The sequence below is a fragment of the Panicum virgatum genome, chromosome 6K, assembly GCF_016808335.1.
Source record: "Panicum virgatum strain AP13 chromosome 6K, P.virgatum_v5, whole genome shotgun sequence".
In the NCBI taxonomy this organism is placed as follows: Eukaryota; Viridiplantae; Streptophyta; class Magnoliopsida; order Poales; family Poaceae; genus Panicum; species Panicum virgatum.
In genome coordinates, this window is record NC_053141.1 from 6,869,128 (window position 1) to 6,939,966 (window position 70,839).

The window sequence follows — 70,839 nt, forward strand, 5'->3', positions numbered from 1 at the left end:
GGCGTCCGCCCTGGCGCCTGCGGCCGCGCCCTGGGCGGCGGCCAGCACGACGGCGGCGTAGGGCGGCCTAGCTGCGCCGCTGTAGGGTCGAGATGGCGGACTAGAGGGGGGGTGAATAGTCCTTTCTAAAACTAATTGCGCCGGCTAACCGAAACTTATGCGGAATTGAAACTATTCGCTTAGCCAAGACTACACCCCTCTAACTATAACTCTAAGGCACCTCCAAAAAGATCCTACACAAAGCAAATGGAGTGCCAAGCTAGTAAGAGCTCTCTTAATAATTCTAATGCCAAGTCACATAAGCCTAAGCACTAGTACTTCACAAACCGGGGGAGCTCCTACACAATTCTAATGAGCAAAAGCACAAAGCCAACCTAAGCTCACTAGATGCTCAAGGACAAGGATACACAATCCAAATGCAAGAGCTCAACTTGCTTAGTTACACAATCTAAGTAAGAGCAACTAATTAAGTTACACAAGCTAACTAGATACACTAGGATCTCTACTTCTAGCTACACAAGCAAGAAGATGATTAGCAAGCTACACAAGCTAACTAATCACTAGAGAGCAACTACACAAGCACAAGATATAGAAGAATGTAAATACAATGCTTGTGATTTGGAGAATGCAAACCACCGAGAAGAGTAGACAAAGTTGACACGGTGATTTTTATCCCGAGGTTCACTTGGTTGCCACCAAGCTAATCCCCGTTGAGACAAGCTCCAAGGTTGCCGCCGATCCTCTTGCTAGTGGTGACTCTCAAGTCACACTCTCCCACGTGGAGTGCTCACACCGAGCTCTAGCACATGATCCGGCCGGACCACTTGTTGCTCTTCACGTCTCGCTCAACTAGAGTTGCTCTTCGCGGCTCCCGCGGGGTGAGCACAATACCCCTCACAAACTCTTCTCCGGAGCACCGCACAAACTTCTTGCGGGCTTCAACGGAGTCTCTTGCCACCAAGCCGTTTAGGAGGTGGCAACCTCCAAGAGTAACAAGCACACCGGCTTGCAACACGATCACCTAGTGCCACTCGATGCAATCTCTCAAAGCAATCGCACTAGAATCGCTCTCTCACTCGATCGGATGATTACTATCAAGTTAGAGTGAGTAGAGGGCTCTCAAGCACTCTCACACATGGACACCAAGTCCCCAAGGTGCTCTCACCACTCAAATGGCCGGCCACACCCTCTATTTATAGAGGGAGGCCCCAAACTAGCCGTTACACTCAAATCCCGTGAAAACTGAGTTTTTGCGGACTGTCCGCCTCGCAACAACCGGACCGTCCGCCATTTAAAACCAACGGCTAGAACTGCAATGATTATGTGTCAGAGTCGACCGTTAGAGCCCCGGGCGGACTGTCCGCGCCCCTGGGGCGGACTGTCCGCGGTTCAAAACTTCGAACCAACCGATTTGCAAACGTCTCTGACTAAATCTGGAAGTTACCGGCAGATTGTCCGCTCCCCAGGGGCGGACTGTCCGCAGTTCAAAACGTGAGCACACACAGAAACCGCAGTGTTTCTGTCCCAGAAATTTCAGTAGGAGGCGGACCGTCCGCCCCCAAGGACCGGACGGTCCGCAGTTCATTTTGGACACCCAAGACAGAACTACCAAGTTTCTGCGCCCGTTTCAGCTTTTAAAGGCGGACCGTCCGCCCCCATGGACCGGACGGTCCGCAGGTCATTTTGGACCGCCCACAGAGCCAAAAACGGTTCTGTTTGAGCTCAACCGAGATAACGGCGGACCGTCCGCCCCTCAAGGGCGGACCGTCCGCAGGTCTAGGGCGGACCGTCCGCTGGTCTATTTCCAGCAGAAATGTACCTCGGTAAAACGACCATAACTCTTAGCTCCGATGTCCAAATTAGGTGATCTTGAACTCTATGGAAAGCTAATTCAGAGGGCTACACAACCCAACTGAATTCTTGATCCAAAACACAATGGATCAAAGCAGTATTCCACTCCAAGAGACAACCTAATTTTCCGGAGAAAACCAAAAGACCTTTCTTGCTTCCCAAAGTTGATCAACATCAACTCCAACTCTTTCTCCTTTGCAAATGTGCCAACACCACCACGTGAACAACACCATGTGCATGTGTGTTAGCATTTCACAATCATTTTTAAAGGATTTTCACTTGATCTCACCACGCCACTCGATCCTAGCAACATCGCAATGTTAGATCGCTCAAGTGGCACTAGATGACCGATATGCAAACAAGTTTGCCCCTCTTGATAGTACGGCCATCTATCCTAAATCCGGTCATGCACTTCTCTACACAACCTTTGACCGGTGAAATGAAATGCCCTACAAGTCATACCTTTGCCTTGCGCATTCCATTTCATCTTCCCAAATATTGATGCCACACAAGCACCAAACTCCATCAAGCCTTTTGATCATCATTATGAGTCAACACTTGGCTTGATCTTTCTTAAATGATATGATCCACTCCATATCATCACATGACCTCTTTGGTCCATCGATCTTGACCTTGCTCGCTCTTCACCGTTGCCTCGGTCCATCGGCGCCAAATCTTGCCCAAGCTTCACCGCCTCGCGGTCCCTCGCTTCAAAGCCTTGACTTGCCCTTCTCCATTGCAACCGGTCCATCAAGCCAAGCCTTGTCTTGATCTTCTCCACTTTGGTCACATAACTCCATGTCATGTCTCATATGCAATGAGCTCCTCGATCACACTATATGAGCATAGCATCAACACTTAGTCATTTCTCCTCCATGGCACATGTTGCTCATACTAATGTCTTTGTGTGGACTAATCTCCTGTGTATCTCAACATAAACACTTATTAGTCCACATAAGTTGTCACTCAATTACCAAAACCAAACAAGGGCCTTTCAATCTCCCCCTTTTTGGTAATTGATGACAACTCTACAAAGATATGGAAATTAAGGATATTCCAAGCTAGCACTTCACATACGTGTAAATAGCTAACTTGGTTTGGATTTTATGTTTCTTATCCACCATTAAGACCACTTGTAAAAGATTGGATAAGCACCATAAAAATCCAACTTGGTAGTGATAACTCCCCCTACATGTGTGCTCAAGAGATTTGGTTTTAAACTCCCACACATGCATAAATATGAAATTTGTGGAATTGTTATCACTACTAAGTGATGCTAAGGTATATAGGATAAACCTTCGAAGCGTGATACTAATTTAAGTTGCATCCTTGAAGTTCATTCCTTAGCATCAATGAGTAACTAGACATTTATAAAAAACTCAAGATACCTCATGAGATCAACAATATTAGCATGGCTCTTGATTCACTTGTAAAAAAAATGTCTAGCTACAATCTATGCATGCTAGTTATCAAATCATCAATCAAGTTCTATGAGTAGCATACATCACACACAAGCAATGCATATATAAATTTTAAAACTTATGCAAATGCAAACAAGCACATGAATATGCATATATCAAATGCAAACAACTAAGTTCATGAGCTTGCTCCCCCTACTTGTGTGCTCCTCTTGTCCAAGAATATTGATCCTCCTCAATATTGCTCCTCTTGATCCATGTCCATGATCGCACTCTCATCTCATCTCTCCCTTTGTCATCCAAGGATAATTCATATCTTTGTTCATTTCTCTCCCCCTTTATCATCAATGACCATAAAAAGGCCGAAACCACATGAAATTGGCCATGTGAAGATCAATGACTACCACTTGAGGTTGTACCTCTTGTACTTATAGGGTTACCACTTGAACACCCCTTGTAGGCAATCATATGAAGCATTTGTGGTTTGATACAAAGAGTTGGACTTGGGTAGATGGTTGAGTCTTGAATCTTCATTTTTGATGGACACTTTCAATTTGATTGAAATTGACACCACTTGTAACAACAACATGTGGAAGCATGAAGATCACCTTGAAATGCCACATGTAGGATACTAGTAGGATCCTTGACCTTGATACTTTGTAGTGGGGCTCCTCCCCCTATGTCAAAGTATTTTGTCAATCTACTTGAATCTTGAGCTCTTCTTGATGAGGATAGCTTTCTTGATTTGAATTGATCACTTAAAGTTGAGGATCACTTGTGGAACCAACATTATTACACTAGATCTACTTGAATGAATACTACTTGTATGACCATGTATACCTTTTGTTGAATCTAGTATCACTTGTAAAATCATGATGGACCACTTTATTGAATTTGACATTGATAACCAATTCTTGAACTAGATTGTTTCCATGAGCTTCTTTCTCTTTGACTTGATCTAGACTACTTGCCCAAATAATTCAACTCGGTTTGAACCAATGACAAGCTTCTTCACACCTCATTCAAAGGGTTATCTTGACAATGTTGAGTTAAACACTTGAAAACTCATTTTCTAGATCAACTACTTGGGTTTACTAGCTCATGAACATGTCATATGTTACCACTAGATCATATCAACCATAGAAGCAATAGTGGCATCATAAAACATTTAAAAATATTTTATTTTTCATGAATGATCACTATATATGACTATATGCACTAATCATGTCCTTAGCATATAATGAATGCATATGTCAAGCAATTTCACCTTGCTATGTTGGAGTAGAGGATAGTCATTAGATTCTGATTTAGTCCTCCAACTAGCATCATGAAGTCCAATTATAATAGCTTGGTGAAGACAATGAATACCATCCTTCACCCATATGAAATGAATATCACTTATCATCAAATGCATTATCTTGTTGTGGTTGGCTTGCTTCATCTCTTTGATCCTTGATTGCATGAGAGAATACCATTTGAATATACTTAAATTATCATGAATCTCTCTATATTGGGTATTGCTTGCTTTTCTTGATCTTCCAATTTTAGTACCAAAAATGTGATAAGTACACTCTACAATCAAATGGTCTTGTACCTAATACTTGTCATGCTTCTTGTCATGCTTCTAGCTCCTCTCAAAACCAAACCTAAGTTCTTCAACCACTTGTAACGATGATTCCAACTTGAGGACCTTTCAATTTAAGTGACTCCAGATCAATCTAACATTTGTCACTTTTCTGGCAGATTTTATACTTCTCAAAGAATACATCAAATCTCTCAAAGTACATGTTGAATTGCCACAAAAATTTGTGGAGATGTGTGGCACTAAGTCATCTAGTAGCCATAAAAAATTGAGCTTCAATGCTTTTCTAGATTGCTACCAGATTTCACATCTTCACTCATGGGTGCATGCTGAAAACTGCTGCACATGCATTGACAAGATCCACTCCAAAACTAAAGTATTTCTTATCATATTCTCATGAAATTTGTACAGCAACTAGTACCATAAGTGTAGGGCATGCATACCAAATTTCAAGCCAATCCAAATAGATTTGATCATCCAACTATGGCTATCTTCTTAGCTTACTCAGATTTACAATAAAGGATAGATTTTGAGCAATTGAGCTATAGTTCATCAAATTGAATCAAACTTGATGTCAACTTGTTTGAATACTCTCACAAGACATATATTCAATTATATCGCATACTAAATGTCATCTCATGATCATATCCATTCAAATTAACTCAATTTTGAATACTAAGCATTTAATCCATTCAAACATCTTATAGCAAGCAACACGAGCATATATATCCAATTCAAACATCTCATATGCACCCAAATGAATGTGATCAACTAGGGATATACCTTTGTAGCTCATGATAAGTTTAGCTGTCAGGATCCTCCTTTTTGTCCATTCGCGGACTGTCCGCGATATCCTAGCGGATCGTCCGCCTTTGAATTTTCACACTGCCGCTCGACTGAAACTGCCTCTGGCAAATACTGCCCAACACAGGCGGACCGTCCGCGGTCCTTTGGCGGACCGTCCGCAGTGTATTTTTGCGATTGAGAACTACTCTGGTGAACAAGTCCCATGAACGGCGGACTGTCCGCCTCTTACCCGTGGACTGTCCGCCTCTTACCCGCGGACTGTCCGCCTCTTACCCGCGGACTGTCCGCACTACCAAAATTCAGACAGCCCAGAATTTTGCCAACTTTCACAAATTCAATTTTGAATTTGTATCATTGATCATATAAAAATCTAAAAATCTCAAATCTTGCATGAAAACCTTCCAAAGACTCATATGAACAAGTTACAATAAGAATTCAAAATTAAAACGAGTAAAATCATGAAAACTCATAAATGGCTCAAAATTGCTTCAAAAAATCAGAAAAATGAAACAAAGAGTATACATAAGAACCAAATGCCATATGTACTAGTTTTCAAATCATTTTTGAGAAGTCAATGACATGTAACTCATTTTCCAATATGCAAAATGATTTTTCATCCAAAACAAGATTCAACTCAAATAAATTTGCAAGCCATCAAATATTTCCAATAAATCATCGCAACTAGAAAAAGATACTTGTATGTTGTAGTACTTGGACTTCATTGTTTTGACTTGACATTGGGATGAGAATAGCACTAGGCTTCGATTACTTGACTCAATCACATGATGAACAAGATAAAACCAATTGAGTCAAGCCTCCAATGTCATTGGTACATACACACATTTATCCACATTTTGATGGTACCCAAACTAGGTTGGGTCCTCTCAAGTTAGGAGCAACATACTTTGGCAAAGCCTTAGTATGAATAGCGGGATGTTTTGCAATAGTAACAAATGAGGTACCATTACCATCCTTTCTAAGCATAATATTTTCATCAATTGAAATAGGCTTAGAATTATTACCTAAGGGACATGAATAAGCCATGTGTCCCCTTTCCCGGCATAAGTAGCATCTTCTCTTTTGTTGAGCCTTTTCTTCCTTACTCATTTGATGCTTCTCATTGACTTGCTTCTCATTGTTTGCTTGAGCCTTCTTCTCAAACTTGTTTGGGCAACCCGAAACTAGGTGACCCAATATTGCACAACTATGGCACTTGATGTGAGCATGTGGATTCTTATCTTGAATCTTGTTCTTGCTCAACATCTTGGCATCTTAAATATGAGTTGGATGCCTTGCTCTTGCCTTGCCACCCCTTCTTGTTCTCTATTTCATCATATTCAAATCATCAACTTGATCATCATGGTTGATCTTGACTTGAAGTTGGGGTGCCTTCTCTTGCTCAACTTGTGGCTTTGGTTGAGGTTCTTGTTGCTTCACCAATTGCTTGGTCGGGCACATTGAGGTGAGGTGATCCCAAGTGCGACACTTGAAGCATTTGACATGTTTAAGCTTCTCTTCTTCCTTCTTCAACTTAAGCTTTTCTTTGTTAGGGCAACCATTTGCAAAGTGTCCCATCTCATGGCATTGAAAGCACATGAAATGAGATAGCTTCATTTCTTCTTGCTTCTTCATCCTCCTATTATATTTATTCTTGCCCCATTTCTTGCCTTTGGCTTTGCTCTTGTTGGAACCAATGCCGCTCATGTCACCAAAGCTTCTTTGATTTTTTATTATGCTTTCAAGGATGACTTTTGATTTTGTCCATCTCTCTATCTTGTTGCTCAAATACTTCACTTGACTTTGGAGCTCTTTGTTTTCTTCTACAAGGTTAGTCTCATATTGCATAGTAGAAGAAGAACAAGCATCTATATGTGAAGTACATGGTATAGACAATAAATCATCACATGAGGTGGATACATGTTTCTTTCCTACATCACAAGGGTTAGCAACATTTTGCAATTGATCTTTTAACCCATGAGATGAGCTCTCACTAGTTTTAATTTCTTTACTAGAAAATTTGTTAGTGAGTAAAGCATGGTCTAGTACCAAATTCTCATGAGCAATACTAAGCTCCTCATGAGTCAATTTTAGCTCCTCATGTGAACAACTCATGACATAAAGTAGATGTTTTTGTTGTTCACATGTGTCTTTGAGAAAAGAGTTTTCTTTTTCAAATTTGATTGTTTTGGCTAACACTTCCTCAAATAATTTGGTCAAACTAGCATATCTACTCAAGAGCTCATCATATGAATTAAGATCAATCACATTGCAATTTGATACCTTTGTGTCACCTTGTGACATGAAGCAATGTGGAGATGGAGATGAGCTTGTCATAGCAATATCATTCATACATGAGCCAACTTGATCATCAAGTATGCTTCGAGTAGAATCATAATTTGCAACACTTGAATCATCATCAATCATGTCAAGTGAACTTGTTGTAGATTGTTTATCATCATCATCACTTGACCATGAGGTGGAGCAATCTTCCACAACCACCATGTCATGGATGTGCTCATCATCCTCAGGCACTTCCTCCTTGGTCTTATAATCATCATGATCATCGGAGGCCGCCCCATATTTCTCATTTAGATAACTCAAATCTCATGGGCGGTTTCCTTGTCCATGATCTCACCAAGAATACAATTATGCAAAGATCTAAACAAGATGTTAGTAGCTTAGATGTCTAGATCTAGGCATTTCTCTTGTGTTGGAGTTAGATTTCCTTCATCTAACACATGAGAAAAACCTACATCCACCATCCACCACATTTGAGGGCAAATAAATTTAAAATTGCATATCATCCAATTTTTCCACCGTGCAAAGTGTGTGCCATCAAAAATATGTGGACACTCAACATCTAGCCCATAAGTCGCCATCCTCTCGGGTCGGTGTAGCGAAAATGGCCTCTCATGCCATATTTCAATATAATGTTTTGGCGATTGATGACACACACAACACTTGGACTAATGTGATTGTTAAGATGACTATTCTCAGGCTTTTAGGTTCAAGTGATGACAAAGAGAAGAGAGGCGTAGCAAGGCCCGAAGGGCCACCCCTACGGGGGTTCCGCTATCCGGTTAGCGGACGGGGGTCGAGGGGGAGCCGCCCCTCGCAGGCCTCAGGGCAGCGCCCTGAAACCTCTTCGGTCCAAAGGACAAGAATCGAAGAGACTGTGAAGAAATTCAATACACCGGTTGAACCGACGTTAAGGAAAAGACACACGTCGGTGTAATTGTCCAGAAGCTGGAAACTGAAGATACACTCACCGGATTAACCGACGTTGAAGAAAATGCATACGTCGATGCATTGCCAAACGAAGACCGATGAAAATACATACACCGGTTGAACCGACGATGCATCGGTCAATTGCATCGGTTCAATTGTCCAGAGAGGTGGTTTTTGGAGGAACGTGAAGAAGTTACAATCACCGGTTAAACCGACGCTAATTTTACATACACCGGTTGATTGCATCGGTTAAACCGGCGATACACCGGTTAATTGCTAACGGCTAGTTTTTCACGTAGCAGTTTACATACACCGGTTAAACCGATGATGGCTTTTGGGGTACGTCGGATTAACCGGCGTTACGCAGTTTTCTGACAGCTTTTCTCCAACGGCTATATTTGCTTGTGCTGCCTATATATACCCCCAAGGCCGGGTCATTTGAGAGGGCTGGAGTTCAAGGAAGTATACAAGAGCTAAAGATCATCTCCAACCACCATAGAGCTTCATTGTATATCATATAAGCTTAAGCACACTTGTGAGAGTGCTTAGTGCTTGTAATAGGGTTTAGTTCTTGCGAGAGCTCCCTTGAGAGAAGTCTTGCTGCGGCAAGCAACTTGTGATCCGTCGTGTGACCCTCCGTCTTGGTGTGGAGTGGCAACGACACTTTGTGCGGGGGAAGAGGAGGCCCCCTCCTTGGTGGAGAAGCTCCGTAGTGGATTTCGGCCGGGTGACCGAGAGAGACGGTGGCGGTGCACGAGACTCGGTGTCTTGTGGGCACTTGCCATTGCTTGCCGGCATCGCCATTGGTGGCGTAGTGCAAGACGGTGATCGGAAGAGCCTCGGTGTCCCGTGGACGTAGGCGTTTATGCCGAACCACGTTACATGACCGTGTCTACTCGGGAGTTTGCATCCCTCTTGCACTTACCTCTTTACTTACCGCATTACATTTCCGCACTTACTCTACCTTGCATACCGTTACTTTCCTAGTTAGTTTGATTAGGATTAGCTAGGTTGCAAGTCTTTTTAGGGGTAAGTAGAGAGTAGCATAGATAAACATTAGTCATAACTAGCATGCGTAGGACGTGTTAGGTTTATCTTATGCAAGTAGTTTGAGCCCTAGATTAAAAAGCGATTAGCGACCCTATTCACCCCCTCCCCCTCTAGGGTCGGACACCCCGGTGATCCTTACAGTCGGTAAGGACCACAAATGAGAGACCTCGGCTCTGATACCACTTGTAGGGTCGAGATGACGGACTAGAGGGGGGTGAATAGTCCTTTCTAAAACTAATTGCGCCGGCTAACCGAAACTTATGCGGAATTGAAACTATTCGCTTAGCCAAGACTACACCCCTCTAACTATAACTCTAAGCCACCTCCAAAAAGATCCTACACAAAGCAAATGGAGTGCCAAGCTAGTAAGAGCTCTCTTAATAATTCTAATGCCAAGTCACACAAGCCTAAACACTAGTACTTCACAAACCGGGGGAGCTCCTACACAATTCTAATGAGCAAAAGCACAAAGCCAACCTAAGCTCACTAGATGCTCAAGGACAAGGATACACAATCCAAATCCAAGAGCTCAACTTGCTTAGTTACACAATCTAAGCAAGAGCAACTAATTAAGCTACACAAGCTAACTAGATACACTAGGATCTCTACTTCTAGCTACAAAAGCAAGAAGATGATTAGCAAGCTACACAAGCTAACTAATCACTAGAGAGCAACTACACAAGCACAAGATATAGAAGAATGTAAATACAATGCTTGTGATTTGGAGAATGCAAACCACCAAGAAGAGTAGACAAAGTTGACACGGTGATTTTTATCCCGAGGTTCACTTGGTTGCCACCAAGCTAATCCCCGTTGAGACAAGCTCCAAGGTTGCCGCCGATCCTCTTGCTAGTGGTGACTCTCAAGTCACACTCTCCCACGTGGAGTGCTCACACCGAGCTCTAGCACATGATCCGGCCGGACCACTTGTTGCTCTTCACGTCTCGCTCAACTAGAGTTGCTCTTCGCGGCTCCCGCGAGGTGAGCACAATACCCCTCACAAACTCTTCTCCGAAGCACCGCACAAACTTCTTGCGGGCTTCAACGGAGTCTCTTGCCACCAAGCCGTCTAGGAGGTGGCAACCTCCAAGAGTAACAAGCACACCGGCTTGCAACACGATCACCTAGTGCCACTCGATGCAATCTCTCAAAGCAATCGCACTAGAATCGCTCTCTCACTCGATCGGATGATTACTATCAAGTTAGAGTGAGTAGAGGGCTCTCAAGCACTCTCACACATGGACACCAAGTCCCCAAGGTGCTCTCACCACTCAAATGGCCGGCCACACCCTCTATTTATAGAGGGAGGCCCCCAAACTAGCCGTTACACTCAAATCCCGTGAAAACTGAGTTTTCGCGGACTGTCCGCCTCACAAAAACCGGACCGTCCGCCATTTAAAACCAACGGCTAGAACTGCAATGATTATGTGTCAGAGTCGACCGTTAGAGCCCCGGGCGGACTGTCCGCGCCCCTGGGGCGGACTGTCCGCGGTTCAAAACTTCGAACCAACCGATTTGCAAACGTCTCTGACTAAATCTGGAAGTTACCGGCGGACTGTCCGCTCCCCAGGGGCGGACTGTCCGCAGTTCAAAACGTGAGCACACACAGAAACCGCAGTGTTTCTGTCCCAGAAATTTCAGTAGGAGGCGGACCGTCCGCCCCCAAGGACCGGACGGTCCGCAGTTCATTTTGGACACCCAAGACAGAACTACCAAGTTTCTGCGCCCGTTTCAGCTTTTAAAGGCGGACCGTCCGCCCCCATGGACCGGACGGTCCGCAGGTCATTTTGAACCACCCACAGAGCCAAAAACGGTTCTGTTTGAGCTCAACCGAGATAACGGCGGACCGTCCGCCCCTCAAGGGCGGACCGTCCGCAGGTCTATTTCCAGCAGAAATGTAACTCGGTAAAACGACCATAACTCTTAGCTTCGATGTCCAAATTAGGTGATCTTGGACTCTATGGAAAGCTAATTCAGAGGGCTACACAACCCAACTGAATTCTTGATCCAAAACACAATGGATCAAAGCAGTATTCCACTCCAAGAGACAACCTAATTTCCGGAGAAAACCAAAAGACCTTTCTTGCTTCCCAAAGTTGATCAACATCAACTCCAACTCTTTCTCCTTTGCAAATGTGCCAACACCACCACGTGAACAACACCATGTGCATGTGTGTTAGCATTTCACAATCATTTTCAAAGGATTTTCACTTGATCTCACCACGCCACTCGATCCTAGCAACATCGCAATGTTAGATCGCTCAAGTGGCACTAGATGACCGATATGCAAACAAGTTTGCCCCTCTTGATAGTACGGCCATCTATCCTAAATCCGGTCATGCACTTCTCCACACAACATTTGACCGGTGAAATGAAATGCCCTACAAGTCATACCTTTGCCTTGCGCATTCCATTTCATCTTCCCAAATATTGATGCCACACAAGCACCAAACTCCATCAAGCATTTTGATCATCATTATGAGTCAACACTTGGCTTGATCTTTCTTAAATGATATGATCCACTCCATATCATCACATGACCTCTTTGGTCCATCGATCTTGACCATGCTCGCTCTTCACCGTTGCCTCGGTCCATCGGCGCCAAATCTTGCCCAAGCTTCACCGCGTCACGGTCCCTCGCTTCAAAGCCTTGACTTGCCCTTCTCCATTGCAACCGGTCCATCAAGCCAAGCCTTGTCTTGATCTTCTCCACTTTGGTCACATAACTCCATGTCATGTCTCATATGCAATGAGCTCCTCGATCACACTATATGAGTATAGCATCAACGCTTAGCCATTTCTCCTCCATGGCACATGTTGCTCATACTAATGTCTTTGTGTGGACTAATCTCCTGTGTATCTCAACATAAACACTTATTAGTCCACATAAGTTGTCACTCAATTACCAAAATCAAACAAGGGTCTTTCAGCCGCCCGGAGCAGGGGAGGGGGCGCGTTCGGCCGCGGCCGGCGGCCGCGAGCCAGGAGCGGCGCCGGCCACGCCCAGCGCGGCGGCGGCTCGGACCTGCGGGGCAGGGGCATCCCAGGGCCTCTGTGCCCTAGATCCGCCTGCACCAGGGGCCGGCGCGGCAGAGCGCGCAGCAGAGGAGAGGTAGGGGAGGGAGGAGGAGAGGGGCGGCGGCACCAGAGGCCGGCCGGCCATGGTGGCGGCGGCGGCGGCAGGGAGGGAGGGAAGAGGAAGAGAGAGGCTAAGCTGATACCATGTAGGAGGAAATGATGGCTTGTATTCCTCCAACCCTAAAAGAATGGGTATATATAATACCTATACAAGGGCTTCTAAATGGGCCTCTATACACATGGGCTCAATATACTCCAACAGACATGTATCTATATGTAACTATTGGCAACGATAGCTGTGCCTTGCCTTCATCAAGGTCAACAGCCTTGAGATTTGGTGTTTCAGGTAGAGTAACAAGGTTTGGACAACCAGGAATAACAAGATTCTCAAGCTGAGGAAATGTCAATTCTCCTCCCTCTCTCACTTCTGCTGCCACCCATCTTTCCATTCTCTTCAGATTAAGTAACTGGAGTTTTTTTAGTTTCAGAAATGTTAGTGCTGCCTCATTGTTAAGCAGGCTTTGCAGTTTATCCAGATCTTCTAAATGTAGAATTTGAAGAGCCTCCAAATGGTCAAATTGAGGGAATTTATCACACGTTGTAAAGCCAACTAGATGAAGCGCAGTCAGGTGCTTCTGCATCAAACTAAGATCTTTCATCCATGTTGGTAAAGAAGTGCTTTTGTAACCAACTATCCTTAGCGTCTCCAACTCATCATGAGGTTTAAGGGCATCTAAAACCTTCTTATGACAATCTGGTAGCAGTTCCTCATGGCATTCACTACACCATTCAAGAGATAAATTCCTGAGTTTCTCTTTCTTTCCAAGAGTAGCAACTTTTGCTTGTGCCTCTGTTACATTTTCCAGACAACTTAATGTCAATTTGCCAGCAAGGTCCAAGTTTTGCAATTCTCCAATAGTACTGCAGTCAGAGCTAGCACCAGCCACGAAATATGTCAGAATCTGCAGAGAACTGAGTTGTCCAAGATCTGGAGGCATGCACTTCAGTGACCAGCATTTCTCAGTATAAAGGTGTCGGAGGCTTGCCATATATTTCATATCCCTTGGAAGTCGACAAAGGTTCTCACACCACGAAACATTCAGGGTCTGTAGATTATACAGGACACTTATTTCTTCAGGAAGTTGTTTGATCCACGAGTTGTTTGAGAGATCAAGATACCTTAGGTGTTGTAAGTGCCTTGGTCTGATTTTAAATTCCGAACAATCTCGAAGTTTTAGTGCTCGCAGAGAACTATAGTTCTGCATATGTTTCATCCAGTTTGTTGTACATCCATCTGGACACAACAATGTCTGGAGAGTTGGGTTTTGTTTCTTCATATAATCAATCATATGAGTTCCACTTGCATAATACGATGAGAACAAGTGCCGAACATGTTTTGACAACAACTTCTCCTGATCGGGCCTCTTGATGATAGTCGCACATTCTTCACCTAAAACAGATAAGGCAATGTCATGCATCAAATCATGTATCTTGCATTTCTTAATACTACAAAAATGACTCCAGTTTTGATCCTCCAACTTGGTTTGCCTCGCATCTTCAAAGAAGGACATCCGAGCTAGCTCATTGAAAGTTTGTCTTCCAGTTGTTTCAAGAGGGACATTCTCCTCACGTGGAACACAGTCATTTGCCATCCACAGATGGATCAAATCCTCCACATCAATCTCATAATCTTTTGGAAACAGTCATGTGTAATGGTAAGTTGTCATAGCTGAGCTTGAGTATTGGTAAAATTCCAGTCTCGTCGTTGCAAATGCTGCTTTTCTTCAATACAGCCATCCATTCGTCCTTGCTAGTCTTGCTACACAACATCGATCCTATGGCTTTGGCGGCTAAAGGAGAGCAACGCCATCTCTTAACAATCTCAATAACAACGTCCTCCAGGTTTGCATATTCTGGCTTCTGCAAAATGAACGCTCTTCTCTCTAGTATTTCCTTCAGAAATTCATCACCTAGATTCGCCAGATTATGGTGTTGAACTTTACCCCCCCCCCCCCCCCCCCCCCCCCCGACATAATTTGAGACACTGTTGCATCACGGGTTGTGATCAGTATGGCACTACCCGTGACAGCATGCTGAAGACAGGCTTTCAGCTTTTCCCACTTATTAACATCTTGATTCCATACATCATCCAACACGACGAGGCACCTCTTTCCACTTAGTACTCTCTGAAGGTCTAGCAATGCATTTTCACTGTCTTTCTCTGTGCTGTTGCAGATGCTTCTTGCAATGCTACCCACGTCAAAATCATCGGACACACAGCACCACTTCTGGAGCTGAAAATGCTTCTCCATTTCGGGGTCACTGTAAACTAGCTGCACAAAGGTGGTCTTGCCCAGTCCACCCATTCCAACAATGGGGAGAACAAGAAGATCATCGTTGTTTGCATGGTCAAGCAGTATCTTTACAATCTTCTCCTTCTCTTCATATCTGGATCTACTAAGTCTCTGAGTCAATCATGACGGAATCCATCTGCCGCAGTGGCATCAAGGATGGTGCTTGTCGCCTGTCTCTGAAACCAAAGGCGTTCATATCTGTGACCAGGACCTCAATGTCTTGCACAATCTTCTGCAGCTTCTTTCCCATCCTGCGACGGAACACAATGGGATTGTAAGCAAGGAAGAGACTCGCAACATTCATGCCGCGCGTGTTGCGGTGCCCTTTCTTCTTGGCCTCTCGCGCCAGCGCCTCGTACTTGAACTCATCGAAGACATCATTTGCTTCATAGGACACCTTCTTCAGTTTTTTTTAGCCAGGCGCTTACTCCTGGCTGGTATGCACCCTTCCCCTCTGCGTCGTCGATGATGTGTAGAATCGCCGGTAGCTTGCGCTCCAGGATCTCGCGCTGCTCCTCCATACCTTCTACCACCTTGTACTCATCAAGAAGGTAGCTGGACACCTTGTCCTTCACCATGGAGACCAGCGGCCCGACGACCATACTGGTTACCAATTCCGCCATTGCTGCAGTCAAAGAACACCGTTTCAGAGGAAGTAGGCAAGCAGACCTTGATGGACACGATGGGGAAAGCCAGCCGAGGACAGGAGAAGACCTCGTGAAGTTCTCCTGAGATTCGAATCTGCCTTCACCGGCGGCGAAACGGCCGAATCTGATGAAGGTGGGAGCAGGGTTAACCATTTCGTTTTCGTTGCAAATCCCGGTGTTTAGCGGAAACGAAATTTCGTTCCGAAATTTCGGTAAATTTCGGCGAATTTCGGTGACTTTTGGCCGAAATTTTTTGAATTTTGAATTTTCAAACGAAATTTTCCGAAAAATACCGAAATTTTTTTTCCCGGTAAGTAGCGAAAACGAAATTTTTCGCCGAATTTCGGCGAAATTTCGCCGAAATTTAAAACCCTGGGTGGGAGAGGGCTGGAGACTGGAGAGACTCCGAAGCGGAGGTGAGCAGAGTCAACGCCGGCGGTTATGCATTTCGTCAAAAAAAAAATATGCATCAAAGTAACCAAAGGTGTTTTACCTTTCTTCTCAAATATGACAGCAAATAATTATGTGCAAAAATAAAAAATAATTCATGGGGAAAACTTTCTGAACGCTTGAGCATTTTTCTGCATCAAAATAACCAAGTCCTTTTTACCATTCATGTCTGAAATGAGGTAGCGAATAATATATGGGGCATCTGCAAGTACTTGGAGAAACTTGAAATGGTATGGCTCAGGAGAAATTTCTGAACATTTTGGAAATTTTTGGTTGATGTGTACCATGAGTTCTGATCAACGCAACCAGTGGCAGATCTAGAAAAAATATTAGGAGGGGCTTATTCACTTCATCTTCTCTTTCAAGCTTCAATGACTACAAATTCAGAGGAGGGGCTTAAGAGGGGCTCCATACATAGCACGGGTAGGAGGGGCTCTAGCACCGGGTCAACACGGGTAGGAGGGGCTCTAGCCCCAGCTGACCCGGTCCTAGATCCGCCCCTGAACGCAACTGTGCAAGCATACTTGTATGATGCAGCATTTAGTTTGTGCCTGAATATTTCTGATGTAGGTGAATCAAAGCCTGAATATTCATGGTGAGATATTAGAGGAAACTAAACCCTCATCACTTCCTTCATTCCCATGATTCTGGTTCAGTTCCCTCTAATCCTCACCTCCTGCAACTAATCTGCTCATATGTTGCGGACTAAACTCGTAGCATACCTAGGCAACAAGCACTCAACTAAAGGTGAGATATTGGAGAAAAACAGGCTGATTCAGACATTTCTTCGGCCTTGAACCAATCGGTTTGCATTCCTCCAACTCTCATACTTTCAGTGCCTGAACTGAAAAGCACACGAAAACAAGACATGTTGTGAAGTTTTTTGCTTTCAGCAACAGGCCGCAGCATGTGTACGTTTCTGTTACACCTGCTCTTCATGCCAGTTACTCCTTGCCTTCACATTCCTAACGCATGCGGCATGCACCTTTTGCTTTCAGTTCCAAAAGACTGGTAGAACTGGCGTACGTCTTTCTTTCTTCGGCACAACTGATTTTTCGTTTTGAGGATTCACATATATAAAACTAAAATTTGAATTGGATACAACCTTAACCACAGTTCACAATGCTCAAGCATATTTTGGCGGTTTTTTTAGGGATCATACTTCCTCCGTTCCAAATTGTAGGTTATTTTGACAAATTTAGATACGTAATTTTTGCTATGTATCTAGATATAATGTTTATCTAGGTGCATAGCAAAAGCTATGTAGCTTGATTTGCTAAAATGACCTATAATTTGGAACAGAGGGAGTAGAATCCTTGCAAAAATTCCTCTGGTCCCATTCTCATTTGAATGTACCCCACCAGGCCACCATTCATGATTCATGCTCCTGGGGGCATGTCGTGTGCATATTATTATTATCTTGTTCATCTGTCCAGTGAAGTTATCAAATATCAAGTAACAAAAGAAAACAAAAGGACCTGCTGTGTGATACTGATCAAACACCAAACACACAATTTGCATCCAGAACACACGGAAACGGAGAGCAGGATAGAGCAGAGTAACAACCATTTCATCAAGGGACAAGAAAATGGAAGTTCCACTCCACTGGCTCACCTCCATAACAATTTGTTGCAGTTCACATGAACCATCCACGATGAAACAGAAGCACATTGGGCCATACCAGTCCAAACCCCACCAACAGACCTCTCTGCTTCACCACCGACATCAGCAAGTGCTGCTGCCTGCTCTGATCTGCGCCTGCTTGTCATCGTTGCCATGATAGAAAGCTTAATGGATCCACTCTGAAAGAGAGACTGAATCGAAAAAATCATACGCGGAGGGTTATATTTTGAAAGTGAGGAATGTTGAGTACTCTATCCTGCTTGTGATGAGTGAATTGTCAACCGTGCGGTGTGATCGTGCGCTTGGTCTTTGGATTGCAGGTACACAGGCGTCGAGTGTCGACGGGGAGCTGCCGTGGAGGTGCTGTGGCCGATGGACCGTGCGGTGGATGGCGGTGAAGGGCAGCCAGGACCGGAGCTCGGACCGGGCGGCAGCTGTGGCGTCCACTCCTGGATCGAGGGCGCAAGCGGCGACGGAAGGCGGGTTTCTTGGTTTGCGCCACAAAACCAAGGAGGTGGACGGCGGTTGAAGACGCCAAGTCGTGGAGGCACGGGCGTCGGTCTCGGGACTGACGGAGGCGACGGGCGTCGACGGCGTCTAGGGCCTCGCTGCGGGCGAGGAGGTGACGGGCGTCGGGCGGCGTCTAGGGCCGTCAGAAGGCCGAGGCGGGAACGGCGTCTAGGGCCACGGCGCGGAGGCGGGAATCTTCCCGTGCGTGAGGTTTTGGCGGTTTTCTCAAAACCGGCCACCTACCCGGGTTTCGCGGACCCTCCAAAACCGCGGACTGGATCTTCATCAAGACGGCGGCATCGCGGAGAAGACTTCGTTTCGAAGAAAGAACCTCGGCCGTCGGATGAGATCGTTGTACAGGGGGTGCTGCAGGCCAACCGGTCTGACCGGTCCCTGGCACCGGTCTGACCGGTCCAGCGTACCGGTCTGACCGGTCCCGCGAGTATAAATACCCCTTCACTTGTGTTAGGTTAATTGCGGCTTTTGTAATCTGTTCGTGGACTCTCTGTTTCTCCAGGCCGCCGCCCATGTGTTCTCCTCCCCCTGTTTCTCTCTTTTGAGTTGATTTTGTCCATGAATTGTTGAAACCTTGTAAGGGATTTGATTGGGAAAGGAGACCCTATCCTCCTCGTGCCCTCTGGGCTTTCGATTCGATTCAATCCCCTGGTTTTGTGCCTTGTGCAATGGATTTTCGATTTCGTTCTTGGCACACATGATTGAGAGGAGGCTACGAGTTCTTAGCTGTGATTCCCGTGCATCTAGCCCTGTCCTACTCCCTCTGGAATCACGAGCTCCTTCGAATTCGAGTTCTTGAGTTTTAGAGAAAACCCCAACCCTTTTGATCTCCTCTCGAATTCTCAAGAATCGTTGATCTTTAGGATGAGATCTTTTGGGGATATGTTCACGGGGTAGGGGCGAAGCAATCCCCCAAGTTTCACCGATTTTCGTGGTCGTTTGATCGAGATTCAACGTTTGAATACAATTTCTCGGGGGTTTCCTGGGTGCTACCGGTCAGACCGGTAGGCACGACCGGTTAGACCGGTCCAGCGCACCGGTTAGACCGGTCGAGCGCACCGGTCAGACCGGTCCAAGCAGATCAGTTCAACAGTTTTCCCACTTTGCTTCCGATTCCCTTCGTGTTTTCGCTCGCTCGTTCAAGGCCTTTTGTGTTGGCTTAGCTTTTCCATAGCTACCCCAAACTTTGGTCAGAACGCTTGAGGGATTGGGCGATTTTGGGATATAGGCCGACGGTTTGAATTTCGAAAGAAATTTTGATCGGCTCCCATTCACCCCCCTCTGGTCGCCGGCTTCGGTCCCACAATTGGTATCAGAGCTTGGTTGAGGTTTTCAGTACCTTAACCGGTTCGAAAACCACTCGGCGACCATGGCGAGTCTTGGTAAGATCCCAGTGTTTTCCGGCGAGGACTATGCCTACTGGAAGGTTCGCATGAGAGCCTTCTTGCAGAGCATGGGAGCCGAGGTCTGGGAGATTACCAAGAACCAGCTTTACGAGGTGCTGGCTGTTCGGACCACGCCTCTTCAGGTGACCTAGCACGAGGCTAACGCCAAGGCCGTCAATGCCTTGTTCGCTGGCGTTTCTCGTGCGGAGTTCTCACGCGTCCAGGGTTTTCAAGAAGCCCACAAAATTTGGACGTGCTTTTAGAACTACCACGAGGGTACACCACAGGTGAAGGCCAGACTGTTCGAGACTCACCGGCGTGAGTACGAGAACTTCACACAGGAGCCGGGGGAGAGCATTGACCTGATGTTCAGTCGTTTTCAGTCGATTGTGAACAAGGTCAATGCGAACAGATCTGCTGGTGCACTTGAGTACACAGAGCACGAGAAGGCCCTCAAGTTGCTTTACGCACTTGATCGCTCTGTGTGGGATCTCAAGGTGAACACCATCATTGAGTCTGCTGGCTATGAGACTCTGACGGTGAATGAGCTTTTCAGCAAGCTCAAGGCCACGGAGGTGGATAACCAGACACGAGCCAAGCTTAATGGTGCCCCTCCTTCCAAGAGCAACGACAGGCCCAGGTGGATCGAGCTCTAACGCTAACTCTGCTCTTGGTTTTTCTCTTGCCTCTTTGCCTTCTGTTTCAGATGAGCAGCTGGAGACGCTGGGCGACGACGACTTGTGCCTCCTCATCAGCAAGTTCCAGCGTGTCTACCACAACAGGCAGAGGAAGAAGAACCCCGGGTGCTACAACTGCGGCGATCTGAACCACTTCATCGCCGATTGCCCCAAGAAGTCCGGCGGTGGCCAGAACAACTCCTTCGACTACTACCGCCACCGTGACCGCGACGAGGGAGGCTCCAACAAGGAGCGTCGGCGCCACAAGCACCGCAGTCGCGACCGGGGAGGACGCTTCGACAAGGTGTCGCTCAAGAAGCGCTTCCAGTACAAGGCCAAGAAGCGGGAGAAGGCCTTCCTGGCGCAGCTCAGCGACCTCGACAAGAGCTCCGACACCGACCGCTCTTCTTCACCGACCTCCGACGACGACGACAAGAAGAAGAAGAAGCGGGACAAGGAAGCCACCGACTTCATCGGCCTTTGCTTGGCGGCCGGTCGGTGCAAGAGCTTCTGCACCATGGCGGGCGAAGCTGATGGTGCTCATGCGTCTTCAGGTGGACACGCTACACCGACGCACTCCGGCTCTTCTCCTGGATCCGAGAGCAATTCAGAGGTAAACTCCACGATCGACCTGCTTGATACAGAGGTTAGGGAGTTGTACGTCGCTCTCGACAACCAGAAGAGGCTGCTTAAGAAAGCAGCTAGAGAGCGTAGAAAGCTTAGGGCTGAGCTGGCTTGTGCTAGGGAGAAGTCTAGTGAAGATGAGTGCGCTGGCTGCATATCTCACATGAACGATCTTGTTGCTCTCCGTGCCAAGCATGATGAGAACGTCGCGAACCTAGATGTTGCTAAGATTTCGCTTTCTAACGTGTCTCACGAGCTAGCCAAGGCCAAGCATGAGCTTGAACTTGTTAAGGACGCTCCCATTGTTAGTGATGTGCTTGAATGCGATTAGTGTCCTATTTTCAAGTCTGATCTAGCTTCTTTGCAGTCCAAGTTTGCTACTGTTGTTTGTGAACTAGAGGAGCTTAGATCTAGGCCTGTTTTGCTTGGCGCTTGTAAGCTTTGTCCCACGCTTAGGTCGGAGCTAGAGGAGAAGAACGCTTTGATCAAGTCTTTTGGAAAGACTAAGGTCTTAGAGTCTAGCCCACCTATTGACTGCTCTGTTTGCCCTGGTTTGATTGCTGATTTAGATGGTCTTGCGGTAGAGAAAGCCAACTTAGAGAATGAGAATACCTATCTTAGGGCGATTCTGAGTTGGGTCTCTAGCAGTGAGCCGCAGTTGGGCATAATGATTAAGCAGTTCAAGCGTGGTGATGGCCTATGTTGCACGGATACGGATACGAGTATCAGATACGATATGTATCGGATACGCGGATACGCTATTTCCAAAAAAACACTGATACAGGGATACGGCTAGGATATTTTTAAAACTAATAATTAGAAGGCATTCGTCCAGCACTTGATGGATTTGCATCACTAATTCATATATTTATATGTTCATTTGTGAAAAGATAGAAGTTCTAGGGACTAGAATGTGAGGAAATAGTAATTTCAGGGGTTAGAATGTGTTATAAACTCATATAGTCATATGCTCTATAATTACTAAAAAGAGAAAGGGGCAAATCAAAAATGAACCAAACCTTATCTGGTCCACCCTCCATGAATCGCTGCCAGTCGTCTCTCGTCTCTCTCCCTCTCAACCTTCTCTCCCGCCCTCCATGGCTCCCGGCCTCCCCAATCTCTTCGTTCTTCTCTCCCCCAAATCCCATCTCCCCCAAATCCCATATGCTGCCATGGCGACAAGGCCAGAGGAGGCAGCCGCGCCCCCACCGGCTGGCGCGCGATCGCGGAGCGCTCGTCGAGATCCCCGGCGCACCTGCTGAGGAGGCCGCCTCAGCACACCCGCGCCCCCACCGGCTGGCGCGCGACCGCGGCGCGCTCGTCGAGATCCCCGGCGTGCCCGCTGCGGAGGTCGCCTCAGCACACCCGCACCCGCCGTTGCCTTGCCCGGCGCTCCCTCCCCGGCGGAGTTGAGGCGTTGGGCCGTATCCAATCTGCCAACCGCGTCCGGTACGCGTATCTGCGCCAGTACGTATCCAGTTTTTTGGGATACGGCCAGAAACGTATCCAACGTGTATCCATGGCGTATCCATATCTGATACGTATCGGATACGGATACGCCACATCCCTGGAGTATCCGTGCAACAGAGGTGATGGCTTTGGGGTCGGTTACACGTACACGAAGTCAGACTTTGACAGGTTGTACGGTAAGATTGGCAAGGCTGCTGGAAACACTGCTAGCACGAGCACGCAGCCTTCGCTTGTTGACCCCGCGGATGGTGTGCTTAAAGAACCACCGAAAGCACCTCCGCAGAAGCAGGTTTGGGTTCCAAAGCCCAATGAGCTGAGGAACTCCCTCGACACGCTCCCTGCTGCCACAGCCCAGGTTGCCCAGAAGAAGAGGGCTGCTCCTCCCCGTCCGCAGTCTAGGCCTCCACCTCCCAAGCGTGAGGTGAGGTACCACTGCGAGTTCTGTGACAGGGAAGGTCACTTGGAGGAGTTTTGTTTCAGGAGGAAGCGGGCTGTGAGGAGAGAGCAGGAGAGACGGAACGCGGACATGTACTCTGCTCGGGTGCATGGTCCTTCTCGGCGTGGTGATAGGCGAGATGCTAGGGCGCACCGTGTAGGTGGAGGTCAGGGAGACGGTGGTGGTTACCGTGCTCCAGCGGGTGGTCGCTTTGCCGGCTGTGCTCCTGGTCGTTTTCAGTATGGCTATGGACCACGAGACCGAGGCTTTGGAGGAGGTTTTGAGGCTCCACGCTTTCCTCGCTGTGGTGATCGTCAGCCTCGCAGTAGACGGGGCAGGGGATACGCTTTGCCTGACTTTGGTTACCCTTCTGTAGAGCAAATGGCTCGTCACTGGTTTGCTTCTCACTTTGCTAACCCTAGTGTCGAGACGTTTGCTCCCTCTATGTCTCGTTGGTGATGCAGGTTGGTGGCCTGGAGAACAAGTGCTCCATGGATCTTTGTCTTATGCAGGTTTGATCAAGACTTGATGGTTCTCCAAGGCTGATGGATAGCCCGTGATGGTTTGTGTATCATTTGTACATTTGAGTTTGTCTTTTGAGTTCTTTGTACATTTTCTGCGTGTGACATGTTGTAGATTCTACTTCTCTACTTGCTCTGCTTGCTAGGTCTGTACTTGTGCTTTGGTGGACTAGCCACTCTGTATGCTAGCTTTTGTGGTTTCCATATTGTCATGACTCTTGCTAGCTCAGGGTGTGTGCTTTGTCCAGTCCCCTCATGCTTGTGTAGCTTTTACTCCTTAGTTCTAGCTGCTAGCTCAGGTATCTTCTTCATATAGTCTTGCTGCATTGGTTCTTGTTATTGAGTGCCTTTAGACTTTTCTAGGAATATCTTCTGTCTTGATATGTTCTAGACTGTCTTTTGGTATACTTTTGCATGTAGCTTGACTAACACCTAACCGTTTGCTTGAGTTTTGCTCTAGATCTTTGGTGTTTGCTATTTTCTTGTGTCCTAGCTTCTATTGTGCTAGGTATCACTTGTTGAGGGGGAGCTCTACCTCAGGTGCCGATGATGATTCGGAGTTACTGCGCCGGCTGCAGGCTCCGGCCTCTTTCTGCTTCGACTACCTCAGCTCAGGAGGACGATCCAGTACCACTACTTCCACTTCGATCGTTCACCTCTACAAGAACCTGTTTGAGCAGAAGGTGGACCCGCTGAGGACGCAGGGGAGGTGACCTCGAGCTTGCTATGCTCTAGGTCCAGCGGGATCTTCATCAAGGTATGAGAGCGTTCGGCTTGTACGTTTTCCTCTCAGGATGGACTGGTAGTGTTCTGATTGTTGCCTTTTCCATGGTACTCAGTTGGATTCATTGGTCTAGTCCTGTGTGTCTTTGAGCCGTTGTATTTGCTGATTTCTTCAGTTGCTTAGCTTTTGGCTTTTCGGTGTCTTTCTCTTAAGTTTTAGCTAGGTTAGTTGCATTGTGCATATGCATTGTACATGTTTGCATCTTGCATTGTCTCACTTGCACTAGCATTCTTGAATACATTGCTATGATCTTCTAGTGCCTGCTAGTGTGAGTTGATAAACTTGATCATGTATAGTTTGCTCCATTGTGTATATGACATCATCTGAGTTAAGCTATTTTGATTTGAAAATCTGAAAACATGATCACCCTGTCTTGGCTACTAGCATGTTAGGGCGTGTTGATGTGCTTTGCTATCTTATTCATGCTAGTGTGGCTTTTCGTTCAGCAATTCATACTTGAAATGATCTAAATCTGATAAAATTGCTTGAACTATTCTTGAAATGGATTGAAAAGATCCAGGTGGGATTGCTTGTCGCACTGATCGAGCTTTCGGGACGGCTCACTTTGCACTTGTGAGAACCCGGGCAAGGTTGTGCATGACTGAAACGAGTGCTTTAAGCTTCTGATTGTCTTTTGGCATAGGCTTGGCCTCGTTGCTAAGTAAAACATGCCAAGCTTTCAACCCCTGGCTTTAAGAATTGATTGAGATAAATTTGGTTGAAAAATGAATGTGTGCATTTTGCTTCTGGCTGGTTTGGCTCACCTGTATGAGTTCGAGTAGCACTGGTTTCCATTCCCTACTTGTTAGTGCTAGATCATGGGTGATGCTCTTATTTCTCCAAAACTAAACTTGTCTAGCTCTAGACTGATTTAATATACCCTGTTGAGCTAGATGCAGGTCTTATTTATGGATGCACACATGCTTGAGACTAGATGTTGCTCATATCTTTGTATCCCTGAATGCTTTCACTTACACCTCCTGCATTGCATTCATTGCATCGCATCTGTTCAGGGGGAGTCTCAGCTTCAGGGGGAGCTCTAGGTCTTTGTAGCCTTGATGTGTGCATGTGCCAACAAGGGGGAGAATTTTGAGAGAAGTGATCGAACAAGGGGGAGACTTGTTTGATTTTTGAAAAACTTGTTGTGCACAGGGCTTTGAGAGTGCATCATTTTGGGAGAGTTGCACTTGTGAGAGGGAAAAGCTTTGCTTGAGGAGTTTCTGCTTTGTTCTTGGCTCCTGGTTTTCCTCGCTTTCCCTCTGCTGATTGCATGACTGTGTCGAGCATTACCTCTGTCTTTAAGGAGTCATGTTTTGGTTTTTGATCGATTGCGTCGAACCGTTGCCCTTGTCTTAGGGGATCGATCTGTGCTTGAGTAAGTGACTGTTCTTGCCTTTCTGAGCTTTGTGTCACTTGCTTGAGTTCTTCACTTTCTTGCTTCTCTTTTTATCACTTCTCTGGTTTCAGGTGGTGTGTTGACAATGCACTCATCAAGGGGGAGATTGAGGAACGTTGAGTACTCTATCCTGCTTGTGATGAGTGAATTGTCAACCGTGCGGTGTGATCGTGCGCTTGGTCTTTGGATTGCAGGTACACGGGCGTCGAGTATCGACGGGGAGCTGCCGTGGAGGTGCTGTGGCCGATGGACCGTGCGGTGGACGGCGGTGAAGGGCAGCCAGGACCGGAGCTCGGACCGGGCGGCAGCTGTGGCGTCCACTCCTGGATCGAGAGCGCAAGCGGCGACGGAAGGCGAGTTTCTTGGTTTGCGCCACAAAACCAAGGAGGTGGACGGCGGTTGAAGACGCCAAGTCGTGGAGGCACGGGCGTCGGTCTCGGGACTGACGGAGGCGACGGGCGTCGACGGCGTCTAGGGCCTCGCTGCGGGCGAGGAGGTGACGGGCGTCGGGCGGCGTCTAGGGCCGTCAGAAGGCCGAGGCGGGAACGGCGTCTAGGGCCACGGCGCGGAGGCGGGAATCTTCCCGTGCGTGAGGTTTTGGCGGTTTTCTCAAAACCGGCCACCTACCCGGGTTTCGCGGACCCTCCAAAACCGCGGACTGGATCTTCATCAAGACGGCGGCATCGCGGAGAAGACTTCGTTTCGAAGAAAGAACCTCGGCCGTCGGATGAGATCGTTGTACAGGGGGTGCTGCAGGCCAACCGGTCTGACCGGTCCCTTGCACCGGTCTGACCGGTCTAACCAACCGGTCTGACCGGTCCAGCGTACCGGTCTGACCGGTCCCGCGGGTATAAATACCCCTTCACTTATGTTAGGTTAATTGCGGCTTTTGTAATCTGTTCGTGGACTCTCTGTTTCTCCAGGCCGCCGCCCCTGTGTTCTCGTCCCCCTGTTTCTCTCTTTTGAGTTGATTTTATCCATGGATTGTTGAAACCTTATAAGGGATTTGATTGGGAAAGGAGGCCCTATCCTCCTCGTGCCCTCTGGGCTTTTGATTCGATTCAATCCCCTGGTTTTGTGCCTTGTGCAATGGATTTTCGATTTCGTTCTTGGCACACTTGATTGAGAGGAGGCTACGAGTTCTTAGCTGTGATTCCCGTGCATCTAGCCCTAGTCCTACTCCCTCTGGAATCACGAGCTCTTTCGAATTCGAGTTCTTGAGTTTTAGAGAAAAGCCCCAACCCTTTTGATCTCCTCTCGAATTCTCAAGAATCGTTGATCTTTAGGACGAGATCTTTGGGGATATGTTCACGGGGTAGGGGCGAAGCAATCCCCCAAGTTTCACCAATTTTCGTGGTCGTTTGATCGAGATTCAACGTTTGAATCCAATTTCTCGGGGGTTTCCTGGGTGCTACCGGTCAGACCGGTAGGCACGACCGGTTAGACCGGTCCAGCGCACCGGTCAGACCGGTCGAGCGCACCGGTCAGACCGGTCCAGCCAGATCAGTTCTGCAGTTTTCTCACTTAGCTTCCGATTCGCTTCGTGTTTTCGCTCGCTCGTTCAAGGCCTTTTGTGTTGGCTTAGCTTTTCCATAGCTACCCCAAACTTTGGTCAGAACGCTTGAGGGATTGGGCGATTTTGGGATATAGGCCGACGGTTTGAATTTCGGAAGAAATTTTGATCGGCTCCCATTCACCCCCCTCTGGTCGCCGGCTTCGGTCCCACAGAAAGGCTTGCAAGTTGAGGGTTAAAAGACGTGAGGCGTGGGAATTCGATGTCAAATATCGAAATTTCTCCTCGACGATGGCCTGACTGAGCACCGGGCCTCAAAACTGTCCATGGGCTTGGAAAGAGAAGAGGGAGCATATATAATCAGATAGAGCTCACCTCCAAAGCTGAACAAACACAAATAATGAAGTGAGGGTGGAGGGGGTTGGTTTTGGTTGGTTTTGGTCGAACGCTAGTATAGGTGAAATCTAGAATAATTGATAATAAAGATAAAAGCTATGCAAAATGCATTCCATGACTTCTCTTATGTTCTACTTGTTAAGAAACACCTAAAGGCATTTGATCGAACACTTTAGGGGCAGCATGCCTAGATCGATTCTTTGACACGACTAGAAGCGGAGCAAGCGGAAAAAGCCACATTTGAGCGTGTTCGATCAAGATGGCAAGCCGGCCCTCCACCCCAGTCCCAGCGCTGAACCGCGGCCGCGGCCATACGCCGATGACCATGCCCAGCGCCGCCGCCTTTCCCTCCCAACACCATCGCGGAAGCGCCAGCACGCACGCTGGCTCGCTGCAGCAGAAATCGGTGAGAATGGGGAATGGCAGATTGGAGATGGTGACGCACCTCGGTCCTCGCCACCGGTCACCGAACCTCGAAAGCCACTGGCCGGCAGCGAAAGCAAGCACGATGGAAGCAGGAAGGGGCAGCGACGACTACTCATTGTGGAACATTTGGTTGGGCCTTCTTTTTATTTATGGGCGGTCAGTTGAGCTTTTTGGCCTGTCTGTTTTTTTTTTTGAAAAAAATCATTTCCGCATCCCTCAATTTTGGACTGAATTCGTTTTTCCTCCCTAGACTACAAAACCGATTATTTAAACTCCTCGAACTTTCGAAACCGTTCGCGCGACCACCTTTGAGGGGTTTCAGGGTGACGTGGCAGCGGTTTTCTTTTTTTTATATTTATTTTGACTGAATCTTTGGAAAATCATATTAAATTATAAAAAAATCATAAAATAGAAAATCAAATTTTGTTGGACTCCACATGAGTAGATGTATGCAGTGAATACTTTTCTGTAATTAATTTTTGCTGTAATTATATAGTATACTTTAGTATAAATTTTTTGCTGTAATTTTATACATATACTTTTCTGTAATTAATTTATAGATACAGTTTCCGTTGTCTAATTATGATGAAATTTTTATGGTGGACTAATCATTATATGGTGGAGTTGTAGTAAGAATTTTATGATTATAGGATCATGTATGACTGAGATATAGATTTATCTAAGTTTATGTATTGATTTGTCTAAATTTATCTAAGTTTATATAGATAAATCTATATCTCAGTCATACATGATCCCATAATTATAATATTTTTACTACATCTCCACCATATAATGATTAGCCCACTATAAAAATTTTATCATAATTAGACAACGGAAACTATATCTATAAATTAATTACAGAAAAGTATATATATAATTACAGCAAAAAATTATAATAAAGTATACCATATAATATATTCACTGTGTAGATCTACTCATGTGGAGTCTAATAAAATTGGATTTTCTATTTTATGATTTTTTTGTGATTTAATATGATTTTTCAAAGATTCAGTCAAAATAAATATAAAAGAAAAAGAGAAAACCGCTGCCACGTCACCCTGAAACCGCTCAAAGGAGGTCGCATGAACAGTTTCGGAAGTTCGAGGAGTCTAAATAACTGTTTTTGTGGTCTGGGGAGGAAAAGTAGATTCGGTCCAAAGTTAAGGGAGGCAGAAATGACTTTTTCCCTTTTTTCTATGCCCCCTTACATTTCACTTAAGTAAGGCCCTGTATCATTTGCGTATGCGGTATGCCTGTGTCTGTGTACGCTTATCTGTACGTTGTCCTTACATCTTAATACAGACGCACATTCCTATCAAAAAAATATATAACGCCTGAATATTTATGTTATACTAGGTTTATAGTGTTGCATTCAAAAAAAAATGCAAATGCTCCCACCATCTTAAAAAAGAAAGAAAAAGAAGAATGCCAGCAAGATGATGGAGTCAGCAATCTGAAGCATGGTTGTATTATGAAGATACTCGTGTATGTACGAATTTGCATTAAGCAATTCCGACGAATCTAGTTGAGGCATTACAGGAAAACTAACAAGCTGAGGCTGAAGCCAAACCCAACTCAAATGCCACATGAAGACATCCACTGGTAAAAATGTTTCTGGAATGGAGCATTCGAGGTGAGATATTAGAGGAAACTGAACCCTCACCACTTCTTTTTTACTCCGATGGATGTGGTTTCAGATCCCTCTAATCCTCATCTCAAATGGCGCATGCAGACATACACGCTCCTATAGCAAATCCACTCACACGATGTAGACCGCACCTTGTAGTGCACCTAATTAATAAGTATCAAGAACTTGTCTGAAGGTGAGATATTGGAGAAAAACAAGCTGATTCAGTGATCAATCATGCGTGTTCAGACATGCACCCAATCAGTGATCAGTTTGTATTCCTCCAACTCACTTTCAGAGCCTGAACTACTGCTCGAGAGGAAAGAAAAAAAAAAGAGAGGCAAGTGAGCCAATGAAGCTTGTAGTGTAGGCTGTAAGTGTAACTATCCAGTCGTGAACAAAGTTGCTTTCAGCGGGAGGCAATTTTTATAGCCATGGTTGGTTGGCCCGGAACTGAAAGGAAGATTCCCAATCATGGAGCACACAGCGGCATGCGGCAGATGCTTCTGTTACACCTGCTGCCCTTCATGCCAATCGAGCCTCCTGCCTCCGGGTTCCTGAACACATGCGCCTTTTGCTTTCGGTTTCACAACAAGACTAGTAGTGTGTGGTACTAGCTTAGCTAGCACGGGTAAAAATTCGGTGGAATTCCTTTAAACAAAATTTGGTGGAACGGTCAGCGTCTCTTGGTCTTTGCTGCGGTGAAAGTAACTGAAATTAGGACAAGGAATTGTAAAAAAAAATGAGTGAAATTGACCGCGGCGAATTGAAAGTTTGTAGCTTTAAAACCCCACCCGAGAATTCCTTCGATTTCGGTTGAAATTTTAGTTTACTTGTGCATGGAAATACGAGTCAATCTAACTTTAGTGGTTGCCTTTCGTTTCTTTATCACTCTCGGAACTCCCATGCCTAACTTATACGGACCGGTAAGGCTAAGCCGGCGTATTGCGTGTTGGCCTAATAACACACTCTCTGTTAACTCTTTCACTGCCACTTTTGCCTGAGAATTAAACCGGCAGAACTCCAGCATAAAGATAATCTTAATGAAAGTTTCATAACATACCGCATTAGCATTTTAACTGACTTAGCAGTGTTCGTTATTACTATGAGAAAAATGAGGGAGAGTTTCGTCCTTCGAAATCCAACCAGCACAGTTATGAAGTTGTCAATCTTGATAAACCGTAGAATAAAATTGCGCATCGAGACGAGCCAAAGGGCAGTTCCAATGCCATGACAAAGATAATTTCCGTAGCATATTAATACGCTGCCATGTAGAACATTTTGCTGATTTGGCAGTGCAATTAAGGAGAGAGAGAGAGGAGAAAAGATCAAGAAACAGGATCTCATGCAAGATTGAAAAGGTAAAAATTCCGAATTAATATCAACGAGGTTATGCTCCTACCAAAGACACAGTTAGAGTTGACCCGGCGAAAGTTCAGTTGCTACTACCCGAATTTATTTGCAGGTTCAAAAACCCCCCACACGAAAACACCATCGGTTTCGGTTGAAATTTAAATTTACTTGCGCGTGAGCATACAAGTAGACCTACTTTAGTGGTTGCCCTCTCGTTTCTGTCGCACTCTCGGAACTCGCATGCCTAATTTACACGGACCGGCCGCAAGGCAACGCCGGCCCGTTGCGTTGCGTGGTGGCCTAACAACACACTCAACACTCTGTCAACTCTTTGGCGCCGCCACTTTATCTGAGAATACAACTAAACCGGCCTGCAGAACCCGAGCCTAACCCCTAACAGCACAAAGCAAGACGAGACGACCTCCAAGACACAATATTCCACGGGCCAAAAAAAATCCAGATTAGGCCTAAGCTTAAACTAAAAATTTTGAGCTATGCACGTGGATGATCATGAACGAACAAATAAAATTCCCATGGAGAGGCCCAAGAAGAAGAGCGCGCGGCGGTCGCTGCTGGGCGTCGAAGCATGCCGCCGGTAGGTGGCGGGAGCGGCGGCGTGCAGCGCACCTTCGCAGATTAATTCTTCCAGCAGTGCAACCGCCGGCGCGACGGGGCCGGAGTGTCTACGGATCTACGTACCTCAGTACCTGTTGCCCTGTTGTGGTTTGTACCGTGTGGATCCGTGATCCACGGTACGTGCTTGCAAAGGTCAGAAACCGGCCGTGCCAACTTTTATTATTAGGACAGTTTTAAAGAATGCATCGTGGACACAATTATCTAAATTGAGAACAACTCCCTTCGTTTTAAATTATAAGTCATTCCAAGAATCTTGGAGAGTCAAAGTTTTTCAAATTTGGCCAAATTTATATGACAAGATAATAATATTTATGATACCAATTAAGTATCATTAGATTTTTTGTTAGCTATATTTTCATAGTGCACCTATTTGATGTCATAAATCTTTATATTTCTCTCTATAATTTTGGTCAAACTTTGAAATGGTTTGACTCTCCAAAATTCTTGGAATGACTTATAATTTGGAACGGAGAGAGTAGGTAGTTGTACCAGATTGGTTTATGGTGATGAAACTTTCACCACAACTAATAAAACTTCATCCTTTTCTTTCTTTACTATATCAGTAAAAGTAGTATTTAATGCCATAAGACTTTTTATAAAATTCTAATTGAGACTGGCCTTAAGTTAAAAAAAGGGGCCTGATGGTGCCTGGCTGACCGAGCACCCTGATTTGCGGTGGTGGTGTGCGGCGGAGTACTCGATACTTGGCCCGCACGTGACTGCAACTGAAGACACGAGGAACCGTCACCGCATTTTCCAGATGCACGCCATTTTTATCTACTGCGCATCAGCGCTGGTACATGGATTGTAGAAAACGAGTAGCTTTTTCTTTTAAAAAAAAGAAACGAGTGAATTAGGGATGACAACAGATACAGACCATTAGGTAAGCATTCCAAACCCAAACATGTAAAAAAGTATCCAAACTTAATAAAAATCTGTATCCATGAGGGTTTTAGAATTTTGCCTAAACCATACCCATCGGGTTAACAACATAAATGGATCACCAGAGGTCCACACTTTACTATACTAGTTGTAACATCCCAAAATTTACTAAATTAAATCATACGCTAAATATTTTCAAAATCGTTTTTCGTCGTTGAGCTCAGTTATCTCTAAACCCTAATACCCCCTAGAATCTTTCGCCGCTCCAACACCCGATTCCATTTGTCGTTTCTATCCTTTCTTTTCGCCGACCGCGATTATCGCCGGCCGCACGCACCGCTGCCTCCCCTGGCCCGCGCACCCGGCCGCGCACGCCTCCCTTGGCCCGCGCACCCCGCCATCGCCGCCGGCGCGCACTAACCCCCCTCTCCCTCTTCCCTTTTTCTTTTTCCCCATTTTACTTCCCTGTTCCCCTTTTCTATTTTCTTTCTCTCTTTCTCTTCCCTTTTCCTCTTTCCTTTTATTTTTCTCCATTTTCTTTTTTTCCCTTTTCCCTTTTTTCTTTTCTCCCTTCTCCCTTCTCCTTCCTTCCTCCTCTGCTCCTTGGCCGCACGCGCCCGCGCACGCCCAGCCCGGCTCCCGGTCCCCCCTCGCACAGGCACGCGCACGCTCCCACCCACGCGCCCACGTGCCCGCGCGCTCGCACCGCCGCTGTCCCCTCCGCTCACGCCACGCAAGCCGCAGACGCGCGCGCGAACGCGTCGCTCCGCTTGGCGCCGCCCACGCGCACGCGTCCGCGCCGCTCGCCGCCGGCCTGCCCACGCGCAAGGCCGCCGCCGAGCCGCTGCACCGCGAGCTCCCCCCGCGTCGAGCCGCGCCGCACCGTGACAGGCCCCGCGTGCACGCGTGCCGCGTTGGCCGTCGCTGCGCACGGACACAGTGCTGCCCCGCCCCGCCGCTGCCACCTCCGCGTGCCCGCGCCGCCCGCCGAGCCGTGCCCGCGCCGCCCGCCGAACCGTCCCCGCGCCGCTCGCCGTGCCCCGCCCTCGCCGCACGCGCCGTCAACCACAGCGACGCTGGCCCGACTCGCCCCATCCCACCTCGCCGCCCGCGCCGCCGCGTCACGACACGGGCGAGCGGCCGGAGTGCCATTAAGCCACCCCACACCGCTCGCCGGTCTTTACCCGCGTCCCGACAAGCCGCCACCGCCTTGCTCGCCTATAAAGAGCCCCCCCCCGAGCTCCACAGCCGCCTCCACTGCCGCACAGCCTCCTCCCGAGCCCCAGCACTGCCACCGCCACTGTAGCCACCAAGCGCCGCCCGCCGCCGTGGAGAGCCATCCACAGAACGCCACCACCCAAGGTGAGCGGGTGAATCGAGTTCCCGGAGCCCCGTGATGCTTTTCCCCCTCCCCTTGCTCACTGCCGCGCCTCCGGGATGCCGGCCCGAAGCTACCGCCGCCCGCCGCCGCCCGCCGTCACGGCCATACCGCCCTGGGACCACCCCGCCCGAGCTGCGGCCGGGAATCGGCCCCGCAGGCCTCCCTGACCCTTTTTCCCCTATCCCGGGCCGTCATCGAGCCCTGGGGCGCCAGAATCGGCTGGCGCAGAGCCGCCCCTCCCCTTCCTCTGTTTCTCGTGGGGGGGAGGAGGAAGAAGGTGGCGTTTGCCACAAAACCCCCTGACCTTCTCTCTATTTTCTAAAAGAACCCCCTATATGTTCCTTTTGTATAAAGGCCCTCCACTCTTATTTATTCATGGAGCTAGCCTCCAACATATAAACTTAATATTAAATAGACCCCTACACTTTTCTAGTATGCCCCAAATATTTCTAGAATTTACAACCAAGTCCTTTTTTATTCCAAAACCATTTACAAACAAGTCCCTGGCCCTTCGTTTAGGCCCTAAACACCCATTAATTTATCATTTCATGCGCCAAATAATCTCAAATCAATCTCAAACTTTACCACGCCTCTCGTGTCATAGTTTTGTCCATGCCATTAGGAATCCGCCCGAAAATATTACTCCGAACACCATATCTTAACTATTTCTGATTCAAACTCAACGATTAAACTTTTATTTCTCTTTCTTGATTGTGTGTTTGTTTGTATGCTTCGTAGACCACGGTGTGAACGAAGGAGAACCCGTTGACGAGCAGTACTGCGAGCCCGTGAACGAGGACCAGTTCCGCGACCCCGAGCCCGAAGGACAGTGCTTCGACCAGGACCTCCCCGAAGGCTTCGAAGACGGCAAGTTCAATCCCATCATTTGATGCATGCTTTTGTCCTAGTTTTTATAAACACGACCTATTGGTCTATTTTGGTTGGATAGCCACCCCTGATTTGTTATAACCATTCCTTGACCACCTAGATTAGTGTCTGGTTTTGTTTGGACGTTAATCGCTATTAGAACGCTTAGGATCTTACATACAATATAACTTATTTTATAAAGAAAAGGTGTGTGTGTGGGGGGGAAGGGATAAAAGTGTATTTTCGAAAGATGAGTCTAGACGGGATGGATGGCATTTCGGTGCGATTTGCTGTTTGGTGTGCTCGTGCCGGTGTGGCAGTGCAAGGAAGGGAGATATCCATCTTGTCACAACTAAGGACCGAGTTGGTGTGACATCTCACCTAACTCCACTATCGTGCAAACCACTCGACCGTTGTATGGGCAACGGCTTAGCATAAATCCCACTAATTAGTCTGATAGCCACCAGGAGAGCTGAGAGCAACGGGTGACTAAGGAGAAGGGATAAGCCCCGAGTGACTTATGCCCCGGTTTAAACTAGGTGAAAGGTCGATGACCCCTTGGTGCATCCCGTGATGGCTAGTCAGGTCTAGCTAAGGTGGGTAAGGGCTTTGTTGGGATCTGCACCGATACTAAGGTGATCGAGTTGCGGTACCCCGCTTGTGGGTAAAGTTGCACACCTCTGCAGAGTTAAGAATCTATTCGAATAGTCGTGCCCACGGTACTGGGCGGGTTACGGTGTGGTCACATAACTAGTGTTTATTGTGGGATGGGTTGGCGTGAGTTGTTTTGGGAATGTGTCCGGTAGTTGTGCCGTATGCTACGGTGGATGAGGAGTCCGGTAGCAGTCTAAAACTTGGATCCTGTGGGGATCAACCTCTCGTGTTACTCGGTATAAGAAAACTGGTTTTGGAAAAAATGCTTTCTTTCAAATGAACCCCTGTATAAAATATTGCTTTCCGCAAATCAAACCCTAGCCTTATTCTTGATTTACCCTGTGCATTATATTCTGTTATACCCCTTCGTGGGTGTGGTTGGACTTGCTGAGTACGTTTGTACTCACCCCATTCTTTATTTTTACAGAAGAGGATCCAGACTTTATACCTGACGACGTTGAGTAGGGGTACCGTCCTGCACCCAGCCTTGCCTGTGGATTTGGGTCACCCGCAGGAGTTACCGCATGGCGCAAGACTCTGAGGACTTTTTTTTTATATTTAATATCGTTGCGTGTGTGTGGATTGTAATCCTCGCGATAGTAGCGCTTCTCTGCTCACTACCGCGTAGAGTTGTACGGTAATGAACCATCTGATGTAATAAATGTGTCATCAGCCTCCTGGGACTGATGTTTGTAACACATTTAAGTCTTCTCTTATGAGGGGACGCTTCACTAGTCTTTATGTCATAATCAACAAGTTTAATAAAATAAGTATCAAATTTATTGCATACAAATATACATGACGAGTAAGAAATTGATAGTTCGCTAGAATTACTAGAGAGAAAATAAAAATGTAAATAACAAGTCCCATATTTAAATAATCATAACACCATGCAAAGTCACCAATACCTCGTACGCATATACAAACACGGCCACTGCAAAAGCGACAACATCCCTGCCCATCTTCAAAAGATTTTGGGTTTACCAAAATGAGAAGTGAGGGAGAAGTGATGTTAAGGTCCTGTACTCTTGGGGGTGTTCGGCTGATCTGAAAGCCGGCTGATTTCGGCTGATTTAATAGTATTCTGTGAGAGAAAACAAGCCGAAACAAGCCGAATCAAGCCGGGACAAGACAAGCGAACAGGGCCCTTGTTTGGATCCCAGTGTTAATGGGTAAAAGTGAAAATTTTGCGTGTAGTAACGAATCCATGTATCTAAAAATCCGATACATAATGGAGTAAAAAGTAAAAACCTGTCTGGACTGGGTTCGGATTTCGGGTAGCCAGTGACTTTTGAAATGCCTTTCTTGTTGTTGTTGGAAACTTGGTCCCCGGTGCGCGGGCCCACGTGGCGGTGAGGGGTAGGACTTCTGTTGGCGCGGCAGGAGCGGCGCTGGTCCGAGGGCATTCTCTGTGTGCGGGCGAGAGGTGGTGGCCGCCCCCCTTCCAAGGGAAAAAATTTCGACCGGTAAATCCGGTTTACCGGAAAATTTACCGTTACCGGTAGTGTCCGAGAAATGGATTTCGGTAATATTTCGCATTTACCGGTTTCAAATTTGAAAATTTCAAAAAACTAGACATTTTTATGAGCATTTTGGACTAACATTTTTTTGAAATCTAACCTCATATGTTGTGTAAAAAAAATAGACCCATACGACGGTGAGGATGATGGTGGCTCTACCTCTGTCAGTTCCACCTACAGCTACCCGTCGGCACCCACCTTTGTGTGGCCACCACAACCACATCTGATGACTGTCCCTCCGCGTCCTCTATATGGATATCCTCATATGTACTATCAAGGATACCTCCCATATGGATTTCTTCACATGTACTATCAAGAATATCCCCCAGAGTAAGATCATAGAGATGACGAATGAGTACCCATGTATGTAGGTAACACATCTTATTTTCTCACTTGCATTCATTTCGTTTGCATCTTCTCATCCATTTTATTTATTCCATTCTATAGGATTCGACGTTACAATGTGAGTCATCAACAATTTCCGGTCGGTCGTAAGGTTTTCCTGTTGGAAAACACCGAAATAAAAATTTTAGAGTATATTTTGTGTTAACTATTTGAGACTTGTATTATTTGAACCTATAAATTGTGTTAACAAGTTGAACCTATATTTTATTGCATTTGGATTGTGGTTTGTATTGATATACATATGTTTTACGTCAAATCTATTAATATTTGCTTTGTAAGAAAATCATTATGCATATTGAACTATTATATATAAGAATTAGATATAATTCTCTAAAAATATTCCACTTCTCTTAACACAATTTGTTATTTTATATCGTGGTCAACATTTTTCGGTCCATACGCAGCGAATTCCACCGAAATTACAACGGAATTCGGTCGAAAAATTCGAAATTCGATGATTTCAAATTTGAATTGGTTTACCGATCGGTAAATCCGGTAAACCGGCGATTTTCGGTAACTTACCGTTACCGGTGAGAACCGGTAAATCACTTACCGCCTGTAAGTCTTTCCCTGCCCCCTTCCTGTACTTTGGAGGCTGAGGAGTCGCCGCCGGGGCCGGGGCGGCCGGGTCGCGGTCCGCGCCAGGCTGTCGGGAAAGCGAGCGATCCCGCAAGTGGCCCGCCGTGCGCTCCAGCTGGCACGCATCCCACTGACTGCTGCCGTCATCCCCCCCATCCCGTCGCCGTCGTCCCGTGGACACGACGCTACTCCACGCTTCCACACCACCGCAACCCTCCTGCTGCTGCTGCTACTACTGTAGTAGCGTACAGCAGCCATCCGATCAGTCGGATCGGACGATCCACACCGTCCGTCGTCTGCCGTGGGCCGTGCCCAGCAGCAACTAGTACTGGAGTCTAATCACCAGCGCACCACCCGCTTAACCGCTCTACTAATCTTCCGTTTAGCCGCAGCCCCGGCGACTAATCTTTCCCGCGGGTGGTGCTGTGCTGGTATAACTAGTCGCCGCGGTCGCCCCCGCCGCCGCCCTTCCTCCTCAAGCCTCTGCCCTGCATCGACCGACCCCTCCTCGCTCTGCCCTGCCCGGCCGCGGCCTCTCTCCTCCGACCCGCTCCCCGCCCCCACCACCATCACCTGCTCATCCGCCCGCCATGGATCCCTGCTCCGGGGGCCGTGCCGCCGTCGCAGCCGGGCCTCTGCCGCGCCCGCTCCTCGCCGCCTGCTGTAGCCTCCTCGCCAAGCACCTGTAGCGACCGCGTCCACCGAGCTTGGAAGCCCAGCAAGCCAGCCGCGCCCTCCCGCAGCTCCTCCATCGCCGCCTTTCAGCCTGAGCCTGACTCAAGGAGGCGATCGATTAACAACTACTTACTTGCAGGTAAAAAAAAAACAAACAAACAAAAGCTCATTCAAATTCGTATCCTTTTGTATTTGTTCCTGTGCTCCAACACATGAATACGTACAAGTAGCTAGTAAACTTACTTCCGCGCATGAATACGTACAAGTAGCTAGTAAACTACCAGCAGTATTGATCGTCATACAGTATTCCTGTTGTTACATGCATTCAGAATTGTGTGCGCTTTTGATTTCGATTCAGTTTCAACTTTTGTTCACCCCGGCCCAAAACACTTCAGATCAACTTTTGTTTGCCCCCAAAGCACTTTTGGTTGTTTGAAATTGGGAGGAGAGAGCGGTTGGGTCCACGAGCTGCTGGAAGATTCTTGGGATCCGGGCTCGCCTGATTTCCTTCTAGTCAAAACACGAGCAAGCAAGCAATCAGGGAGATGGAAAGAGGAAGGAGCAAGGAAAGGAGGAGGAAGAAAGGGAGCACATGCAGTGCGGCTCAGCCAGCCTACTCTGCTTGCCAGCGCAACGCAACGCAGCACTTCTTCCGTCCGAGTTACAGTCTGACTCCATGGCCCCCTTCCACACGCTTTGGTTCTCCTTTCCATGGCGGCGATGGCCGTCTCTTTCTATCCTTCTCCATCCCCCGCCTTTTGTCCTTTGCAAATCCAAAGGGGCTGCCCTTCAATTCCCCAATCAAGGAAAGCTTGGGACGAAAACCAAAGGAAGAAAGCAGGAGCACCAATTCTTGCAGCAAACTCAACACAGCCTGTGCAAATCAAACTTTAATATTACTGCTACACGTTTTCTCTGTTGGAAAGAATTACTGCAAAGTTTGATTGTTCCCGCCACCGGTATCTATCACCTCAATTCTGGAGCTACGGCTGCTGATTCCTATCTAGATTTCATTTATAAACGGATAGAGGAGCAAGCAGTAGAGAATTGATCGATCTTCTATACATGAGGGTGTGGTTCAGTCGGTCAGAACTGAGAAGGAACCCAAGAAACTGAACCCAGCTGCTGTGCCTTTCCCGAATCTTGATCCACCACACTTCATGTTCATGGGTTTGAGCTCCCTCAGAGAACTAGTGCTACTAGCTAGACACGGCAAGCAGGCATGGAGGCCGTCCGGTCAGAAGAACCAGAACTTGGACTTGGAGTTGCAGCTGAAGTGGAGCGCGGTGCCGTTGGGCCAGAAGAACCGGAGCTCGCAGGCCAGCCGGGTCCAGTGGTGGACGCCGACGAGCCCCGCGATCTTCCACGCCGTCCTGGCCTCCCCGTCCACCCCGAACGGCACCACGCCGTCCCGGAGCGCGGCCTCCACGGCGGCGCTGCGCGCGGCGTCCAGCGGCGCGCCCCGCGCGCGCGCCGCGTAGGCCAGCGGCAGGGCGCCCCTGGGCGGCAGCCCGAACGGGTCGGCGCGGAGCTTGGCGAGGACCACGCCGCTGAACGCCAGCCGGAGCTCCAGGCGCGAGAAGGACGCGGCGGAGCGCGCGTTGGGGTTGCGGGCCTCGACGAGGAGCGAGAGCTGCACGTCGTCCAGCGCGCCCTGCTGGTCGTACACCAGGGAGTTCAGGCTCGCTGCCCGGACGGCTAGGTACGGCGACCGGGGCTGGAGCAGAAGCACCACCACCAGCACGGTCACCGCCGCCAGCAGCACCACGATGGCCAGCACCGTGAACACCACCGCCGCCGTCCACTCCAGCACGCCCGACCGGTGCCCCCGGAAGTCGTCGTACCGCGACCGCCGGTGCGGGCGCCGCCCGTCCTCATGTCGCCAGTGGCCGCCGCCGTAGCCGTCGCGCTGCTGCTGTCGGTCGCCGTAGACGTCGCTGCCGTAGCCCTCGCGCTGCTGATGCCGGTCGCCGTAGACGCCGCGGCCGCCGTCTTGGTGGTGGTACTGCTCGGAACGTGGCCGGTGCTCGTCAGGGAGGCGCCCCCGGCTGGTCGACATGGCGGCGGCGAGCTACAACGGCAAGCGGCAGCGGCAGCGGCAGCAGCATGCCAGCATCAGCTCAGCGACGGCGTGCCGTGCCGTGGCGGCCGCCTTATTATGAGCGCGGGGAGCGGCGGCGGCGTGGCCGTTGCCCGGCGCGGGGGGAGTTCGTTCGCGCTGTGGCCGGCGAAGGTTTGGTATCTTCTGATCGGAGGAAGCTTCGGGCGTCGGGTTAAAGAAATGGAGGCAAGGGAGCACGCCGAGGTTGGGCTACCTCGCTCGGAGCCACTGCCATGGCGGCCCTCCCGGGGGCAATCACTAGTTTAATAATTTTAGTAATCGCGCCATTGATGCTGCTCACTCATGGATGCTTGGGCACACTAAGCTTTCTGCAAATGCAGCTTTGTGTTGCACCGATCGAGCTGGGATGCTAATGACATCGCCATGTCCACTGCCATCCTTGCAAAAGCACCGGATGCCTTTTGCTTTTCTGATGCTCTGTTTGTTTAAACTTGGTGGTGCTGCGTCCCTTTTAGCAGTGCTCGCAAAATAGTGATTTTCAAAAGGGAACATGCTGGATCAACGTTCTTCATCTTTCTTACACAATGCTTTTCTGAACACGTTTTTTTTACCAAAAAATATCGGTAGCTTTGAGGTTCAACATTCAGATTTCCACCACTCTGTTCGGCTGACTGTGCATGTTGGCTGGTGCTGATTTGTTGCAAGAGAAAAATACTGTTGTTTGGTTGGTGCTGGTGGCTGATGCTGATACGGTATGAGAGAAAAACACTATTTGCTGGTTGGCTGACAAGCCAGCCAAACAGAGTGGTGCTGGTGGCTGATGCTGATTTGATGGAGCTAGGGTAAGAATCAGATGGATACTTTGTCCATAGTTGGTCTTACATTAACAAGTGGGAATATTGTGAAGGTTTTCCCTGATACTAATAAACATTTGCTAGGCTAGAGCCTAGAACTGCATTAGGATTAGTCAAACTAGTTTATCAACCCGTGCTCTCGCACGGACTAGTTAGATATATCTAATAATTATCTATCTCACACTCTCTTCAACCAATTAATTATTCTAAATCCAATACTGCAAAGATACATATTTATCATTATATAATTGCAATAAATGTGATAGGTTTAGTTACTAACAATTTTTTCTCACTTTGTATCACACCTCTATATATGTTTGATATGTGTTTAATTGAACATTTTGTTTGAGCTATGTGAACAACATGAAAATTGGTATTCTTATCTCTTCTCTTATACATGAATATATGATGACAAACACATTATGGTTAGTATGTTTATATAAATAATAATATAAATAATATATTAATAATGATAGGAATAGTAATTTAGAATTTTATATTGATGTGCTTTAAGAATTTATTATAATAACATAATTTTGATTCAGATTTTGGGTTCATTTTAACTTTTCATTATGTTATTATTGGATAGTATATATAAAAATTTAGAAGATTATTTGATATTATTTTATAATGGCATAAGTGGGTAATGTAGATGAAGATTGAGGGGTTACTTTAGATTATTTTTTATAATGGCAGAGATGAGTAATTTAGATATATGTTTAGGGGGTTACTTTAGTCTATTTTTATAATAATAAAGGTGGGTAATTTATTTAAAAAGATAACAGATCTAATGACTATTATAATTAGAGTTGCCGAATTGATGGTCGGATGTTTCTGATTTTTGTAAGAATTTGTATGATTTCTCTATTTTTTAGACTGTTCACCTAGGATCCTAGGTGGTTTTACCTGAAGGCTTCAAAAGAAGACTCCAATTAATAATAGTAAGATGTATAATGTACTTAGCTCCCCCCCATGAATTTGAACCTAAATACTTTTACTACGCTTTCGAGAACCCTCAGGATATGCAGGTCGATGCTTTGCCCAAGTGTAGGAAAAGTGTTTTTACTTTTTTTTTTGGATGTGTCTCCACGTCAAAGGATTGATATTTAGCTTTTCCGTCAACCACCTTCTCCCTTCTTTGGATGACCATGCAAACTGTTCAGATCGAATCCAAGCCAATGTAGTACTACTCCGCAAACGGGTCCGCAGTTAGGTGTTTTGTGTACCCGGCATGGCTGACGAGTCCTTTCCAGTTTTCCTGTTGCGACCCGTTAGGACTATTTGGGCTTCTATAGTCTGTTTAACAAATGTGTGAGCCGAGCTTTGAGCCCCAAAAGAAGCACACAGATATCTTGTACATGGACGTCGACTGATGGAAACACAGAATTTCAATGATTGATGCGGAGCAAATCTGATAGCAAAAACGAAAGTTTAGGAGTACAAATCTTTGCTGAACTGCACATATTCAGTTCAGCACACACTGTCTGTCATCACTCATCACCTAAGCAATGTTTAGACATCTGATCTAACTAATTGTTTGCAGTTATCTTTTGCTGAAATCATACATTCATATAAAATCTGACGGCATGGACATTCCAAATTTTCATCAGCAGCAGCAACAGCAATGGCGGGAGCTGGTTTCCAGTGACACGCGGCGCCATGGATCCCCAGCCGTTCGTGCGGCTCTCCGTCGGCCAGCTCGGTCTCAAGCTCCCCGCCGGCGGAAGCGCCGGCAAGGCGGCGTCCCGGCTCTGCGACTGCGAGATCCGGCTCGGCGGGTTCCCGGTGCAGACGGCTCAGGTGCCCCTGATCCACTCGCCGGAGTTCAACCTCGACCCCTTCACCAACGCGGCGGTCTTCTCCCTCGACGAGTCCGACCTCAAGGCGCTGGCGGCGCCGGGGTGCTTCCGGGCGGCCCCGCGGTCGTGCCGCCTCGAGGTCGCCGTGTACCTTGCCCGCCTCGGCGCGCGCTGCGGCGTCGCCTGGAGGAAGCGGCTCGTCGGCGTGTTCAGGGTGGAGCTCGCGCCGCCGTCGGAGTGGCGGGAGGGGAAGCCCGTGCTGCTGCACCATGGGTGGGCCGGCATCGGCAGGGGCGAGGCCCGGCCGGAGCTCCACCTCCGGGTGAAGATGGAGGCCGACCCCCGGTACATCTTCCAGTTCGACGATGAGATCGCCCTCAACCCCCAGGTTGTCCAGCTCCATGGCAGCATCCGCCAGCCCATCTTCAGCTGCAAGTTCATCCGCGACCGCCGGTGAGCCTCTCTCGATCAATCAGTAGAATTCTGTGAGAGAGAATAAGCCGGAATAAGCTGAAATAAGCCGAAAGCAGACATGCCGATCAGATGCATATATGTGGAATTTGTGGTCGATCATGTTGAATTAGGAGAAGGTTAATAATGGTGGTTGATCGATGTGGTTGCAGGCCGTCTCAGGGAGACCCGTTGGGCGGGCAGTACTGGTCGAGCTCGGGCAGCGAGGAGAAGGACATGGAGATGGTGGTGAGGAGGGAGAGGAAGGGCTGGAAGGTGGTGATCCACGACCTGTCCGGCTCGGCCGTCGCGGCGGCGTTCATGGCGACGCCGTTCGTGCCGGCGCCGGGCGGCGACACGGTGGCGCGGTCGAACCCAGGCGCGTGGCTCATCGTGCGCGCCGGCGCCGTGGGGGCGCCGGAGAGCTGGCAGCCGTGGGGCCGCCTGGAGGCGTGGCGGGAGTTGTCGGCGCCGGCGCCGGCACCGGCGGTGGCGAGCAGCAGGGACACGGTGCGGCTGCGGCTGCACCTGCTCCCGGACGGGCAGGACGACTGCGTGCTCGTGTCGGAGGCGCCCCTGAGCAGCGACAAGGGCGGCGAGTTCTGCATCGACATGGACCGGCAGGCGGCGGCGGTGGCGGCGGGCGCCGCGGCGGCGGACCACTGCGCGGCGAGCCTGGGTGCCGCCGCGTGCGCCGGCGGCGGGTTCGTGATGAGCTGCAGGGTCGAGGGGGAGGCGAGGAGCAGCAGGCCGCTCGTGCAGCTCGCCATGCGCCACGTCGCGTGCATGGAGGACGCCGCCATGTTCGTCGCGCTCGCCGCCGCCGTCGACCTCAGCGTCAAGGCGTGCCGGCCTTTCCAGAGGAAGCCCGGCAAGAAGGCCGGCTCTTCGCCGGCGCCCGACCCTCTCGAGCTCGACACGTAGAAAGCACTGCGCAGGAACACACTGTAAATTGACTTAGCATCCATCCGTCCATGCCCATGGAATCCATCATCTAACTCTGTAAATTCACTTATTTTCACAAACTGGACAGCATCGTTTGCAGCAAGCCAGCAATCAGAACTCTATCGTTTGATCTTGATTCAAATACCTCATTCAAATTTGCCCTTTTTTTTTTGTATCGTCCCTGCGACTGCGAGCCTCTGGACGACGGCACTGGCGTCGTTGACTAGCACTTTGACCATATGTGGCCCCACATGTCAGCCACAGTAGTCGGCCACGTCAGACCTGACCCAGTCCGTGGCCCACCTGTCAGGGACTTGACTTGTGCTGACGCCGCCTTCAAATGCTTCCACCACCGCGCCCCAACGCAACCGTCGTAACGAACTCTTTGCTCTCTTCTTCCTCGCGACGCGACGCCAAGAAACCAAGAAAGCCATCCGCGCGCGGCGTCTCCCTCTCCGAAGTCGCCGGCAGCAATGGAGGTGTTCGAAGGCGTGGAGTTCGTGCGGCTGCGGAGCCTGGAGCACAGCACGTACCTCCACGCCGCCGAGGACGGCCGGGGCGTCCTCCTGGACGCGCTCGGTGCGTCGCGCCACGCGGCATGGGCCGTGCAGAGGGAGCGAGGCGGCGGCGGAGGCGGAGGAAGCGGAAGCGGCAGCGGCGGCCGCGGAACGAGCCGCGTCCTCCTCCGCGGCGTCTACGGCCGGTACCTCGGCGCCCCCGACCCTAGCGGGCCGCTCCACCCCTGCCGCCGCCGCCGCGCGGCCACGCAGCGCGACCGGGACGAGCGGGAGGTCAAGGCCATCATGTGGCGCGCCGTCGCGACGGGCTCTGGCGCCGGCGTCGTCCTGCTCCACGACGCCCACGGGCGCTTCCTCCGCGCCAACTGGAGGCGCCTCCCCTGCCGCGCCGGTGTCGCCGTCGGCGACGACAGCTGCCTCGGCCCGACGACCAAGTGGGCCGTCGAGGTCATCCCCCCGAAGCACGGCCAGCCTGAGCTACCGCTCGCCCGCGACGTGAGTTCTTGAATTGAGTTGCGTGGTCGAGTTCTTGCTTGAGTTCTTGAATTGTTCGCGTCAAAGATTCCGCCATTCTTTCAAGAACTCCAAATTTCTTTCACGTATTTTCCGCCGGATAATGAATAATCAGAGGATCTTGTGCAGTCGGAGTGGGTCAAGTTCTTCGACGGAGCGTGCCCGCCGCTGGGTCGCCTTCGCCGGCGGGTGTGGGCGGCTTCCCAGCAGCGGGAGATCCGGTGGGTGCTGGCGGACGGCGCCGGCAACTTCAGGGAGGAGGACTGGGCCTCCTCCCAGCACTCCGGGAGGTCCGCGATCCTGCTGCGAAGCAAGCTGGCGCACCTCACGCTGCAGTTCTGCCGCCTCACGCTGTTCATCCGCGCCGGCCGCCACGGGCAGCCGTCCCCTCTCGTCACGGACCTGCCGCGCAGGCGGGAGCGCCTCGACATTGTGGTCATCAGGGCGGACTCCGCAGGTCAGTGCTTGTTAATTGAAGGAACTTCTTCTCGGATCATTCTGGGTCTCTAGTTCTGAACCACAGAGGTTCCTGATGGTGTTGGTGCAGAGTTTATCGGTGCTCTTGTTTTACCTTTTTTCTGTAAACTTCTTGCTGGCTTTTTCTGAATTTCTGTAGTTCTGAATTTGCTCTGAATGGGATGCATGGCATAAAACAGAGTACATTGTTGTCAGTTAGTGTATAATTTCATTTGACACCTTTTTTGGGTTTATTTTTATTTGCTGTAAATTGTGCTACTTGTGGCTGTTGTTGGAAATGCAGTTTTTGTATCTGAAGAATAATGTGGCTCACTTACAAGTTTACATCCGTAGATGGCCTGAAACTAGTTCAAACCGGCTAGTGTTTGCGTATTTTGGTGGGACCTGATTCAGTTTGTTGTGGGAATGGTAACTGTGTCCTTTTTCAGTGAGAGGCGCAGCATCTTGTAGTAGTTTTACTTACAGAACTTCTGTTTGAGCAGTCTCTATGTTCATGAGCATGCTAATTCTTCCATGTTGCTCAACTGTTGGCCGCTGAAGATGTGGACAGAACATCGACATCCACTGCTATAGCATCGTTTCCTTCTGTTCTCCCTACCGTTACTAGTCATGAGTCTGTAGCTTGCTCTGAACTTTAGCGGGCGCGCTTCGAATACGCTTCTCTGAGCCGAACCGATCAATTGAACAGCTTTGCTGAATATGCTTTGTTTCTTGAAATAAAGCGAGGAAACCTTTTTTTCTAAAAATAAAAAAAATCTTCCATGTCTAACTGCAACATTGTTTGGCTGTGCTTGCAGTGGCTGATCAGTTGATATTCCCAGATGTGGATACGGAGACAGAAGGGCCATTAAAGTAAAGAAAGGTGTATGCTTATGACCTCCTCGCCTACTCGTCGCTTTCAAAAGCATCACAATTCTTCCCAGATTTGATGGCATGAGGACTGGATGATTCGTTTTCGTTTTGTTCAGATAGGTTCAGAGAACTAAATTTCAGTCCTAGTTTTCTAGTGTCAGGGAGAAGCAGTTTTGGTTAGATCTTTCGGTTTCAGAAACGTCAGAAAGGTAATGGAACCGATAGGTGTTCATCAGACTGTTTGAACACAGTTTTGGTTTCCCAGATTTATAGCAGTAGAATGGTTGCAGTTCTAGCCTTCATCTACGAGACCGTGCAAATGTGGGTTCCGCAGTAGATTGTTGCTGGTGAACCATGTCTACTCTACAGGAATTACAAACAGTACTGAGATCTGATAGCAATACATGAATCATGAAGCTCCACTGTTGTGACCGTTTTCAGTCTCTCTAATCTCTGAATTCTGACAACTCACCTGAAAGACCGAAACCGACAAACCTCCATTGCTTTGGTGGGTCGCTTGCTTGTGCTATTCCCAAGCTCTGTACTCCTGCAAATTTCGATGGAATGGGTTAACTCTTGATATTTCAAGGATTTTTTAAATAAAATTTTGAAGGGATATTAAGCAAAAATCGATTTTCTTAAGGGAAATTTCTTTAATATCACGATAATGGCTCGACCGCTCGAGTCAGATCGTGAAGGCCGAACTGACACGACCCATGATGGCACGAGGCCCGCCTGATTGACTTCTACGCATGGGCCTAATCTCCATGCTTCTCTGCATGTTTCTATAGCCCATCCCTTGTTCTTTTCGGCAGCGGTGTTCTCAATCTGAATCCCCTGGTTCCCCTACAGCCGCTGCTGAGTGCTGACCGTAGCAGTAGCAGTAGCAGCAGCCCAGCAGCCGCCGCAGGCAGCGCCGACCAAGCCACCCAAGCCGCGGGAGCCCGAAGGTACTGCCTTTACTTGCCCTTTCCCCCAAATCGCCCCCCTTTTCTTTCATTTCCGTCGAATCCCAGGTCTTACCAACTTAATTCTTTAAGGTTCTTGCTCCCCATTTCCGCAATTGAAGCCACCTGCTTTCGATTCCTCTTTCTGCAGTCGTGGAGTTGTCAAAGATTCAGATTTCTTGCTCCTCCGCAGCAACTTGACAGGGTCCGAGCGCTGGAGGGCGGCAGCTGGTAGTTTCCATGGTTCTTGGTTTGCTGCTGGGGTGGAGATAACACGGCGGAGGAGATTGGGGGCTGGCGGCGGGGCGCGGGATGATGGAGCCGCAGGTGGTGGACCTCGAGGATGACAGCATCAACTTCTGGGCTTCGCTCGGCGTCAACCCCCATGTCGACCAGATGCCGCTGCACAACGTCCAAATCGTCAACCACCAGGCTCAGCCACTGCCGTCTGCGGCAGCGGCACAGCCGCAGTCCGTCTGCAGGGACCTCTTCCCAGTTGAGGCCGACGCCTGCCTGGAACCTCGGTTGGGGATGGAGTTTGAGTCCGGCGAGGCAGCCAAAACCTTCTACATTGCTTACGCCGGTCGTGTTGGGTTTTCCGTCCGCATTGCCCGGTCGCGCAAGTCCAAGTGCAGTGAGTCCATTATCATGTTACGGTTCGTGTGCTCGAGGGAAGGGTTCAGTAAGGAGAAACGCTCCGTTGCAGCTGGGAAGAAGACGAGGAAGCGGCAGGCCTCCATTAGGGAGGGCTGCAATGCCATGCTCGAGGTGCTCCGCAGAGGCGATAGCAAGTGGGTTGTTACCAAGCTTGTCAAGGAGCACAATCATGAGGTTGGGCTGCCCAGCAGAGTGCATTATATTGCCATCGAGAGTGATGCTGTGGTTGACCCTTACATTGGTATGGAGTTCGAGTCCCTTGAGTCTGCCAAGACATTCTACTACTCATATGCAAGCCGTACTGGGTTTGAAGCTCGTGTGCGTCAGTCCCGCAAGTCGCAAGATGAGTCACTCAAGATGCTGAAGCTCGTGTGCTCGAGGCATCGATACCATTCAGGCCGGGAGAACAATGGAGAGGATACCAAGAGAGTGCGTGCGTCGGACCCCTCTAGGGATGGCTGTGATGCATTGTTTGAGATAATTCGGAAGGGCAAAGATGTATGGACGGTCTCCAAACTCATCCTAGAGCATACTCATGAGCTGAACCCAGCACCAGCAAGCAGAGTTCACTGTGTTCGATCTCAAGGTGAGGTACTTGTCATTGCAAATAATTTTGCCGACACACGCAATCTCCTGCTGAATGGCCAAGATTCTCAGCATCCTAGAGAGATGCGGTATAATGATTTAGGGCCAGAGGACACTCAAAGCCTATTTGAATATCTTAAGAAGAGACAAGATGAGGACCCTTCATTTTTCTATGCCGTGCAGAACGGAAAGAGTGGACTGGCAGCTAATATCTTCTGGGCTGATGCTAAAGCTAGGATGGCTTACTACCATTTCGGTGATGCTGTTAAGTTTGAGACAGCATACCGGAAAAACAAGGAGACTATCCCTATCATCATATTCTTAGGTGTCAATCATCATGTGCAGCCCGTTGTGTTTGGCTGTGCACTACTTATTGATGAGTCTGAGGCATCATTTACATGGTTATTTGAAAAATGGCTCGAGGCAATGCACATGGGGCCACCTATTTCTTTGGTAACAGAGTTCAACCGGGTTATGGGAACTGCTATTGCCAAGGTATTACCTGATACCCACCATATTTTCTGTGAAAAGCATATCTTAGACACCGTGAAGGAGGGGCTACATGGTATGTTTCCAGATATAGAGCCTTTGATAACTGATATGAGGAAGTGCATTGATTGCTCTAGAATAGAAGAATTGTTTGAATCAGGTTGGAACTCGGTCATCATAAAGCATGGACTTAGCAATAATGAGCTTTTACAATCTCTCTATGATATTCGCCAACAATGGGCTCCTGCATACACAAAAAAAGTATTTTATCCTGGAAACCAGATGCCAACAACCAGTGAAAATATAGAGAAGGTTGTTGAGAAGCACTTTTCTTCCAAGACTGAATTGCGGGTGGCGATTTCGCAACTTGGAGAAGTTATTTCCAGTTCATTTGATGCTGAAGTTCAGGCAGATTATTTTACAATGTTCCAAATGCCACCGTTGAGTACTGCCTCACCAGTAGAAAAACAAGGGAGTTCAATATTCACTAGCACAATATTTGGCTTATTTCAGGGGCAATTTGCTGAGTCTTTTGGGTACAATGCCGAGAGACTCGAGGATGAGACAGTACACAAGTATAGTGTCACAAGATATGAGGGTGATGAGGAGATACACACTGTATCTTTCAATCCAGATCAAAGTACCGTGAATTGTAGCTGCTGCCTGTTTGAGAGCTGTGGCATATTGTGCAGGCACGCTCTCCGGATTTTCATTATCGAAGGAGTACGCGTCCTTCCAAAAGCATATATCCTGAAACGTTGGACAAAACATGCAAAAAACATAATCACCTCTGAAAATTACACTGATCTGAGGGGAGACCATGAGGATCCTTCAACTGTAAGGTACAATGATCTCTGCTGTGATGCAGTGAAATGTGCAAAAGAAGGTTCAAAATCCTCTGAAATCTATGCAATTGCTAAAGATGCACTGCACAAGGCTCTTGATGAGGTAATACGATCGTCAAAGAACTTTAGAGAGCAGCAAACTTTGCGAAGCTGTACAACGTCAATAAAAAGGCCAATCAAGAAGTTTGATAAGGCCAAAGATTCCTCCGGTAAAAGCTTAAAGAGGTCAGCATCTAAAAGTCCCCTCATGGAGAGTGATGATATTAGATGACCAATAAACCTCAAATTAGGGAACAACATGATTTTCCTGTCACCTTGTATGTAGCACCATGCAGTCTAATAATTGCTAGTTAGATTGTAGCTGGCTGCTGGATTTGGCTATTATCAGATCTAGTGGCCGTAAGGGTGATAGTGAACCCTTAATCTTGAGAGATTAATGCTCAAAAAAAAAAAGTAGAAACAGATGCCTTTTTGTGGAAAGATCTATAAATACTACTCCAGATAGATTGTTTTCTTAGTAGGAAACTGTGGCCTTAGTTTTCACTGTAGGATTGCACGCCATTGTGATTTTCCTGCATGCTAGTTGCAGTTCAATTTTTATGCTGCTAGAACTATAAATATTGGCCTTTATGACCCCACAAATGGCGGAATGCGCGGCAATAACAGCTGTGGTTATTTTATGCGTTAAGAGTTGAGTGGGCTGATGCAATGTTACATTTAGCAGTTAGATAGGCTGATATAGTGGTTTGGGGAACCTTGAAATACATCTATCAAAAGATAAATATTTTTCTCTGATGTTCGCATATCTTTGGCCATTTGACTGAAGTGCAGTGACCTCAAATTAAACTATACACGAACTCATTTCTTGAATGTTTGTTTTTTATTCTACTCATTGAAGTAGTTATCAAACCGCTTACAAGGCCGCGTACCGCATAAAGATCATAAGATATAATCTATAATGACAACTAGCTAACTGCTATTTAGAACATTGTTTGAAAATTTGCGTTCAGATATTAGATCCTATTTGAACACACATAGGAATTATTATCCTTGTACGACCTTTGCCCTGAACTCCAACGGCCAACGTTGCAAAACATTATTGCTAGTCTATCTCACTACCTAATGATATTGGCATACTGAATCATTATTAACAATTCACTTGCCTTATCCAACTTCTATCCTAGTTTAATTCTTATCTGAATTGATTTGTGGCATGTGCTGCTCCCTCTGCATATCGTGTTCTTAGCATACCTCCAAAAAACGTCTACTCTTCTAAAAGGACTAAAAGAGGTTCTTCTAGAGCTCTACTCTATGCATATTATGTCTAGCATACTGGGATCTCATGACTCGTGCCTTCACTCTTGTCTATGGTTCTCCCTTTTAGCAGCATAGCTCGCCACATAACTGGATCAGTGCTCCCTTGCGCCCCATCACCAGTTCCGGATTTACTTGATTGGTCCATTGAGAGCCCAACGAGTTAATAATAAGCAAGTGCATTTTCAATTTCTAAAAAATGTAAATTTACATTCTCAATTGTAGTTGGTATGGCGATGTGTGCTGCAGTTTTCTTCCTTTCTGATGAATTGTGTCAGTTTAAAATATTGCTAGAAACATGGAGGCGGCCAAATCCTGCAGGGAAGTGAATATTGAACATTTGAATTTATTCAGGTCCTGGAATATTCTTGATACCTATTTCTTCTGGTAAATTATACATAACCTTCCATTTGTGATAAAAAAAATTGCTCTGGTATGCATTTTATTGCTTGTTCATGGCATAGTGTATGCATAAAGCAGTGAGGTATTTCCCACAAAATAATGGTGTTTTGTAGAGCTACTTGTAGTCATGGTTTCAGCTGGGCCGAATAGTTGTGTTTGCTTGATAGCACCATATTTTGTTTCCCCGTGCCCTCTCTACATCCGTTTCTATTCACTTCAAATGTTCTTTTAAATGATAATTAATCTTTGCAGTGGTCGCTAACCCAGTGGGTCGTGGTTGGCCCAGGTTACGGTGAGGTCCTGTAGGGTAAAGCCGGGGTTTGGGAGTTTTCTCAGCTGGCTTGGTTGAGATTTCTTCTTAGTGTAATGCCGTGGGGGAGGTCTTTCCCCCGCCAGTCGAGTTTTTTTTAATCTTTGGTTCCTTGATCAAATACTCTGATTCGACACGCTTTACTTTTGTTTTACTAGAATGTGGATGTTGACTTACCTCTTTTCTAGTCGCATAGCAATATGATTCGCACTATGTAACTGCCAAATATTGGTCCTGTACTTTTTTATTTCTCTATTCCATGCCACTGCCTCGTGGGTTGTTTTTCATATCAATTCATAATTTACTGGACAGGCAGTGTAAAGTTCACTTTTGGACAATGCCATGTTTGAGCAATTGTCAGTGTTTTATCTTTACAAAATGGGATTTGCATGCCATGGGTACCATATTACTGTTCTTCGTTTGCAACTGCAAACAATACCATCATTAAGGCCTTGTTTGGATGTGCCTAATCCCAGTCTAATCTACATGTATGGTAGAATTTGAACTAAATTCCTGGGACCATGTGGGCTGGGTTAGGATTCAGCATCCAAACAGGCCCTAACATTGATCCCAAATACATTATGATGGCCAATGGATTTTCATCTACTTTCCTTTCAGATATTTTTCTGTGCTTGCAAATGGTTAACATATTTCGAAGACTACATGAGGTCAATATTTCTCATGAACTCTCATTTATGTTCCTTCTATCATTTCCCTGACATTTCTGTGCCGTGAGTTAATGATGTTGCAACTTCTGTTCTGTAATTTGTGTTAGCTCACCCCAAAATTCTTGTCCGAATCATCTTCCATTGTTGTTGGGCACATCTGTATTTAGGGCCAGTCTTGTCGATAGATTGATATTTCTTCTTTTCTTCAAGTGCTGCATTACATCCTAAAAGTGGTTCAAGTTGCTTGATGATGTTTTTACCTGATGTCAATTCATACTGCACCTGGGCTAATTGTGCTGCTTTTGTGCATGTCTCAATCTTTCCTCATGTGGTAGTTTCCTCTGCTTGTTTTGACATTTTTTTTGTAGTGTTTAACAAAAAACTTGACCCTTGGGGGAAGACCTCCCTGGGTTTAAGCCTAAGATTGAGAGAAACTCAATGATAGGGTCGAGAAAAGGCCTGTACAATGAACCTCTACCCACTGGACAGCTCTTAACCTTCAGTGTCACAACAAGGGGCCTTTTTTTGGGTGCAAGACCAGGGCTCAAACCCTGGCCGGCTGGCTCTACATTGGACTCTAACCACTGGGCATCAAACACTTGCTCACTCCTGGTTAGTTTCAGAAGCAGCTTTGTTTTCTCTTTATTTTTAGACATAGGTATTTTTTTCCTCCTAGTTTAGGAATGAGTTTAATACCACATCAAATCGCAGCATTTCAGCTTTGAGGTGCAGTTCGCGAACCACTGAAGGCTGGAATCACCTTTACATTGGTTTTGCTCCACTGTTGTCCTACAAATGCTGTAATTCTTACAGGCTTGGTTAGTCTCTTTCTCTCACTGTTTTGGTATCTGTGTTGCTAAAGCTGAACATGATATGCCAATGCTGTGTTCTCTTTTTTTTGTTGACAGGTTGCAATCGCCGAAAGTGTTCAGTATCAGCTGCATGCCATACTTCAAATTGGCCGCAGGCTGAATGACCAGGAGAGCTGTTTGTGCACTTCAATTTCATCAGATCCTTTTTTTTCTTGAGGGAGTTCCCACATGATCCTGTCAGCATGAACTTCGACATGCTTTCAGCTGGAGGTCACTCTTTATGTGCGCCATTTTGTTGATGTAAATAATTTGTTACAGTACTCGGTAAAATGAAAAGATGAGTGGAGTCATGAAAGGGAAGTGCGCTGTTTCCCCGATTATGGAAGCAAGTGTGATGAAAAAGGTGACACCTTGCACAACGTCTTCACAGTTCACAGCAAATCTGATTCCATGGCTGGAACTTGTAGGATGCTGTTGGACATGTTCCTGGGGGCAAGAAGATCAGTTGAACCTTCCTGAAACAGCACCACGCATGCACATCATGCCACAGAAAGAGGACTGGCATGCCAAGATCTGTCTAGATAGAAAGCAACATCTATGCAGAGACACGGCGCAAGATCTAGCTCGAGAAGCATGCTGCGATCATCGACTGTTGGCATGCTGACCACTGTCACTGTGGCATCTTACCTGGGAACAGAAATGAATTCGAGGATGCCCACATTTTCTCCATTCATTGAAGGGGAATGCAAGGTGGGTGCATCAGTGACCACTGATCAGGCATGTGCATCCTGCATCAGGCTCATCACCCGTTTGTGCAAAGGTGAGAAGGTGGTGGTGGGTTTTCAGATGCAAATTGCAGGGTTTGGTGGCAGTCGTGCGGTTGCAAGTGTCAGGCACAGAACTGGAGCTTTCAGTTCAGACTCACTGGTGCTTTCAGTCCCAGGCAGACGTGTCCCGGCATCTACCTCCCTACACGCGTCTCCATCTGGCTGTTGATCAGGCCCCACCAAACCCGCCGGCCCATGGTCTCGCCGCGGCTGAGATGGGGATAGGTTGTGTGCTGTGTGTTGTCGCCGGCGTGGAGCTTGTGGCCGAACTGATAGAGCACTAGGCTGGTCTGCCATTGGCCGCCAGGGAGCAAGGGGGCAGCATGCCTGGGTTTCTTTAACCTCCCTACGCTTCTGCTACCGTGCTTTGCCTTTTGCAGAGGCCTTGCTGAGTTAGTCACCTGCATAATGAAGGATACATGGCTGCTGTCTGCAGCTTGCTTAATTTCCTCACCAATTACTACTCCAGTATCAAACCTTTCTTATCATCCGGATCGATAATTGAGTGTGCATCATTTGGATAATATTGTAATTAGCTGTTGCATCCCCTTCCTTTGGGCATACTCAATGTGGACCAAGTGAGTTCACTTTGCTCTTCTTTCTTTAAGAGAAGTGGATCAGTTGATCCAATCTAGTCATGTTCTATGCTTAAACTGAAGTGAACCAATGCGACTTAGTGCTTGATTCCATGTTCCTTATCTGTGTGGAAGTGTGTTTAGTTTTAGTGATGACTATATAAGGTGCAAATAATTGAGCTGTGGACTAGAGTTGGGAAGTGAAATTACCATAATTATGTGAGAAATATACTGGTGACTGTGTTTCAGTTTTTTTTTTTCATGTTGATATAAGATCCAAACCTAGAGTTGGGCAGTGAAATCACCATATTTATGTGAGAAATATACAGGTGACTCATGTTTCAGGGTTTTCATGTTGATTTAAAATCCAAACCAAAAGTGTTTGCACGATTGTACTCTGACGTCCCCTCCCTACTAAGCAAAGTTTGCCCGTACCACACCTACTAAGTTTGGTTGTAACACGCAATACGGCGAAAGCGAATTCGCCACCCTAAGAACGATATCTTAGCTCTTCTTTTGGAGGCTCATCATCAACTTGGATGACATCTTTGCTCAGATTGTATATACAATCAGCTCGTGGGGCGAGCAGATGGTGATGCTCACTTGAGTAAAGTTGCCGCGGATGAAGAGATCAGTGTCGGAGTTCAATGCAACTAGCCTAGTTGGCATTGGGCCTCACCTTTCAAACTATTCCCATAACTAACTCCCCAACTCGCCAAACTGCAAATGATTTCATCACCCAAATATATAATGCATTCTCAAGTAGCAGTGCTTTCTTGTCAAGAAGAAGTACAGGTTAAAAAATGTTATACTTGATATGCCAAATCAAGGCCTAGACCTCCATGCTAGAATGAGATGCTAGCCAGTGTTTTGTATTGTGTTGCATTGCAGCATCATCACCCATAATTAACTAGCTCTGATTCCCAAGGGAGCCTTTGAAAAGGGAGACAAAGAAGGCAGTGACATTATATTGTTCCTGGCTGCAAGAGCAAGGGAAGGGAAGAGCTAAACAAACCCAGCTATTACTAGACACCAAAGGTGAATTCAGGAAAGCATGGTGCATCATGTCCTGTCATGCTTATTCAACCACATATGTCATCTCGATAGGGTTGCGTTATTACACTTTTTCAAAAAGATAGAATCGTGTCTGAACTATCTTTGTAAAAATTAGGAAAAACGAAAACGACGGTTTGGCCATCCTATATAGATGGTATTGTGGTGGGTGGACCACCTTAGCCTCATGTGCTGGAACTTGGCTGAACATTTTCTTATGTCTAGAAGCTTCGAGCGTTTCCCTCCGCCAGGGCCAGAGCCCCCCTTTTTCCGTCCCCCTTTTTCTGTTTTTTCTTCTCAAGTGTGGCAGTGACGCCACCGGTGCCTCCAGCTTTTCCCCCTGCTTTCTGAACAGCGAGAAGAGCTTCGGCAGCACGCTGAGGGGCTTCGATGCCGAAGAAGGAAAACACCCGATTGCCTCGCGCGCCGGCAAGTTTGGACAGAAGCAAGTCATATTCATTCCCGGACACTGGTCCAAGCATCTCATCAGCGCGGGTCTCCACCTCCGCTACATCTATTTCTGAAAACGAAGACAAAAGTTCTTATTATCCTCGTAAAAAAACTTACGTTCTTTTCGAAGTCCGAAGGCTTCGCTAAAGTTGGGAATCGGAAGTCCATAAACTTCCCTCTCCGAAGGAGCCCAGGAGGAAATGGTCCAGCCCTCTCTGAGGGGGAAGCACCCGCATGCGACCAACTCTATGTCGCGCATGCTGAGCACTTTCAACACCTCACGAAGGACGGTCATGAAGGCTTCGTTCACAGGGATGCGAGCCACGTCAACCTTTGGGGTGTCGCCCAGATTTCCGAGCTTCTGAACAACCAAAGGATGGCGCTTCGTCTCCGGGTCGAGGGGCACCTTGTGGTAAAACCAGAACAAAGACCAGTCCCCCAGCCACTTATTCTTCGACGCCCCAACGGGGCTGGGAGCAGTATGTTGAAAGGCGAATGTGTAGCACCCGTACTGGGGCTCCATCTCCGATGAGACACCGTCAGAGCCACGAACGGGGATGCTCTTCGGCTGGTAGTGCACCCGCATCACCCGAGCGAAGTTCTCCGGGGTCGGGGAGAGGCGGCAGGTCTTCGACAACCACATGAAAAGGTTGACGCGGGCGAAAGAGTTCGGGATCATGTGGTGTAGGAAGACGTCGTACAGGGCGAAGATGTCGACGACAGCGGGGTCGAGGGGGGAAGCGAAGCCCAGCAGGAAAGAAGTCCTTGAAGACGACCACTTCGTCTTCTCTTGGCTTCGCATAGGTGTCCATCTCCGGTGGAACACGTCCAAGGCCAGGAGTCAGTATCCCTTGGTTCTCCATTTCTCCAAGCATCGCCAGAGTCATCTTCGTCGGACCGAAGAAGGTGGTAGGCGGGAACTAGCTCTTCTTCGGAGCCATCACAGGACCAACAGAGTTCGCCGTGGCGCAAACGATGGGAGAGGAGCTAAAACTGAGACGAAGAAGCACAAAAGCAGAATGAAGCAAGAGAGAGTTCGGCGCCGGAAAGCAAAGAAAGCGTACCGTCCCCCGCCCTTTCACCCCCACTTATATAGGAGGGGGGGGGACGTGAAAAACCTGTTTTATCCCTCCAGAATTCTCGCGGAGGGATCGTGCGGGGAAGGGCAATGTCAGATTTTCGCACCGGAATCCTCGTGCGACGCGTCAAAGAAAAAAGTCAAGTTAATTCTGATTAACTCTTTAATACATTTAATACGCCTCGATGTCTGGTCCGTTGCTTAGCAGGTAAACTGAAAAGACTCAGGCCTCGATGGACCGCGAAGCGATGGGTCGAGGCCCGAAGGGTGGCGCTTCGGGAAAAGAAGTCGAAGTCATCGCCTCTCCAAGGATGGGCAACGACTCCGAGGGGCTAATATTGGGGGCACCACCTTCGTCCATCGACTGGAGGCCCGCGCGCAATTTGACCGCAACGACAAGGTCTCCTACAGGCTTCGGGCGAAGACCGAGGCGCCTGCGGCCAGGACCGATTCGCCACAGGCGAAGATGAAGAGAAGCGAAGAGTGGCGAAGACTGGGGCTTCTGCGGCGAAGACCAGTTCGTCACAAGGCGAAGACGAAGAGAAGCGGAGAGAGGCGAAGACCGAGACGGCTGCGGTGAAGACCAGTTCGTCACAAGGCGAAGACGAAGAGAAGCGGAGAGAGGCGAAGACCGAGGCGCCTACGGTGAAGACCAGGGCGCCGACTGCGAACTCGAAGACCGGAAGGGAAGGCGTTAGAGAGTGAGCGCTTCGAAAGCCGCGCGGAGAATCTTGTAATGGGCCCAATTGGCTGTAATGGGCCCAATGGGCAGAAGAGGCTCGGATGTAATTTACCAGATGATGTAAAAATACGGTTGTACCCCGGGAATATTCCGGGAATATAGTTGTTAGGGGGGCATTACGGTGTAATAACGGAGGGTGGTAGGTGAACCGTCACCTATAAATACCCGACCCCTGTACATTGATGGGACACATTGAATACAGAGAGAGGGAATCCAATTTACTATGCGAAGCCTCGTTTCTGACTTGGAGTTGTTCACTTCGTCTGGTGCGCTCCTTCACTGTTGTAGTGTTCGTCCGTCCCGGAAGCACTCGCCACCAACACAATCTAAGTTGCCAAAGGTGTTAGAATTGTGCTTCTTCAAACTAAAGAACCAGTATATAGAAATAACTACTTGATAACAGAATGTTCAAACCTTAACTTTGTTTCTCAAATGTACAATGAATTTTTCATAATTGCATATCCACAGCAACTTAATAATACAACACTTAGGACGATTGAGCACAGAAATCACAAACTGATGACCCATAACCATCCACAGAGTGCACTAGTCATTAGAGGTTAATTACTACCTTCAGTCATTAAAAAATGACATCTTAGACAAATAAAACAGGCAGAGAGCACGTTTGCTTCTCCTGCCTAAAACGTCATCTTTTACTGACAGGAGGTACTTACTTTATTTTCTTTGCTTGGTGATAGTGGTATATATGTGGTGGCTTGAACATAATACTATGCCATTTTTTTCCCCATACAAACAAGTAAATATTGCTTAGCGCCGACACATAAAAGTATAGGCCAGTCATCGAACTTCCTCTAGCTTACTTGTAGGAACCAGATGAGAACAACATCAACAATACTCAATACTCCATGATTACTGCACACTTAACGCTCAATATGCTTAATCAAGAAGACATCTATGTATCCTATCATCTTCTCAATAAGGTACAAGTACCAAGAAAATTGACTAAATCAAGAACACAAGAGACAATATTGTACTAAAAATAGAGTTTGATACCAACACATATATATGGAGAAGCTCTTTTTAAAAACAAACTTCAAAGGGGACATCACAAGAAATTAGAAGAATGTTTAAATGGGAGTCAACAAATTCAGAAACTTGCCTAATACCCTTGGAAAATATAATATAACTAAGAACAGTGGAGAGACACCTCTGAATTGAGGAAGTGATCCCTAGTTTAAATGCCTACATATTGCTTGATAATGAAAGGTGTCCACAATTTAGGGTTTACTTGCAATTTTTTTTGGCATCAGGGGTAATTTTTTAGGGAAAGTAATAAATAATAACACTCAGTGGGTACCAGATCTAAATGAGTCATCCTTGGTGAAATCTAGGTGTGAATTGATTGAATTCAAATTTATAATTTGAGTTCAATGGATTTAATTTGCTTCAAGGACAAAAAGGTTGCTTTTCTTGTGTCCTTAAATAGTGTCACCCATGAGGCCATGATCTAAGAACTTCTTAGAATCCCAAATCGAGAATCCTATGCTAAATATCCATATCACCTAGTGGAAATACTGGAATGCCTCGGACATTTGTTTGTAATTTTCTCTCTCGGAAAATATAGTATGGAGCTATCGAAAATATATTGCTATGTACTGCTACAGTAAACTGTATAGGCTATCTAGACTGTACCTAGCACATTATGAACACAAATGTAGAATCTTAAATATGATTCACTTGCATGGTAGCATAAAGGTCACTAGGAATCATTTTTGCATTTTACCTGATAGCCCAACCTAGATAGAGATCAAAAGCGACACTTGTCGATTCGAGACACACATACGTGTGTTCATTGTATCTATTGGTCAGAAATCTTCCATGTCTAAAATAACAATGTTCCATTTGTGACTTCAGAGATAATTTCTGAAATGTAACTAGATAGTATCAATTGCATAGATGCATGTGTCTTTCATTCTTATCTGACTGCATGTATGCTTCATTATCAATGCCACGTGTAGGGTACAAATGCCCTTTGCATCAGGAACAAGAGAATTTTGCAAATTGCAAGTATTCCTAGCTAGTAACAGTACACTGCTAGTAGCACTCCAGAGAAAGGTAATGGTGGGTACGTTAGGCAATGGAGGCAACAAACAGGGAAGAATGGGTATCAATGTGGTCATGCGAGAAAGGATGCACATATTACACACTCCAAATAGTACTCTGTGGATATTATAGATCAGCATAATTATACTAGATATATGTATTAAAGATAAGAAGATGACAACTTTGCTTGCACTAGCTATAGATTGCACAAATCTGAAAGATCTTTTCAGATTCTGAATGAGGAGGTGTGGGATATGTGTTTTGTTTTTCTTTTAGTTTTGGGTTTGGTGGGGAAGGATGTGCATTGTGTTGAAGAATATTCATTTGGGAAACAGAAAAAGGACCATTATTTAACAAACCTTGCCCTAAACACAATTTGACCAAAGTTTTATTACCAGAACAAATGATAAACAATATCTCTTGGTATTTATATATTCAAGAAATAACTAATAAACTTGATACTCAAAACATGGTCTTTTTTACCATTAGCAAGGCTAGCCATTATCCACCAACTAATTTAGCTTGTACTACACAAGAAGAAAATTAAAAATATACCCTTGCTAATTATTATCATACATAGTAAGCAAATACAGTTTTTAAAATTTATTTTTATAATGTAACTAATACCTCGGATTTAGTATAACTTTTTTATGTTTAAAATATATCATGGAGCGAAGGATTACCAAAGTTATGTTTTGATTATTGTGCAAATGTCTAAACTACACTTATTGGTGAGAGTTCTATGTTTCAAAAATAGGGGTCACTCGTGCATCAGCACCATAATACAAACTTTTTAAATAGTTTCTAATTTTTTTAAAATATTATAGCGACATGAAAATGCATCTTTTAATTTACATGGCATATTTACATACTTATTTGTGTCCAACTATTTTACGAACTTAGATATGGATCTTTCAAGGGAAACACCTACTATAAATTAAGGGAATAAGTGCTAACAGATGTCATACGGGATATGTCGGTCTGGGCATTGATGCTAATCTATCAAATGAACAAAATAAGAATATTAACTATGTTCTTTTTTCTGTGGTAGGACCTTAATTTGTTAAGAAACTGGGCATGGGTCTTATAGTATAATTAGCTTAATTTATCTATAGTTAAGTTGAGTAATTTCTTTGGGGACTCAAGGTCATGATTGATCACCACCATTAGAAGTGGGATTCTGGAGAATCCATCCTGCCACTTCCTACCCATAGATAACCTATTTTAAGTATTGATCTCCTTCTTAGTTAAAAAAAAGCAAGAATTATTTTTTGTTAGTTAGGCATCCATTAAATTCAAACTCACTTTACCAATTTCCTCCTAGTATATTTATCTTTCGGTTGCCTAGGGAATATTTCGTCATCTGATTAGTGCGGCATATTAGTTGAGCATAGGTTCTGCATACTAGACTGGTAGCTCACAGGTGTTGGGAGAATCTATGCATATGCTATCTCATTTATTGTACTTAACACCTAATAAATTTTCATACATACTGTTCGAACTCTACCTGAGTGACTGCATTTTCAGATTGATGGTTGTACTATTTTCTATTAGACACTAATATTAATGGTTAAATGGAAAAGTTAAAAAAACAAAGAAACAAATTTTGTTGCACATCAGCCGCTCATGTGTTCGAAAACTTAAAATTCCTTGGTTATTTTTTATTTACTTCTCTCTATTCCCTTTTGATTTTGATATGCTTTTTCGAAGTACCGTTGGTTTTGTGTCAATGATAACAGTTTTTGGTTATATCACATACGTGAACTCTATCCTCATTATTAGTTTTCTCCCTAGTTTCCACTCCTGTTTCTGATACAAATAACACCGAGCAGTTAATTAGTAGCAAAGACCAATAGAAGTTTATTTGGTACAATCGATTTGATGGTTCAATATATAGGGGTATTTTGATCTACCTGATGTATTATTTTATCATATCATTGATGTTCTAAACTTTATTGCAGAAAGTTATATCGTGAAAATGGAGTAAGTGGGAGCTATAATTTGTCCTAGGATACAACGTCAGGTCCAGATCTCCATTACCGATCAGGGTATAGACAGGATGCGACATCTAAAATACAAAAATTTATCTAGTGCTTTCACATTTCATATGCTCATAATGGCTATATTCTAGGTTAGAAAAAGACCTACTCAGGTGTACTAACACTTACATCACTTCACATATATGCATACATGATCCACTACCAAATGAAGCTTTTTTGGGGACCCAATTGATGATAATCAGAAAAATGTACTGTCACCAACAAATCGAACTTCCACACATATAGATACCTGCGGTAAAATAATTAACTTACAATGAACTATGGAACATCATAAGTAGCTTTGCATAATACTATCATTTTCATAAACCAATTTATTAATTTTTTGAAATGACAGAAAAAGCTTTGCTGCAAGTTCTATTAGTAGAAGAAAGGCAAAACAATGTAAAGTGTTGGCCCACTTTGTAAGGGAATACAGGGCCTAAAGACACAACAACTGTGTGTTCATTAGTGGGATGCCTCATAGAGCGCCACTAACCCAATTAAAAAGTCAAATGACACCATTTATCAAGGGAAAACTGGCCAATTAATTGAATCTCCATCCATTTGAGAATCTGACATCTGATTCTAAGTATTTGTATCACATATTTTCCAAGCTAGTAACTCTAGGCATATTTAGGTTTTCCATAAGAACTAATTGTAATACATAATGCAAATCATCACCTGAAAGAATTGATTATTGATCTGTCCCTTCCAAACAGGTTCTTGAACACACCTGATATTATTTGTGATGACAGATGTTGAGGTTTGTGTAAATTCAGAAGTCACAACTTTTGTCGGCCACAGCAGTAGTCTAATGTAACACATTTCCACTCCTTGCTCTCCTGTGAAAAGGATGGTTAGTATGTGCCTTGATGCTAACGCAAGTAATAGATTCTATTGTCCTAATAAACAATCGCCGGCCAAATTAGTCTAGATATTCATAGATGCTTAGGCCGGGCAGCCGTTTCTGCATTTATTCAGCTCTAGCTAGAACTACCCAAAGCTATATGTGTAGACTGAGGATCGATGCCTCTCTAGTCTTTGTGTGATTCCATGATCTGAAAATCAAAGGAGAAGAGAAAGTGGCGCGTTAAAGTTTAAACAGGTGCAAAAATGACAGCACATACAACATATCCTATGCCAATAATATAGATATTTAGCACTAGCTGCTTTGACGTGTAGGTTTAACAATCAATATTGTTCCATCACTCACACTATTTTCTATTATGCACATTAACTAAATCTCTTAGTAGATTCATCTTGGTTCCCAAATATGGACTGATATCTGATCTTGTGAATATAGGTTATAGGCCAGTTCAGCCTAGAAATTAGTGGAGACAACGAAAGTCAGCTTGTTCAGTTTATTTACCTCGCTTAGACTTGTTTGTGCGAGTGTTTGGAACTTTTTACTCATTTTGTAATAAGTGGACTGATTCTACCTTGTGTAGATGAAGCCGGATAGTATCTATCCTTTATCTAAAAAAACTGAAGTCAACTGGACACACCACTTAACTTCATCACTAGTCCGATTTTTTTTTCAGAACTAAATTAGGTGCATTCTACGGTAGTTTGTGAATGTGAGGGGGGGGGGATTATTTTTCTTTTTCGAAGGAATTGCACTACTACAGAAATGATTTTTAGGGGCGCCCCTTTTTTTCAGGGGCGGGTCTAAATGCACCCCGCTCCTACAAAAAGAGCGGGGGTACTGTAGCAGCTGACCCGCCCCTAGAAACAGATCTTGAGGGGCGGTTGGTGGCATCAGCCGCCCCTGAAAATGAGTCCCATTTTCAGGGGCGGCTGATGCTGTCAGCCGCCACTAAATATCTAATTTCCAGGGGCGGCTGGTGCTATCAGCCGACCCTGAAAATGAGCCCCATTTTCAGGGGCGGCTGATGGCTTCAGCCGTCCCTGGAAATTTTTTTCTAGGGGCGGTTCGTGGGGTCACCCGCCCCTGAAAAAACTATAAATATCTAAGCACGAGAGCTTCTTCCTCCTCGCAACAGAACACTCTCTTCTCGGGGGAGGTGCTGTCCGAAAATGCCATAAATCAAAAATAGAGGAGGGAAGCTTTTGAACTTGATTTTCTTGGAGTTGGGGCTCTAGGAGGTAAGTAGATGCTAACTCTAACTCTATGTTTTTCCTAAGCTTTTGGGTTAATTTGAAAGCTTAAATTGCTCTCACATTCCCTAGCTAGATCTAGATCTCCATTGGGTGGATTTACCATTTAAGCCACGATTTGCCTTGAGTTTTTGGATAAAGTTATGCTAAATTAGTTGGAGAACATAATTATGTAATTATTTGCAACTAATTTTCTTGTTTTAGCCTCATTTATAGGAAAACAAATTACTAGATATATAAAGGAGAGAGAAAAAGAGTTGTTTTCCCTTTTTTTGCACATAATGTAATGGGTTGGGGTTTGAATTTTCCCCTTTTATTTGTTTCCAATATCTACTCTTAGCTGTTGAGTTATTTAGCATTTATTTCCAATATTATTTAAGAGATTGTTTTAATCTGTTGAAATTATTTATTGATTTTTTGTTGGTGTTTAGAGATGGATAGGACATGGATGTACAAAGCACGAAGGACGGATGCATATTTCCGTGGACATCTTAATAAATTTATTCAAGTTGCGGAAAACCATGTAAGAATTGAGAAGACACAGCTGATACATTGCCCGTACAAACTCTGCAAAAATATGAGAGTATTCAGCGATACAACTGTGATTAGATCGCATGTCTTGATTAGTGGTTTCGTAGACAACTACATGATCTGGAATAAACATAGTGAAGAAGCACCTCCGAGAGAGAATCAACTCGAAGAAATATTGCAAGCACCCGCCCCTAAAAACCATTTCTGTAGTAGTGTGGCAAAGGAGATACAACAGAGAGTGAGGGTCTAGGAAAGTATTTTCAAGAGAGATACAAAGAAGAGTAAACTAAAAATTATTATGCTTGTGAATTATGTCACTTCTATTGTGAAAGAACAGGAACCATTATTTTTTTATAAATTGGAAAAACTTATGGAAAAAGAGCTCTAACTTTTCATAATAAAATAACATTTCTCTTGAGTAATCTTTATCAATGCTTTATACAAAAGAAGCAGTTTTTCTCTTTGGTCCTTTCTCTCCCAAAAAGATCAGTTTATTTTCCTCTTCCGATATATATGATCGAACTAAAAGACTACATTGATTGATTATGATTTCAATTGGAAGAAATGGTGACTAAAGCTTCTATCTCTCATATCTAAGTGTGTTTTTCCTCTACTGCCAAGGACTTATTTAGAGGCTTAATTGTTGGCTTTTGAGGTGAAACCATGGCAAGCTACGTGCTACCATCGACGTGTCGATTCACAAACTACATGTGCTATTACTCCCTTCCATTGCAAGCGTGATAGCCAGAATATAATCTTCCTTTGTTCCACTTTTTACCTTATCCGGCAAAGAATATTGCTCGTCAGACTGCACCAATATAATGGCGCACCTACACAGGAAAAAAAAGGGAGTAACTGCATAACATGAACGACACATGTGGTCTCATCATTTTCATGTTATACGGGCCGGTTTACCTTGACACTTGTGAACCAATTAAAAAAGCAATTATTATAGCAATGTTATTATTTGGAGGAAAATGTTTCTTCCAGATAAATGATGAGGAATTTATATATGCTTCCACATCAATATCAGCACACTAAGACGGCATCTATTTTGGACCGGAGCGCGGAAATCGCACTCTGCGAACCAGCAAGCAAGCTCAATCAGAGATCAGGATGATGAATATACATGTGAGGCCCAGGCTGTGCCCTGAGTGCGCGCCACTCAAGCTGGCATGCGCCGCAGTTTGATGCGCGCATGTCTCCGAGCTGAGCACGCGTGTGCAGGCCGAGGAGTAAGTAATCGTGCAACAGGTAGTTAAAAGGATAATCAGATTGATGAGGCCCTGATGTGGAACCGGCCGGGGGGTTGCATGTGGTGGCCGCTTGTCCACACAGCGGCGTTTTTATTTGGGCCAATGGAGGCAAGTGAAGATCTCAGGCACAAGATCTGGTGGGCATCACCATGTTAGCTTTTTGTTAGTTCTACTCCTGGGTTGCGAGTTATCCGGGTGCGATTAGTAGCCTTTGTGATTGTGGATGTTTTGGGTGGTTCAGCAATCCAAGGTTAGGGAGAGTTTTATGAGCAAGCGAGGACGAAAACATAAACGGGGGATGATTGTTATAAAATTGTGGATGCCTGGTGAATATATATACTGAACAACCCCACTAGGCCACTGTACATAGACATATGTATCCTAGCTTCACTTGAGCAGCAATAATGAAGATCTGGATGATAGATCTTAGATGTTTTCTAGTTGAGCTTGGGCTCCTGATAGATCACATACAATAAACTAGGTACAGAACTGTTGATTATGTAGGAGAAAGGAAGAGACATAGTAGAGGGGATGCAGCGGCATCTCTCAAAGGAACCTGATCAACCATCCACTGTCTACCTCCTTTTTCTCTTTTCTTTTCTTTTTGCTATCTTGCAAAAGCCAAAGGGTGCATGAAATTCATATAGATGCATATATATGTATATACGCAAATGGGTAGTGAACTGATGCCCCTCTTTCTCTGGGCCAGCTAAAAAATTCATCAACCTTCTTATAAGGTACTTGAGAATCCAATTGACTCATCATCTTCTCCCCCTGCTGCACCATTCACAAACAATTAACAGCCTCCCCTTTTGTCCTCTTTATTTACCTCCTTTTTGCTAGGCTTTCTGTCTCATTGTTGGCTGCTATCTGCTGCCCCGGGCCTCTTGCACAAAGGAGGGACGACTGGCTCTGAGAGAGCACATGGATTTGATGAGTTGAGCTCTCTTCATTCCCTGCCTTTCCCTCAACGCACAGTCACCCCACAAACCCTAAAGGTAGTCCTTCACAACAGGGATGCCCTTTTGTTGTTTGTGAATTCTGATGCCCTATTTTCTATACATGTATAATATCTTATCACCCTAGCTATGCTCCACTGCATACATGTTGTACTGTGATGCTTGCACATATGTGTGTGTGTGTGTGTGTGCCTGTGGTGGGCAGCATGTGCCTTTCATGCACACTTCTTGGCATATATGCATCTAGCTTGTTAGAGCTATACAACAACCCCACACCAAAAGGACACATATATACTTGCTTTGCTACTAGCTAACTATATTCCATCAAGGGGGGGCCCTCTTAAATATTCTATCATCGTGGGCATTATTCATGTATCCACAAAGAAAGATGCCCTCCTAACACAGGGGCCAAGCTCTAAAGACATAGTAGACACAAATTAGATTACATTCAGTACACAAGCAAACATGAGTATCCATCCATCCATCTAGCTATCTGTCTCTACTAGAGGTCCTATCCTCCGGTCCAACGCTCCTTTTAATTGTTCCTACAAACCCAAGAAAAAGTCGATATTCTCGCAGAATTATTGCCCCCCTATGTTCTTTGAGAACCTATGCATCCAGAAAGAATTCGCTAAAGCTCAGTCAATATATGCCAAGCGTGATACACACACATTTCTGTGTACTAGTACTAGTGATCGAGCTAATTTTTTGCATGCTCTATTCCCAGATGCCTGTTCTGGTCTTTGAAGAAAGGAATTAAGCAGATCCTTAATAGAATTCAGCATTAGCAGCTATGTTTATATGTGCACTCACACTAGCATTTCATTAAACACCGATCATATCTGCGCATGCGCATTGCATGGGATTCTCCCAATCTAATCAGGATCACATGCCGGCATTACCAATGGACGTAGGGATCACACAGTCCATAAAGGGCATAACCATACCTGGATCAAGTTTGTGGGTATCTATATCGATACCGATCTTGCGCTGTTGGTCCATAGATCATCGACTTAACATATATTCCTGTGATCCTCCGGGTGGACTGACGATCATGAGGAACTAACACAAGTGCAAGCTTAGCTAGCAGATCGACACTGATGCATCGCCATCAGGCCATGCTCATCATGTATATCCATCATTCCGTACTCTTATTCGGTCACGAATTGTGTACCAATGGTGCCCAAATTGCCTGTTTGATATGTGAAAAGGACACATGAGCAATTGATCAGTGGACGAGTGGAGCACACTAGCCAAGCCAACTGAGTTGAGCAATATGAAAATTCCTTGGCATATATCTGAGGCAGCAGATGTTATTAGTTGATGCTGGAACAAGATCACATGATATGAGGGAGATTGAGTAGTATGGATGCAAAAATAATCAAGTATCTTCAATTGCCTCTCACTAGATTCTGAATGTAGCAGTTGAGTCTGCCGCCTACTCATGACAATCATATACATACATGCCCAACCAATAAGCTGGCTCAAAGTACACCATCCACAGAAAAGAGAGTATCCTCCAATAAAGGCTAGATTACAACTGCTACATTACAATTAGAGCAATGACACATCTGAATTTCAGCTCATTAGACTACAATATCTCAGGCTCAGCACATGGTACCCAACTCCATCAGACCGAATTTCAGGAGGTCTCCTGCTTAATTTGTACTCTTTCTAAAAACAAAACTACTGCACAGATCTCTAGATGGTGACGTATGATCAATCTCTGACGGCAAGTTAAGATGTGAATCATCGGCTTTGCTTTGAGATCAGTGTAGTTTTCGCTTAGTAAAGCATGCGGTCGGAAACATAAAAATTAACGCCGTCTTTATGTTGAGTCACTGCTAAACTTTGTGAGCCCACATCATGATCATTGTGGCCAAAGCAGGCAGAGGAAAGCATGCAATGAATGCAAGCTGCTGGGGAAAAACTGAACAAGTACCACCATACTTTTTCCATGTCATGCAAAGGAACCCCAGCTGATTTGGTTTGTACTACTGCACCTTTGATGTGGCTGGTTTTGGTCCTCAGATGCATCATTGCCTGCACATGGTTATGCAAAGCTAACACATGAAACAAAACAGTTAATCTACCAGATATCTCAAACCGGCAGCCTTTACACAATCTGTAGCTGTTAGCTATGGCTAGCGTATAGGCCATCAAGAAAAAAGAAGTAAAAAGGTGACAAAGAAAAAAAGAGAAATAAAGATAGAAATGAGGAGACGGAGAGAAAAGAGGCTAGTGGCAGCAGCATAAATTCAGATGACAATTTGACGTGAGTGGCACAGATTCACCAGCTCCCTATAGAAAAATAATCTGGCGACATGCATGCATGAGTGGCATAAATTATCGTTAGGCACCTAAAGCCTTGGAGCAAGAAGCTAGACTGGGAATTGCAAACACTCAGGCTTCTCTCTAAGTGCTGTCTCTTATTAGTAATTACCTTGCAGCTAGATACAACAGGTCTCACTCACATCAGTATTGCTCTCAGCTGTGACCAATGCATTAGTAATTTGGATTTGATCTGCATTGTTGCATCTTGCTTTCTGCTGCAAGTAAAGGCGGTGCTGGGGCCGCGCTTGTCCTGCAAGTAGCCAAAGTTTTGGGCTTTATTGTTAATGTGACATCACTGGCCAAAGGAAGATCTTGTTTCAAGATCTCTCTATTTCTCGAATGATTCTGAACAGTACTAGTATGCTTTCTAGCTTGAAATCAGTCGTCGCATAAACAATGTGTGCTAACACGGGTATCTGTTTTTTGTTTGGGTTTGGTTGGAAGTAAATTACCTTGGTCACTTCATTTTTCTTTGTGGTCTAGCTAGAATATTT

General features: G+C 46.3%; 5 protein-coding genes, 1 long non-coding RNA gene and 1 pseudogene across 17 annotated transcripts in view; 5 read left to right on the forward strand and 2 right to left on the reverse strand.

Annotated features, from left to right (window-relative positions):
* LOC120713185 (oleosin-B6-like) overlaps positions 1–61 on the forward strand; it is a 414-nt gene extending 353 nt beyond the window's left edge. The window contains exon 1 of the mRNA XM_039999189.1: positions 1–61. This exon is cut by the window's left edge and continues 353 nt beyond it. Within this exon, the coding sequence (XP_039855123.1) occupies positions 1–61 (61 nt within the window).
* A 13,129-nt stretch (positions 62–13,190) lies between these two features.
* On the reverse strand, positions 13,191–28,377 carry LOC120711499 (annotated as a pseudogene).
* Positions 28,378–37,472: 9,095 nt separating this feature from the next.
* Positions 37,473–37,800, forward strand: LOC120713882. Of its 2 annotated transcripts, none has more exons than XR_005691312.1 (2): positions 37,473–37,524; positions 37,609–37,800. It is a non-coding gene; the product is annotated as an uncharacterized LOC120713882 (long non-coding RNA). The 2 variants fall into 2 exon arrangements; XR_005691311.1 differs by having other exon boundaries at positions 37,497–37,532.
* Positions 37,801–38,547: 747 nt separating this feature from the next.
* LOC120711500 lies at positions 38,548–45,074 on the forward strand. 2 transcript variants are annotated; one of them, XM_039997054.1, is made up of 3 exons: positions 38,548–38,959; positions 43,347–43,988; positions 44,159–45,074. In XM_039997054.1, exons 2-3 carry the CDS (start codon positions 43,396–43,398, stop codon positions 44,907–44,909), a joined length of 1,344 nt encoding a protein of 447 aa, XP_039852988.1. In that variant the 5' UTR covers positions 38,548–38,959; positions 43,347–43,395; the 3' UTR covers positions 44,910–45,074. The 2 variants fall into 2 exon arrangements, with proteins under 2 accessions (XP_039852988.1, XP_039852989.1); XM_039997055.1 differs by having other exon boundaries at positions 38,552–38,959; positions 43,350–43,988.
* Positions 40,058–41,517, reverse strand: LOC120713186. Its single transcript, XM_039999191.1, has one exon. The coding sequence runs from the start codon at positions 40,877–40,879 to the stop codon at positions 40,058–40,060; it is 822 nt and encodes a 273-aa protein (XP_039855125.1). The 5' UTR covers positions 40,880–41,517.
* A 329-nt stretch (positions 45,075–45,403) lies between the features above and the next one.
* LOC120713187 lies at positions 45,404–46,772 on the forward strand. Its single transcript, XM_039999192.1, has 3 exons — positions 45,404–45,513; positions 45,604–45,943; positions 46,091–46,772. The coding sequence occupies exons 1-3, from the start codon at positions 45,404–45,406 to the stop codon at positions 46,469–46,471; spliced, it is 831 nt and encodes a 276-aa protein (XP_039855126.1). The 3' UTR covers positions 46,472–46,772.
* Positions 46,773–48,047: 1,275 nt separating this feature from the next.
* LOC120711501 (protein FAR1-RELATED SEQUENCE 5-like) lies at positions 48,048–55,840 on the forward strand. Of its 10 annotated transcripts, none has more exons than XM_039997064.1 (6): positions 48,063–48,240; positions 48,389–51,038; positions 52,406–52,514; positions 53,876–54,119; positions 54,219–54,325; positions 54,416–55,840. In XM_039997064.1, the coding sequence occupies exons 2-3, from the start codon at positions 48,550–48,552 to the stop codon at positions 52,419–52,421; spliced, it is 2,505 nt and encodes an 834-aa protein (XP_039852998.1). In that variant the 5' UTR covers positions 48,063–48,240; positions 48,389–48,549; the 3' UTR covers positions 52,422–52,514; positions 53,876–54,119; positions 54,219–54,325; positions 54,416–55,840. The 10 variants fall into 10 exon arrangements, with proteins under 10 accessions (XP_039852992.1, XP_039853000.1, XP_039852998.1 ...); XM_039997061.1 differs by lacking the exon at positions 52,406–52,514 and adding an exon at positions 53,458–53,507; XM_039997066.1 differs by lacking the exon at positions 52,406–52,514 and having other exon boundaries at positions 48,062–48,240; positions 48,431–51,038.
* The last annotated feature ends 14,999 nt before the right edge of the window (positions 55,841–70,839 follow it).

Coding starts and splice junctions, on each gene's coding strand:
- LOC120713186 (XM_039999191.1), bottom strand. CDS start 40,879: ATGTCGACCAGCCGGGGGCGCCTCCCTGACGAGCACCGGCCACGTTCC.
- LOC120711500 (XM_039997054.1), top strand. CDS start 43,396: ATGGATCCCCAGCCGTTCGTGCGGCTCTCCGTCGGCCAGCTCGGTCTC. Junction 43,989..44,158: donor AAGTTCATCCGCGACCGCCG/GTGAGCCTCTCT, acceptor ATGTGGTTGCAG/GCCGTCTCAGGGAGACCCGT.
- LOC120713187 (XM_039999192.1), top strand. CDS start 45,404: ATGGAGGTGTTCGAAGGCGTGGAGTTCGTGCGGCTGCGGAGCCTGGAG. Junction 45,514..45,603: donor CTCCTGGACGCGCTCGGTGC/GTCGCGCCACGC, acceptor CCGCGGAACGAG/CCGCGTCCTCCTCCGCGGCG. Junction 45,944..46,090: donor AGCTACCGCTCGCCCGCGAC/GTGAGTTCTTGA, acceptor GATCTTGTGCAG/TCGGAGTGGGTCAAGTTCTT.
- LOC120711501 (XM_039997058.1), top strand. CDS start 48,550: ATGATGGAGCCGCAGGTGGTGGACCTCGAGGATGACAGCATCAACTTC.